The sequence below is a fragment of the Carcharodon carcharias genome, chromosome 18 (genome assembly GCF_017639515.1).
Source record: "Carcharodon carcharias isolate sCarCar2 chromosome 18, sCarCar2.pri, whole genome shotgun sequence".
NCBI classification, from domain to species: Eukaryota; Metazoa; Chordata; class Chondrichthyes; order Lamniformes; family Lamnidae; genus Carcharodon; species Carcharodon carcharias.
Genome location: NC_054484.1, coordinates 34,325,012 through 34,391,109, shown reverse-complemented (window position 1 = coordinate 34,391,109; position 66,098 = coordinate 34,325,012). Strand labels below are relative to the sequence as shown.

Below are 66,098 nucleotides of genomic sequence, written 5' to 3'. Positions count from 1 at the left end.
ATTAAAGGGGGAGGGGGGGAATAAATAAATAAATCACAGTTGAGGCCATTCCTATCCTTCCTTCATGTTAACTCATTCACACTTTCCAACAGAGGGTACTGGCTGATCAGAAGGAAATTATACCAATACTTGCTAGTTGGGGTACACGATGGCCAACTTTTGTATGCTCTGTTTCTGCTGGAACAGCACTGAGAAAGTGGCACAGCGCCAGAATCCTCCTCTATAGTTGAATGATTCACTAGGTTATTATACAGATGTTAGACGAATTCATTTACTTTACAATTCCATCACAGATTTATTTAAGGGACAGTGCAGAATGGAGGTGTCTACAAGGTAATAATATTGACACAAACTGCAAAAAGTGAAGCTCAAGTGGTTAATTGTCATCAAAACACTGAAATTTGGACCTTTTTGTTAAGCATTTAAAAAAACGACCAAACTACCTTCAAACATTACTTGCAGTACAATGGAGGATGTACATTAACAGGAACAGAAGCATCAAGCTATGTTAAAAACTGTATGTGGGGCCTGCCATATCACATTAAGCCCTCAGATCATGATTGGTGTACATGAGCAACCACTGAGGTTAATTGATTTTTTTTTGCTGGGGAAATTTTACCAGGAAGTAATCAGCTTTTTAAAATAAATTTGTACAGAAAATCATTTGTGACGTTTGTTGGGTAATCCAAGAAGTGCAATGGAATCTTTCAGCTAGATTGCCTGAATGACCTTCCTCGTTTGTATCCATCTAAACTACTGCTCATGATGATCAGTTGGCTGCGGTTATAATTAGTCCATACTACTAGTGAAGAGCATCTTCCCAATCTTCACGAACATGGATCAATGCTAGGGCCTCAACTTTTTACAATTTATATAAATGACTTGGACAAAGGGACCGAAGGAATGGTTGCTGATGATAAAGATAGGTAGAAAAGTAAATTGTGAAGGGACATAGATAGGTTGAGTGAGTGAGCAAAGATCTGGCAAATGAAGTATAATGTGGGAAAATGTGAAATTGTCCATTTTGGCAGGAAGAATAAAAAAGCTCATCTAAATAGTGACAGATTACAGAACTCGGAGATTCAGAGGGATCTGGGTGTCCTAGTGCATGAAACACAAGGTTAGTATGCAGGTACAGCAGGTAATTAGGAAAGCTAATAGAATGTTATTGTTTATTGTGAGAGGAATTAATTACAAAAGTAGGGAGGTTATGCTTCAGTTGTACAGGGCATTGGACATCTGGAGTATTTTGTACAGACTGTATTGTACAGACAATAAGGTTTCCTTATTTAAGGAAGGATGTAAATGCATTAGAAGCAGTTCAGATAAGGTTTACTAGACTAATACCAGGAATGGGTGGGTTGTCGTATGAGGAAAGGTTGGACAGGTTAGGCTTGTATCCACTGGAATTAAGAGTAAGAGGTGACTTGACTGAAACATAAGATCCTGAGGGGTCTTGACAGGGTGGATGTAGAGAGGATGTTTCCTCTTGCGGGAGAATTTAGAACTAGGGGTCATTGCTTAAAAAAAAAAAGGGTCACCCATTTAAGACAGATGAGAAATTGATAGTCATGAGTCATTGGAACTCTTGCTCAAAAGTCAGTGGAAGCAGAGTCTCGGAATATTTTTAAGGGCAGAGCTGGGTAGATTCTTGAGTAACAAGGGAGTGGTGAAAGGTTAGTTGGGAGTTGGCAGGAATGTGGGGTTGAGATTACTATCTGATCGTCCATGATCTTATTGGATGACGGAGCAGGCTCGAGGGGCTGGGTGGCCTACTCCTGCTCTTAATTTGTATGTTTCTGTCAATGAACTTGCAGAATCCCTCCACAAGGTTCCATAGCAGTGGGAACATTTGGGACAGATGTTTCCATACTGTTCCAATAGCCTGCATAAGTGAGGTCCCTACTAAAGCCACCATTGCTGTTGTCAAATACTCAATAGCCACACTTCCCACCCCCTCCCCCCCCTCCCCTCCCATTGTGTGGGTGGAAGGGTAGATGATCAACTAGTTTGGATTCTGTATTTTAAATAGCGTTTGTTTTAAAAGAGAAGACATCTACAGACTGTTTCACCTTATATAGAGACAGAGCTAAGCATTCCACAACCAACAGATCAGACCTAAGCTCTGCAGTCCTACCACATCCAGTTGTGAAAAGTGATGAACAATTAAACAATGAGCAGGAGGATAACGCCCCTCCAATATTCCCATCCTCAATGATTGGGGAGCCAAGCACATCAGTACAAAAGATAAGCTTGAAGCATTTGCAAAAATTATCAGCTAGAAGTGTCGAGTGGATGATTCATCTCTACCTCCTCTGGAGGTTCCCCAGCATCACAGGTGCCAGTCTTCAGTCAATTTGATTCATTCCATGTGATTAACATCTGAAGGCACTGGATAGTGCCAAGGCTATGGACCCTGATAATATTCCAGCAATAGTACTGAAAACTTGTTCTCCAGAACTTGCCACGCCTCTAACAAAGCTGTTTTAGTACAGCTACAACATGGCATCTACCAGCTATGTGGATAATTGCCTAGGTATGTCCTGTACACAAAAAGCAGGACAAATCCATCCTGGCCAATTACTACCCCATCAGTCTGTCTATCTTGACCATCAGTAAAGTGATGGAAGAAGTCATCAGCAGTGCTATCAAGCAAACTTGCTTAGCAATAACCTGAACACTGATGCTTAGTTAGTACCAGGGCCACTCAGCTCCTGACTTCATTACAGCCTTGGTTCATACATGGACAAGAGCTGAACTCCAGAGGTGAGGCAAGAGTGACTGCCCTTGACATCAAGGCCATATTTGACTGAGTATAGCATCAAGGAGCCCTAGCAAAGCTGGAGTCAGCGGGAATCAGGGAAAACTCTCCACTGATTGGAGTCATACCTTGCCTAAAAGGACGATGATTGTGGTTGTTGGGGGCCAATTATCTCAGTTCCAGGATGTCACTGCAGGAGTTCCTCAGGGTAGTGTTCTAGGCTTAACCATCTTCAGTGAATTCAATAACTTTCCTTTCAGCATAAGGTCAGAAGTGGGGATGTTCGCGATGATTGCACAATGGTCAGCACCATTTGCAACTCCTCATACTGAAGCAGTCCATGTCCAAATGCAGCAAGACCTGGCCAATATCTAGGCTTGGGCTGACAAGGGACTAGTGACATTTGCACCACACAAGTGTCAAGCAATGACCATCTCCAACAAGAGATTCTAACCATCACCCCTTGACATCCAATGGCGTTATCATCGCTGAATCCCACACCATCAATATCCTGGGAGATACAATTGATCAGAAACTGAACTGGACTAGCCATATTAATACTGTGGCTATGAGTGCAGGTCAGAGATTAGGAATCCTGCGGCGAGTAACTCACTTCCCAACTCCCCAAAGCCTGTCTAGCAGTGCAATAAATACTCTCCACTTACCTGAATGAGTGCAGCTCCAACAACACTCAAGAAACTTGACACCATTCAGGACAAAGCAGCCCAGTGAATTGGCACCCCATCCACAAACAAACATTCACTCCCTCCACCAACGAAGCAGTGGCAGCAGTGTGTACCATCTGTAAGATGCACTGCAGAAACTCACCAAAGCTGCTTAGACAGCACCTTCCAAACTCACGGCCATTATCATCTAGAAGGACAAAGGCAGCAGATATGTGGGAACGCCACTACCTGGAAGTTCCCCTCCAAGCCACTCACCATCCTGATATGGAACTATATTGCTGTTCCTTCACGGTCACTGGGTCAAAATCCTGGAACTTCCTCCCTAACAACACGGTGTTCCTACACCACATGGACTGTAGTGGTTCAAGGCAGCAGCTCACCACCACCTTCGAAAGCAATTTGGGATGGGCAACAAACATTGGCTTAGCCAGCAATGCTGAAATCACATGAAGGAATGAAAAAAGAACTCAGGTGCATTCAGGATAATGGAATTCCCCTTTGTGCTAGCTGATCCCTCAAACATGATCTTGTATATGCCTTCTGTTCATGGCTATCCCATCCTCATCAATATTTGATGCCTGATGCGGTGTTTCCTCAATGTCTGTAGTAGAGGCATCTGTGATTCTGCCTAGTTCACGTGCAGATGGTGACAGCGATGTTCTTTCAATGCAGCTGATCTACTGGATTCACCTTGTTATGTTCAGAGGACAGATAAGTTATGAGAACATTTATCTTATTACAGGAACCGTTAAGTGCTTGGAACAGTCTGGTCTTTGGACATACCCATAAATAAATGGTATGGTACCTACCATGAGTTTTGTTCTTTCATTTATTCTTTGCAGACCTTCTAAACTCTTCCCCTGACAATATAAAGTGTAGCTTTCCCATATGGACCAAGTTCCTCATTAGCTAGGACTTTACATTTTGCCTATTCCTATTACGTGCAAATTAAATTTTGCCTTTAAATTCAAGTGGGGATTGGAACACTCATTTGGTGTGGGAAATCTATAATCTCTGCCATCAAACCATTTAATCTGACTTACCTAGAAAAACTCAGCAGGTCTGGCAGCATCGGCGGAGAAGAAAAGAGTTGACGTTTCGGGTCCTCATGACCCTTCGACAGAACTCGAAACGTCAACTCTTTTCTTCTCCGCCGATGCTGCCAGACCTGCTGAGTTTTTCCAGGTAATTCTGTTTTTGTTTTGGATTTCCAGCATCCGCAGTTTTTTTGTTTTTACCATTTAATCTAATTTGCACAATCCTGCTATTTCCACTAACACTTGCTCTATCTTTACTAACATTTCTCTCGTTACACCAATTTTTTGTGGATGGCTGTATCCTTGATAACTGTAACTTTCACTAGTGTTCAATAATCCTGTGCTGGCACTTTGTAGTAACAACCAGGCCTCATCATTGTTTTCAGTTTTTCTCTTAAATAAACCAACTTCATCCTGAACCTCATAGATCCTCTCCCAAACTGCAGAGACTATTCACCTCACCTGTCTTATATTGCTGCTACTTCTGCTATCAAGTGCTTTTTGTTCTGTTATTGTGCTACCAACACTTGTACGGCTTCATTGTTAAATTGGCTTATTCTGTTGCATCCAAGATATTTATTGCTTTAAAAACAGCATAGTTCATCGTAACAGCATAAGAAACAGGACTAGACTATGTAACCCCTTCAAGCCTGTTCTTCCATTCGTTATGATCATGTCTGACCTTCTGTCTCAACCCACTTTCCTGTCCAATCCCCAATATTCCCAAAGAGAACAAAAATCCGTCTGTCACAGCCTTAAATATACTTAATGGAGTATCCACAACCCCAACAATTCCAAACATTCACAACCCGCTGAGTGAAGAAATTTCTCATCTCCCCAGTCCCAAATGATTGACCCCAGGTCCTAGATTCCCCAACCTGGACTGTCTACCCCACCCTCTTCAGAATCATTTCAATGATATTACCTCTCATTCTTTGAAACTCCAGAGAGTATAGGTCCAATTTACTCAGTCTCTCACAGGAGAACTCTTTCATCCCAAGGTCCACTAGGAAATGGGGATTAGCAGGAAAGTGAGTTGAGACAGAAGATCAGACGCAATCATAATGAATGGCAGAACAGGCTTGAGTGGTTTCATAGTCTAGTCCTCCTGTTCCTTATGCTGTTACAATGAACTATGCAGGTTTTAAAGCAGTAAATGTCTTGGATGCAACAGAATAAGCCAATTTAACAATGAGACTGTACAAGTGTTGGTAGCACAATCTAGTGAACCTTGGCTGTACCATTCCAATACAAGTATCGCCTTCTTTAAACATGGGAGACCAAAACTGTGTACACTACTCCAGGTGTGGTCTCACCAACATCCAATAGAACTGTAGCAAGATTTCCTTATTTTTAAACTCCAATCACATTGCAATAAAGGCCAATGTGCCATTTGCCTTCCTATTTGCTTGCTGTACTTGCATGCTAATTTTGTGTTCCTTGTCTAAGTCTCTGAATACCAACATTTAGAGGTTTAGTTGTTTGGTAGTATAGAATTTGAGTATTACTGAAAAAAAGAGACATGCTGTCAAAGCTTTTCATCTTGCATTCATCAAGACAATTCATAAGAATAGCACTAGTAAAGGGAACAATTTATACTGCATGAGAAGAATGTACTGGCAAGTGGACTCTGATTGGTAGAGGTGTTGGTAGAGGTGTTAAAAGGAGAATAAACCAGGGGACAGTTAACTGCCAAGTTTTTGTTCAAATTCAAACTAGGCAGGTCGACTCTGATTGGTCAAGGCATTGCTATGGAGAATGACTGTTTCCAAAGCTTTTGTTTAGTTGAAAAAGGCACAATGCGTGGATATGCTCCTTCTGTCAGCAAAGGACAGAGTCATGTGTGTGAATATATGTAGTTTCCAGCACGCTTGAATGAGCCACACTGTGAGCCCTACTGATGGTCTTAAATTGGTTTTCAGTGTAATTCTTAGCACACAATCAGGATTCTTTAGCAAGTGCTGTACAACCACAGAATCATATCCAATGTTGGACACAGTTTCCTGAGTTTTGCAAGCGTGGGCTGGTTGGGTACGGTCTGTACTCTGCCTGTTGTGAACAGCAGAAGGGACATGCTGTTTGATACGATCTGCCAGTCATTGGGATGTACAGCCTACTTACCTGGCATCACATTGGCACTTTAGTCATTGTATAATAGGCAGAATATTTTTAAAGTTTGATAGCATCCTGTTAAGGGAATACTACTCATGTTGCTACTGCATGGTAACAGCGTGAAATGGCTAGCTTCACCTGTTACTAAAATTTACGTTACTCTTCCAGGGCAAACTGACATAGACTGGGTACTTTTCAGGACCAAAAGTGGCAATCTTAAACCCATCCATTAGTTTGAGCGATATACAGCAAACAACGATCTGGTCAGGGTAGCCATTATCCTGTAGAATGCCTTTATGCACCCAATTTCAACATCAAGTTTGCAAGGTGAGCAAATGGCTGGGGCCCTATTTATGAGGTTGTTGATAAGGCCAATCTTAAAATGCTTGGAACTATAGGAATCCCAACATTTATACTGACCAGTGGAGTTAGGCTTGCAGTAGAACAAACAAAGAAAAGTACAGCACAGGAACAGGCCTTTCAGCCCTCCAAGCCTGCGCCGATCACATTGCCCATCAACTAAAACATTTTGCACTTCCAGGGTCCATATCCCTCTTCTCATCCTTTTCATGTATTTGTCAGGCTGCCTCTTAAACACCACTATTGTACCTACTTCCACCACCTCATCTGGCAACGAATTCCAGACACTCACTACCTTCTGCGTAAAAAAACTTGACTCGCACATCTCCTTTATAGTTTTTTCCTCTCACTTTAAATCTATGTCCCCTAGTAATTGACTCTTCCACCCTGGGAAAAAGCTATCTACTCTGTCCGAGTTTCTCCAACCTCTCCGCATAGCTAATAACTTCCAGACCAGGCAGCATCCTGATTAACTTCCTCTGCACCCTCTCCAATGCCTCCATATCCTTCTGGTAATGTGGTGACCAGAATTGCACACAATATTCCAAGTATGGCCTAACCAAGGTTCTATACAGCTGCAGCATGACTTCCCAGCTTTTATACTCAATACCCCTGCCAATGAAGGCAAGCATGCCATATGCCATCCTGACTACTTTATCCACCTGCGTTGCCACGTTCAGTGACCTGTGGACCTGTACACCCAGATCCTCTGCCTGTCGATGCACTTAAGGGTTCTGCCATTTGCTGTATAATTCCTGCCTGTATTAGACCTTCCAAAATGCATTACCTTGCATTTGTCTGGATTAAACTCCATCTGCCATTTCTCCGCCCAAGTCTCTAACCGATCTATATCCCGTTGTAACGTTTGACAATCCTCTTCAGTATCTGCAACTCCTCCAACCTTAGTGTCGTCTGCAAATTTACTAACTAGCCCAGTTACATTTTCCTCCAAATCATTTACGAATGCTACAAACAGCAAAGGTCCCAGCACTGATCCCTGTGGAACTCCACTAGTCACAGCTCTCCATTCAGAAAAGCACCCTTCCACTGCTACCCTCTGTCTTCTATGACCAAGCCAATTCTGTATCCATCCTGCTAGCTCACCTCTGATCCCGTGCGACTTTACCTTCTGTACCAGTCTGCCATGAGGGACCTTGTCAAAGGCCTTACTGAAATCCATGTAGATAACATCCACTGCCCTTCTATCGTCGATCATCTTTGTCACTTCCTCGAAAAACTCGATCAAGTTAGTGAAACACGACCTCCCCTTCACAAAACCATGCTGCCTCTCACTAATACGCCCATTCGCTTCCAAATGGCAGTAAATCCTGTCACGAAGAATCTTCTCCAATAATTTCCCTACCACTGACGTAAGGTTCACCAGCCTGTAATTTCCTGGATTATCCCTGCTACCCTTCTTAAACAATGGAACAACGTTGGCCATTCTCCTGTCCTCTGGGACCTCACCCGTAGCCAGTGAGGATACAAAGATTTCTATCAAGGCCCCAGCAATCTCCTCCCTTGCCTCCCTCAGTACTCTGGGATAGATCCCATCTGGCCCTGGGGACTTATCCACCTTAATATTCAAGACGCCTAACACCTCTTTTTTGATCTCAACATGATCCAGGCTATCTACACACACTTCCCTAGACAAATCGACCGCTAAGTCCTTCTCTTTGGTGAATACTGATGAGAAGTATTCATTTAGTATCTCCCATTTCTTCTGGCTCCACACACAGGTTCCCACCTCTGTCCCTGAGTGGGCCTACCCTTTCCCTGGCTACCATCTTGCTTTTTACATATGTACAAAAGGCCTTGGGATTTTCCTTAATCCTGGTTGCCAGTGACTTTTCATGACCCCTTTTAGCCCTCCTGACTCCTTGCTTAAGTTTCTTCCTACTTTCTTTGTATTCTCCACGGGCTTCATCTGTTCCCAGCCTTCTAGCCCTTACGAATGCTTCACTTTTCTTTTTGACTAATCTCACAATATATTTCATTATCCAAGGTTCCTGAAACTTGCCATGCTTATTCATCATCCTAGCAGGAACATGCCAGTCCTGAATTCTTATCAACTGATGTTTGAAAGCCCCCCACATGTCAGTTGTTGATTTGCCCTCAAACATCTGCCTCCAGTCTAGATTCCTCAGTTCCTACCTAATATTGTTATGATTAGCCTTCCCCCAATTAAGCACCTTAACCCGAGGACTCCTGTTATTCTTATCCACCAGTACCCCGAAACTTACTGAATTGTGGTCACTTTTCCTGAAATGCTCTCCTACTGAAACTTCGACCACCTGGCCGGGTTCATTCCCTAATACCAGGTCCAGTATTGCCCCTTCCCTAGTTGGACTATCTACATATTGTCTCAGGAAGCCCTCCTGGATGCACCTTACAAATTTTGCACCATCCAAACCCCTAGCACTAAGTGATTCCCAGTCAATATAGGGAAAGTTAAAATCACCCACCACAACAACCCTATTGCTTTTACATCTTTCCAAAATCTGCCTACATAACTGTTCCTCAGTCTCCCGCCGGCAATTGGGAGGCCTATAGTAAACCTGCAACATTGTGACTACACCCTTCCTATTCTGGAGCTCTACCCATATTGCCTTGCTATATGAGCCCAACGAGGTGTCCTCCTGTCATACAGCTGTGATATTCCCCTTAACCAGCAGTGCAACTCCCCCACCTCTTCTACATCCCTCTTTATCCTGCCTGAAATATCTAAATCCTGGAACGTTTATCTGCCAATCCTGTCCATCCTTCAACCAAGTCTCTGTAATAGCAATAACATCATAGTCCCAAGCTCTAAGCTCAACTGCTTTGCCTGTTATACTTCTCGCATTGAAACAAATGCATTTCAGACCCCCAGTCCTATTGTGTTCAGTAATTTCTCTCTGCCTGCCCTTCCTCTTAGTTCTACTGGCCATATTCACTGGTTCCTAGTCCTTTATTTCACCTGCTGACCTATTGCTCTGGTTCCCACCCCCCACCATGCTAATTTAAACCCTCCCGAGTGACACTAGCAAACCTTGCAGCCAGGATATTGGTGCCCCTCCAGTTTAGCTGCAACCCATCCTTCTTGTACAGGTCCCACCTGCCCTGCAAGAGATCCCAAGGAACCAGATATCAAAAACCCTCCCTCCTACACCATCTGTTCAGCCATGTGTTCAGCTGCACTATCTTCCTATTTCTAGCCTCACTGGCACGTGGCACAGGGAGTAATCCTGAGATTACAACCCTAGAGGTCCTGTTTTTTTTAAACTTTCTGCCCAACTCCCTGAACTCCCGCTGCAGGACCTTGTCACTCTTCCTGCCTATGTCGTTAGTACCAATGTGTACCACGACCTCTGGCTGTTCTCCCTCCCCCTTCAGAATGTCCCATACCCAATCAGAGACATCCTGGATAAAAACAAAAAAACTGCGGATGCTGGAAATCCAAAACAAAAACAGAATTACCTGGAAAAACTCAGCAGGTCTGGCAGCATCGGCGGAGAAGAAAAGAGTTGATGTTTCGAGTCCTCATGACCCTTCGACAGAACTTGAGTTCGAGTCCAAGAAAGAGTTGAAATATTTCAACTCTTTCTTGGACTCGAACTCAAGTTCTGTCGAAGAGATATCCTGGACCCTGGCACCAGGGAAGCAACATACCACCCTGGTGTCTCTTTCACGACCACAGAAGCACCTATCCGAGCCCCTGACTATAGAGTCCCCCATGACAATTGCTCTTTTTTGATAAACTGGAACAAAAGATTTGCAGGAAAAACTTTAGCTGAACAAGGGGCTACCTTCACAAAAAAGAATTGGTTCAGGCACTGTCAAGGTATATTCCATTGAAAGGGAAGGGTAGGGCATAAAAATCCAGAGCTCCATGGGTGAAAATGGAGATAGAAATGAAGATAAAGAAGAAAAAGTAGAAAGTACAAGAGGAATACAGAAGGGAGGTGAAAAAGCAAATTAGAGAAGCGAAGAGGGATTAAGAGAAAAGACTGGCAGCCAATATCAGGCGGAATCCCAAAGTCTTCTATAGGCATAGAATTAGTAAAAGGGTGCTAAAAGGGAGGAGTGGGGCCGATTAAGGACCTAAAAGGGAATTTTACACATGGACGAAGGGACCATGACTGAGGTATTAAATGAATACTTTGCATCTGTCTTTACCAAGGAGGTAGAAGGGTTCAATATTGATGAGGAAGTGTTAAATAGACTATCGGTACTTAAAAGTTGACAAGGCACTGGGACCAGATGAGATGCATCCAAGGATATTGAAGGAAGCGAAAGTAGGAATTTTTCAGTCTACCCTAGACTCCGGGGATGTGCCAGAGGACTGGATCACAGCAAACATTAGGCCCTTGTTCAAAAAAGATTCTAAGGATAAGCTCAGCAATTACAGACCAGTCAGTTTAACTTCAGTGGTGGGCAAGATTCTAGAAACAGTTATCTGGGATAGAATTAGTAGTCACATGGAAAGAAAATGGGTTGATAAGGAAGAATCAGCATGGATTTCTAAAAGGGAAATAGTGTTTAACTAACCTGGAGTTTTTTTGAAGAGGTAGATGAGGGTAATGCTGTTAACGTGGTGTACGTAGACTTCCAAAAGGCTTTTGACACAGTGCCACACAACAGACTTGAGACAAGTTATTGCTCATGGAATAAAAGGAACATTAGCAACATTGAAACAAAATTGGCTGAAAAATAGGAAGCAGAGAGAGGGTAAAGGTCAATGGATATTTTTCAGGCTGGAGGAAGGTTTGTAGTGGAGTTCCCCAGGGGTCAGTATTGGGACCCATGCTTTTCCTGATATATATTAATGATCTAGATCTTGGCGTGCAGGGGACAAGTCCACGTTTGTGGATGATACGAAGCTTAAGCATTGTGAACTGCGAGGAGGGCAGTGTGAAACTTCAAGAGGACATAGACTAGTTGAGTGGGGAGATAGGTGGCAGATTAAGTTCAACGCAGAGAAGTTGGAGGTGATGCACTTCTGTAGAAAGAAGATGGACAGAAAATATAAAATAAGGGGTGACATTTTGAAGATGATGCAGGACCAGGTGTATATGTGCATAGATCATTGAAGGTGGCAGGACAGGTGGAGAGAGCAGCGAAGAAAGCATTAGTATCCTGGGCTTTATTAATAGGGTCATGGTTTACAAGAGCAAGGAGGTTATGCTGAATTTATACAAGACACTCATTAGACCTCAGCTGGAATATTGTGTACAGTTCTGGGAGCCACATTATAGGAAGGTTGTAAACACATTGGAGAGAGTGCAGAAGAGGCTTACAAGAATGATTTCAAGGATGGGAAACTTCAGTTATAAAAGATAGATTAGAGAGTTTGGAACTGTTCTCCTTGGAGGGAAGGCAGCCAAGAGGAGATTTCATTGCAATGGTCAAAATCATGAGGGGGCTGGACATAGTAGATAGGGAGAAGCTGTTCCCACTCTCAAAAGGATCAAGGACCAGACGGCACAGATTTAAAGTGATTAGCAAAAGAAGCAAAATGTGACACAAGAAAAAAAACATTATCTCACAACCAGTAGTTCGGGACTGGACTGTACTGCCTGGGAGTGTGGTGGAGCCAGGTTCAATCAAGGCATTCAAGAGGGTATTGGATGATTATTTGAATAGAAACAATGTATAAGGGTAGCAGGAAAAGGCAGGGCAATGGCACTAGCTCATAATGCTCATTTGCAGAGCCAGTGCAGACAAGATGGACCAAATGAGCTCCTCCTGTGTCATTAAAATTCTGTGATTCCGTCAAATTTATTTCCCCAAACATACTCAACTCCTCTGATTCCATTCGCTACCCGGTTTGCTGATGTGGAGTATTTCACTGGTTCTATATTAAGCCTTTATAGCAGCAATGTAAATGTTAAATTGGAAAAACTGAAAACTTTACAATCCATGCTTTCTCGCTAATCTTCTTAGGGCACTTAAATGATTCAAAGATATGGAACTTAAACACAGGAACCTCACACACGCACACGAAGTATAATTAATTACCTACTTTAAAACATGTTCCGTTAATCAGAAGAAGCGTTTATAACAAACTGTTTTACCTTTAATACTCTCAGTATCGCGCTTGTGAGAAGCCATAAAGAAATCACCAAAGACCTCTATTTTTACTTAGTTCTGTTGAAGAGTCATACGGACTCGAAACGTTAACTGTGTTCCTCTCCGCAGATGCTGCCAGACCTGCGAGTTTTTCCATGTATTTTTATTTTTGTTTCATCAAAGACCTTTACCAGGTTAGGCCAGGTCTTAAGTTCCAAGATCACATCTTCCAACCCCAGAAACTTATTAAACATCATCATCACCATCAGAATTTCGATTCTGTATTAATTATTCTGTATTATATTGTCAAGGTAATCACAGCGAACAATTCATCTCGGAATAACCCACATAAAAGTTGCCATACGTTTAAATCTAAATTGAAGCTTATTGGATAGTTTATTAAACCCGTGGATTTCAACAATGGAATTAACTAAAACTTAATTAAGAAGAATATAATTGCATAATGTTCAATTTATTCTCGCCTTGCCGAGAAAAGTTTATTGCTTCGTCGGTTTCATTCCTACAGAGTTTAGGGTTCACTTTAAGCGGCTTTCCTCATTCGTTCACCTTCAGTGAGCCGGTTTGTTTTATTGAATTAATGACATCCTATTGAATTACTAATAGGAGGAAGTGGCGGGAGGTCAACATGTATTACAGCACTATTTAAACACCATTGTGGCTCTCTGGGGATCTATTCCTTCAACTCTTAGTCGCTAAGGAGGACTTTTTTTCAAAAGGTAACTACGCCAAATGACAGACCGGGGTCAAATTATGGACAAATCCAAGGACAGGCCAAAATCTCGCTCATCCAGGTCAGGCTTGCAATTCCCAGTTGGGCGAGTGAACCGATTGTTGAAGAGGGGCAAATACGCTGAGAGAATTGGGGCTGGGGCACCGATTTTCTTGGCAGCTGTTCTCGAATACCTGGTGGCTGAGGTGGTGGAATTAGCTGGAGCCGCCGCCAGCGACAACCAGAAGCACCGGATCGCCCCTCGTCACATCCAATTAGCGGTGAGGAACGATGCTGAGCTCTTACAGCTCCTCGGAGATGTGACGATCCCGCAGGGAGGAGTACTACCAAACATCCAGACTCAGCTCTTACCAAAGAAAACCGCTAAGGGCGCGGGAGAAACTAAGGATCTTGGCTCCTTGGAATTTTGACGCTGGAATGAGATCTCCAATTAACACAGTATCGCCCTCTTCACATGACCCTGATTCTGACTTGGTAACAAATCTGTTTAAAAAGCTGACTTTTTTAAAAAAAAACTCTAGGATGCGCTCCAGTGACTGGCATTTGTCTTCAGTGGTTACTTTCTGAATTGTTGTTGAACCTTCTAAACTGGCTGAGTATCAATGAGCTTTAAGGTGGACACTACTTGGCTGTGCTTGGAACAAATTTTTAACTCTCTGAACGTATGATCATCAAAGATGGCTCCAATATTGAATAAAGGCGCTTTTTTAAAAAAAAAAATGCGGAATTGTTCACGTCGTTACCCAGTTTGTTTGGCTCTGTATTAAGTGGAGTCAATATCTTTAAAAATCCAATAACCTCGATAAGCCTACTTTGAGCACCAGAGTATTTTATTAAGCCTTTTAAAGCAGCAATGCAAATATTAAATTGGGGAAAAACTAATGGATACACTTACAATCCATACTTTTTCACTAAATATGAAAGTGTGTGGGAGCAGGAGCCTTTGATTAAAATTCCTACCTTCAACTGAAGTGGATACAGATGGTGGGGGTGCCAAGATGGGGGTATAAGTTACCCAGACATTTTGATCCTGGAGGCAGTCACATTGTTTAAGCTGTGGTCTAGTTAGTGACCATAAATGGGAATAGTGTGACTAAGGCAGGCAAGTAAGGTGACCCTGTAGGGCCTTTGCTCTTGTCCAGTGGGTATGAAGTGCTTGCCCTCCAGATGAGGGTAAAGTCTTCAGGGTGGTTGAACAAACTGACTGGTACCATGGTGCAGGAGACCTTGTGGATGTAAAGAGAAATGTTGTAGGAGACCACGTAGTCAAGGGTAGACTTGTTCTCTAGTTCCAATGCTGCAAATCTAAAATAAAAACCAAAAATGCCAGAGCCACCAGTCTTGCAGCATCTTTGGAGTGAGGAAACACCTGTTTCCAGCATTTTCTGGGTTTCATTCCAAAGATGGTTGTCCACTGGGTGCCAGGGTTGGGGATCACCTCAGCTGGAGGTGAGGGGTGGGTAAATCCAGTTACTTGATTCCTACGTCTATGACCAAGCAGAACCACATTCCTAGTTCTACCTGAATTTGAGGAGATTCCAAGTTAAAACATCACCTTGGGTAGTAATGGATTGTTTCTGGAGTCATATGCAAATTGATTTGTGAGCAATCCAATTTGAAGATCGGGTCAGGCATTCTTTCAATGGGCCGCTAGTATCAGTAGACAGTGTTTTAAACTAATTGGGTGGGAGGGTTCAGGAAATGGTAAATTCAAAAGCAGTAATAGAAATGCTGTGGCTGTAAGAGCAGAGTAACAATGGGTAAAAATAAGCAATATATTGGAAAGGTATATTGAGCTTAACCAAGATAGTATGATAAAATGACATCTGGAATATCTAAAGGTACTATATTTGCTTAAGCACTCAACAAAATGGGTGAATTAATCATGGAAATGAATGAGCTTGAACTTATGCAGAAGTGGCTGAATTACCAAGGTTCAAAACTAAATAAATATGCCAGGATACTATAACCTTGATCAAAGATGAATATTTTCTCGGAAAAACAAAACGTAGAATCAGCTTGAGTGGATCTAAGGAATAAGTAGTAGAAAGTGCTGCAGGCAATGTTGTAGGACTCCACACAATAATTGTAACATCAGGCATAGTATAAGTTGGGAAGTTGAGAGGTGCCTAAAACAAGGATAACATAGTCACCTTCGTGGGCAAAGTGAATTTGCAGTAATCATGTGGAGGATCAGCTCATGGAGTACATGAGCTTTTTAAAAAAAAAAAAAATAATTTGTTGAGGAACCAGCTAGGGAATAAGCTATCTTGGATTTGGTGTCATGGAATTAGAAAGGGTTAATAACCTTGTTGTAAAGGGGCTTCCGGTGAAGAGGGATCCTGGAACTTGATATTTGTTCAGGTTTAAGATCTGGTTTTGAATTTAAAGCAAACTATGTAGGTTATGAACTGCAAGTTGGTTAGATTAAGGAGCTGGATTACGATATTTGAAGTAGATAAGTAACAGCGCACACCCTAAATTCATATTTGCAATAATAAACACTCCCTTAAGGAATACAAAACAAACCCACAGGAAAAGGGTCCAACTATGGCCAACAAGGTATTACATTAAGGGAAGGCTTATGCTAACAAAAAGGGTAGTAAAGCTGTTGACTGGGACAACTTGGGATTCAGCAAAAGGTGATTTAAAAATTGAAAGAGTGAACTAGAAAGAAAGATTGTTAAAAGTTTTTGAAGATATGGAAAGGAAGAGATTAGCAAAAGTACATTTGGGCCATTAGAAGCAGAAATTGGAGCAATTATAACGGGAATAAGGAAATGGCAGAGATGTTACTAAATGAATAGATTGTATTGGTCTTAAGACTGAGGAATAATGTGTCCAAGTTGCTGATGGTACAAAGCAGTGAGCACAAGGCAGAAAGGTTGCAAAGGGATATAGGAGTGAGCAAAAAAAATGGCAGATGAGAAGTATGAAGTTTTTTTTTTGTTTGGTAGGAAAAATAAAGCAGAATATTTTTAAATAATATCAGTGATATGGGGTCCTTAGAATGAAATATGGAAAATTAGCATACAACAGTAATTGAGAAAATAAATGGTATCTGTATGTTGGCCTTTATTACAAATGAATAATATTTTTCACCATCTGTTGTCATCTAGAGTTGAGGAATGCTAAGGTTTGTGCAGATCTAGTCTCTTGGGCTAAAGAAGAGTGGTCAACAACAATGATCAGATAATGGAAGAGTAAGATCTTGTCTGGGAAACTGTAGGTTCTAGGAGTGTTTTTTAAATGATTTAAGTTAATCCTCAGAATGAAGCACCCTGCTACAATGTGAATGTGCAAAGGTAGGTTAAAGATTTTGGGTTACAAACCATTAGAATTAAAGATGTATGAGAAAAATGATTTGTGTAGGACTCAAGGGAACACTTAATAACAAATTGGGATAAACCATCCTATTCATGTACATTTTAGTGAAAATCAGGAAAGTATAGATCAATAATCTGACTTTTTTTTTCTTGGCAATGTTTGTGTGTCTCTATTTTAAGAGAACTGAATTTGATAGTCTGGCCATCACCCAAGATGTTGGGAACATGAAAGGGGAGGCAAGTAAAGACCCTGCTACAGAAACACACCACCCCACAACCCCAGCCCTGCCCCCATCACCTTTATCTTTAGGAAAGATCCACCTGAAGTCCAGAAAGGGCAGTATGATATTGAGATTCCAATGAAAATGTGTGGTTGGATGATTCTCCCTTTTGTTGTGTGTGAAGTGACAAACATGCAAAAATGCATGATAGAATGGGTCCTGAACATGTTCAGCCATTGGGCAACACCATGATGTAGTTAAGGTAGCCAGCATAATTTTAAAGCTCAGGACATTGGCACATACTTCTTGGATAAACTAATTTCATCATAATTGGGAGAATTTAGCACGAATAGAGGAAACATAACTGTTGACCACTGTCCTTAAGTAGACTCCTAGAAACCTTTAGTTTTCCAGACGAGATCTTACCCTTCCATTATCTGATCATTGTTAACAAAAACAGAATTACCTGGAAAAACTCAGCAGGTCTGGCAGCATCGGCGGAGAAGAAAAGAGTTGACGTTTCGAGTCCTCATGACCCTTCGACAGAACTTGCGTTCGAGTCCAAGAAAGAGTTGAAATATAAGCTGGTTTAAGGTGTGTGTGTGGGGGGTGGAGAGATAGAGAGACAAAGAGGTGGAGGGGGGGGTGGGGGTGTGTGGTTGTAGGGACAAACAAGCAGTGATAGAAGCAGATCATCAAAAGATGTCAACGACAATAGTACAATAGAACACAGGTGTTAAAATTAAAGTTGGTGATATTATCTAAACGAATGTGCTAATTAAGAATGGATGGTAGGGCACTCAAGGTATAGCTCTAGTGGGTTTTTTATATATAATGGAAATAGGTGGGAAAAGGAAAATCTTTATAATTTATTGGGAAAAAAAAGCATTCAAAGGATCATCCTCCGCCATTTCCGCCAACTCCAGCATGATGCCACCACCAAACACATCTTCCCTTCACCCCCCCTATCGGCATTCCGTAGGGATCGCTCCCTCCGGGACACCCTGGTCCACTCCTCCATCACCCCCTACTCCTCAACCCCCTCCTATGGCACCACCCCATGCCCACGCAAAAAATGCAATACCTGCCCCTTCACTTCCTCTCTCCTCACCGTCCAAGGACCCAAACACTCCTTTCAAGTGAAGCAGCAGCATTTCACTTGCATTTCCCCCAACTTAGTCTACTGCATTCGTTGCTCCCAATGTGGTCTCCTCTACATTGGAGAGACCAAACGTAAACTGGGCGACCGCTTTGCAGAACACCTGCGGTCTGTCCGCAAGAATGACCCAAACCTCCCTGTCGCTTGCCATTTCAACACTCCACCCTGCTCTCTTGCCCACATGTCTGTCCTTGGCTTGCTGCATTGTTCCAGTGAAGCCCAACGCAAACTGGAGGAACAACACCTCATCTTCCGACTAGGGACTTTACAGCCTTCTGGACTGAATATTGAATTCAACAACTTTAGGTCGTAAGCTCCCTCCCCCATCCCCACCCCCTTTCTGTTTCCCCCTTCCCCTTTTTTTTTCCAATAAATTATAAAGATTTTCCTTTTCCCACCTATTTCCATTATATATAAAAAAAAACCCCACTAGAGCTATACCTTGAGTGCCCTACCATCCATTCTTAATTAGCACATTCGTTTAGATAATATCACCAACTTTAACTTTAACACCTATGTGTTCTATTGTACTATTGTCGTTGACATCTTTTGATGATCTGCTTCTATCACTGCTTGTTTGTCCCTACAAACACACACCCCCACCCCCCCCCCACCTCTTTGTCTCTCTATCTCTCCGCCCCCTACACACACACCTTAAACCAGCTTATATTTCAACTCTTTCTTGGACTCGAACTCAAGTTCTGTCGAAGGGTCATGAGGACTCGAAATGTCAACTCTTTTCTTCTCCGCCGATGCTACCAGACCTGCTGAGTTTTTCCAGGTAATTCTGTTTTTGTTTTGGATTTCCAGCATCCGCAGTTTTTTTATTCTTATCTCTGTGTTTAATTGACTGCCACTGCTCTTCAAGAAATGCCTACCTCCTTGAAGAAGTTCTGTTCCTCTCTGCGACAAGATTTCCGTATCTCTCTGTTGTCTTGCTCACCTTCTTTGCTTTCCATTTCCCTCCTAGTGTTTGACAAGGTGTTTACTAAAACCCGCTTTCACAGCCATATCTCCTTTCTCAGTGACTGTCTCCGTCTCCGACTTACCCCACGTGGATTTCAACTGAAATTCCACCCCTCATGTTTCGAACCCACCCAGGATTACAGGTATCTCCGGGACATAAAACGTTTCTCGGACTGCTGTTCCCGTCACATTCTGAAATCCACACTCAGTGCCATGCGCCGCCATATGAACACACTCGACCTCTCCCTCCAGCAGCACCGCCGTACCCTTTTTCAAAGCTGCGCGTGCCCCCAGTTTCATTTTATCCTTCGGCTCATCCGACGCCTCAACAAGAAACTTTTTCTCTTTCTCTCAAGTGCTAAGGAACGCAAGCTACAACAACTCATCGACACCAACACCCATCTATGACCCTCCACCCCTGCCTGTTCCTCCGTCCCCACCCTTTCTTCCAATCCCAACCCCAGCCGTGTATTCACTATACCCCCTGACCTTCCCCTCTCCGATGCTGAACGTTCAGTGCTCAGCAAAGGACTTAGTTTCATACCCTTACGCCCTCACCTCAATGAATTTCGGGCTCGGCATGATACTGAACTCTTCTTCCGCCGTCTTCGTCTCCGGGCTCACTTCTTTGGGCAGGAGTCCTCTCCCAGTTCAACAGATCCTTTTACCCATCTCCAATATTCTCCCTCCACCTGGACCCCTCCCTCTGGATTCTTACCTTCTCTCGATCTTTTCATTGAGAACTGTCGGCGCGACATTAGTTGTCTCAATTTCTCTGCTCCTCTCACCCATTCTAACCTGTCTCTCTCTGAACTTACTGCACTCCATTCTCTCAGGTCCAACCCTGACATTGTCATCAAACCCGCTGACAAGGGTGGTGCTGTTGTTGTCTGGCGCACTGACCTCTACCTCGCGGAGGCTGAGCGTCAACTCGCAGACACTTCCTCCTACCTCTCCCTGGACCATGACCCCACCACTGAACATCAAGCCATTGTTTCCAGGACTGTCACTGACCTCATCTCCTCTGGGGATCTCCCTCCCACAGCTTCCAACCTGATAGTCGCCCAACCTCGGACGGCTCGCTTCTATCTCCTACACAAAATCCACAAACAGAACTGCCCCGGTAGACCGATCGTCTCAGCTTGCTCCTGCCCCACAGAACTCATTTCTCGTTATCTTGACTCCCTTCTCTCTCCCCTTGTCCAGTCCCTTCCCACCTACATCCGTGATTCCTCTGACACCTTACGTCACATCAACAATTTCCAGTTCCCTGGCCCCAACCGCTTACTCTTCACCATGGACGTCCAATCCCTCTACACCTCTATCCCCCACCAGGATGGTCTGAGGGCCCTTAGCTTCTTCCTCGAACAGAGGCCCGAACAATCCCCATCCACCACTACTCTCCTCCGTCTGGCTGAACTTGTTCTCACACTGAACAATTTCTCCTTCAACTCCTCTTACTTCCTCCAAATAAAAGGTGTGGCTATGGGTACCCGCATGGGCCCCAGCTATGCCTGTCTCTTTATGGGGTATGTGGAACTTTCCTTGTTGCAGTCCTACTCCGGCCCCCTTCCACAACTCTTTCTCCGGTACATCGATGATTACTTCGGTGCCGCTTCATGCTCTCGTCAGGACTTGGAAAAATTTATTAATTTTGCTTCCAATCTCCACCCCTCCATCATTTTCACGTGGTCCATCTCTGACACTTCCCTTCCCTTCCTTGACCTCTCTGTCTCAATCTCTGGTGATAGACTGTCCACCAATATCCATTACAAACCCACCGACTCCCACAGCTATCTCGACTACAGCTCCTCACACCCTGCTTCCTGTAAGGACTCCATCCTATTCTCTCAATTCCTTCGCCTCCGTCGCATCTGTTCCGATGATGCTACGTTCAAAAACAGTTCCTCTGTCATGTCCTCCTTCTTCCTTAACCGAGGTTTTCCACCCACGGTCGTTGACAGGGCCCTCAACCGTGTCCGGCCCATCTCCCGCGCATCCGCCCTCATGCCTTCTCCTCCCTCCCAGAAACATGATAGGGTCCCCCTTGTCCTCACTTATCACCCCACCAGCCTCCGCATTCAAAGGATCATCCTCCGCCATTTCCGCCAACTCCAGCATGATGCCACCACCAAACGCATCTTCCCTTCACCCCCCTTATCGGCATTCCGTAGGGATCGCTCCCTCCGGGACACCCTGGTCCACTCCTCCATCACCCCCTACTCCTCAACCCCCTCCTATGGCACCACCCCATGCCCACGCAAAAAATGCAATACCTGCCCCTTCACTTCCTCTCTCCTCACCGTCCAAGGACCCAAACACTCCTTTCAAGTGAAGCAGCAGCATTTCACTTGCATTTCCCCCAACTTAGTCTACTGCATCCGTTGCTCCCAATGTGGTCTCCTCTACATTGGAGAGACCAAACGTAAACTGGGCGACCGCTTTGCAGAACACCTGCGGTCTGTCCGCAAGAATGACCCAAACCTCCCTGTCGCTTGCCATTTCAACACTCCACCCTGCTCTCTTGCCCACATGTCTGTCCTTGGCTTGCTGCATTGTTCCAGTGAAGCCCAACGCAAACTGGAGGAACAACACCTCATCTTCCGACTAGGGACTTTACAGCCTTCTGGACTGAATATTGAATTCAACAACTTTAGGTCGTAAGCTCCCTCCCCCATCCCCACCCCCTTTCTGTTTCCCCCTTCCCTTTTTTTTCCAATAAATTATAAAGATTTTCCTTTTCCCACCTATTTCCATTATATATATAAAAAAACCCCACTAGAGCTATACCTTGAGTGCCCTACCATCCATTCTTAATTAGCACATTCGTTTAGATAATATCACCAACTATAATTTTAACACCTATGTGTTCTATTGTACTATTGTCGTTGACATCTTTTGATGATCTGCTTCTATCACTGCTAATAAAAACAAAAAAACTGCGGATGCTGGAAATCCAAAACAAAAACAGAATTACCTGGAAAAACTCAGCAGGTCTGGCAGCATCGGCGGAGAAGAAAAGAGTTGACGTTTCGAGTCCTCATGACCCTTCGACAGAACTGTCGAAGGGTCATGAGGACTCGAAACGTCAACTCTATCACTGCTTGTTTGTCCCTACAACCACACACCCCCACCCCCCCCTCCACCTCTTTGTCTCTCTATCTCTCCGCCCCCCACACACACACCTTAAACCAGCTTATATTTCAACTTTTTCTTGGACTCGAACGCAAGTTCTGTCGAAGGGTCATGAGGACCCGAAACGTCAACTCTTTTCTTCTCCGCCGATGCTGCCAGACCTGCTGAGTTTTTCCAGGTAATTCTGTTTTTGTTTTGGATTTCCAGCATCCGCAGTTTTTTTGTTCTTATCTGATCATTGTTGTTGACCACTCTTCTCTAGCCTGAAACTAAATCTGTACAAACCTTAGCATTCCTCAACTCCAGATGACTACTGATGGTGAAAAATTCTATTTGTTCGTAATAAAGGCCAACATACCATTTGTTTTCTCAATTACTGTTGTATCTGTATGTTAATTTTCCATATTTCATGTGTTCACTGCTTTGTACCATCAGCAACTTGGATACATTACTCCTCAGACTTAAGAACATTAGAATCTGTATTGGTGTGCATTTAACCAAGTGTGCTATCAAGGAGCCCTAGCAAAACTGGAGTCAATAGGAATCAGTGTGAAAACTCGCCACTGGCGGGAGTCATATCTAGCACAATGGAAGATGGTTGTACTTGTTGGAGTTCCTTAGGATGGTGTCCTAGGCCCAACCATTTTCAGCTGCTTCATCAATGACTTTCCTTCCATCATAAGGTCAGAAGTGGAGATGTTTGCTGATGATTACACGATATTCAGCACCATTCGTGACTCCTGAGATACTGAAGCTAACATGCCCATATGCAGTATGGACATCATTCAGGCTTGAACTGATAAGTGGTGTGGCACAAATGTTACTCAAGTGCCAGGCAATAAGCAACTCCAATAAGACAGAATCCAGCCATCTCTCCTAGCCATTCAGTGGCATTACCATCACTGAATTCCCTACTATCAACGTTCTGGGGGTTACCGTTGACTAGAAACCGAACTGGACTAGCCTTATAAATACTGTGGCTACAAGAGCAGGTCAGGCAGAGAATACCTTACCTCCTGCCTCTTCAAAGCCTGTCCACCATCTACAAGGCACAAGTCAGGAATGTGATGGAATACTTGCCACTTGCCTGGATGAGTGCAGCTCCCACAATACTCAAGAAGCTTGACATCATCCAAGACAAAGCAGCCCACTTGATTGGCACTCCATCCACCACCTTCAACATCCACTCCCTTCACCACCAATGCACTGTGGTAGCAGTGTGTACCATATACAACATACGCTGCAGCAACTCACCAAGGCTCCTTTGACAGCATCTTCCAAACCCACAACTCTACCTCCTAGAAGGACAAGGGCAGCAGATGCATGGGGACACACTACCTGCAAGTTCCCCTCCAAGCTACACACCATCCTGACTTGGAAATATATCATTTCTTTCACTGTCGCTGGGTCAATATTTTGAAACTCCTTCCCTAACAGCATTATGGTTGTACCTACACCATATGGACTGCAGTGGTTGAAGAAGGCAGCTCATCATCACCTTCTCAAGGGCAATTAAAGCTGAGTAATAAAAATGCTGGCCTAGCCAGCAACGCCCACATCCCATGAAAGACTTTAAAAAAACTCGATGTGCCAGCACAGCATATTAGGGTCTAAGATTCTAAATCATTGCTGGTGAGTCAACTGGTTGTATAGTGATTTAAAATAATTGGTTAATTGGTCCATGTGGGGCAGATGTTTCTTTACAAAGAATTTACTTCAAGGAAGTATAAATTAGGGTGGGTGAATGCAATTGCAATCCAGGTCCAGAAATGGGGGAAAAGAAAGATTGGACTGAGAGAGAAAAGTGCAAAGTTTAAAAAAAAAATCATAACTTGACAATTCATTTGAAAAATCTCCATTTTAAAATCTGAAAGAATGGGGATCCACATTTGTAGTAGTTAATTTCAAGTGCCAGAGGGGTTGCTTGGCAGTAATTTATTATGAAGTCATTAAAAGGGTACTCAGGCTGAAACGGAAGTGACCTGATTCAGTAATGAGTTTACATGTACATACATACTAAAATATGCATTAGGAGCAGGAGTAGGCCACAGCCCCTCGAGCCTGCTCCACCATTTAATAAGATCATGGCTGATCTGATTGTAACCTCAACCCCAAGTTCCTATCTACCCCTGATAACCTTGTACCCTTGTTAATCAAGAATCTAACCATCTCTGCCTTAAAGATATTCAAAGGCTCTGCTTCCACTGCCTTTTGAGGAAGAGACTCATGACCCTCAGAGAAAAAAATTCTCATCTCTGTCTAAATGAAAGACACCTTATTTTTAAACATGACCCCTAGGTCCAGATTCTCCCACAAGAGAACACATCCTCTCCACATCCACTCTGTCAGGACCCCTCAGGATCCTAAATGTTCCAATCAAGTCACCTCTTACTCTTCCAACACCAGTGGATACCAGCCTAACCTGTCCAACCCTTCCTTATAAGACAACCCACCTATTCCTGGTATTAGTCTAGTAAACTTCACCGAACTGCTTCTAATATACTTACATTTTTCCTTAAATAAGGAGACCAGTACTGTACACAGTACTCCATGCAAATCTACCATGCAAATGCAGCAACTTCATACTGCTCAATGCATGTTAATGATGAGGCAGTGAGAAGCCATTTTCAAGAAGTAGGCAGCAACTTTTAGATTTACGTGTTTAACTGTGTATCTGCTCACATCAGAAGTTGCAGTAACATTTGCGCATAGAAATGAGCACTATTAGCCCCACATTATTTTGATAGCAAATTTTGGTCTATAATTTAGTCCTCTTCAGGATCAATAACAAAATTAACAAGGGTGTGTTGGGCAAACCTTTGCCCTACAAAAATCTAGTTCATTCTTGAAAGCTTCAACTGTTCCCCAGAATCCACAGCCTTTTGGAAGAGAAATCCAGACTCCTATTAGCCTTAACGTGAAAAGGATTTTCCTGATTTGTCTCATTTCTCTAACTTTAAGACTTACCAGACATTTAAAGCGTCTTTAAGTGGACAAGTCAAAGCATGACATCACAGGGCATGCTTTGACCTCTCCGCATCTCACTGTGAGATCAGATATGACAGTAGCTTTGTAAACTGGGTATTCATGAGGCAGGAGGCTGCACATATGGTTTAAGTGAAGGAAATGGAGCTGCACTGACAATGACTATCTGGCTTATCTATCTAGGAGGGAATGTGGTTGGATAGATGGTATTAACAAGTTTCCTTTGTGAAGGGAACACAAACAATGAAAAGTGCACCAACCAGGAGGTTAGGTAGATTGCTGTGGACAGTGAAAGGTTTGTCTCACCATGGTTAACTTGTATCACTATTTGTTAAAGTCATAATGAGCAATATAAACATTTTAACAGACCAGTAATAATGATGTACAGAAGAGGGGAATGGATCAATTTGTCACTAGTAGGCCTTCCATGATGTTACTCCTGGGTAGTTTTGGGCCTGGAGCCTGGTTACTGATGGTTACTCAAGCCCACTCTCAAGTCTGTCCCAGTTGTCCCTCATAGACTTACTGCTCCCAGCTTGAATATGGTTCTCAATCCCTGTTTTGTAAACATATGCAACTCACTGGCAGAGTTTCCATGGTGTTGGCCATAGGTAGTCTGGAGGGTGGCCTATAGTAATAAAAGTGTCCCACTCAAGTTGCAGACATCCAACTACCCCTGCCATACGCGCCTACATAATGGAGCTTAACAGAAGTGGTTCATTTCTCCACGTTTTTCTCTTGGGCAAAGGCTTTTGAAAAACACTTATGGCCCAGCAAAGATTGGATTCAGCTCCATCCACACCAGCATTGGCCATCTGCACCACCCAACTCATTGGCAAAAAGCATCAGTTGGTCCTTGTATCCAGGACCACCCAGATCTACAGTGCTCCATTACCAAGTAACACCTATAGAGTTTTAGGAGGACATTGGAGTTTTGGAATCATCCTCCACCAATGCAGCAAGGCAGCAAACAATCCCACCTGTTCTGATGAAAGTGTCGTCGAGCTGAAACATTAACTCAGTTTCTCTCAAACGCAGCCTGACATGGAATAATTCTAACGTTTTCTGTTTTTATTTCAGATTTCTAATATCTGAAATATTTTGTTTTTGTAAACAATCCGAGCACTGCCAATAGCCTATGCACTGTTTTCTAGGTCATAATATAGAAACCTATTAATACATTCTAGTACAGCCAAGATGTAGCCTAAATGAAGCTTAAGGATTTGCCAATGAGGAGCTTAAACTAGACAAGTCAAACCACGACATCATGGAGCAAGCCTCAACCTCTGTGTATCAGAGTGAAATCAGGCATCATTGTATTAAGATAGGCAAGAGACTACAAAACTGGTTCTACTGTTAAGCATATTTACTAGGCCCCCAACTGAAACCTTAGGGCAAGAGGTTCCTCTTGGGCAGTAATCCCACTGGAGCTCTGTTGATCAAGCCCAGTACATACCCCACTACTCATGCTGCTAGTCTAGCCCCTAACATTCAAAAGGGTATTAAATATGTGCTTGAAAGGGAAGAACTTGCAAGGTTTGAGATGGCAGAAGCACAGATCAGGGATTTGGCAACAATAGGACCAAGACTATTTTTTCAATTCATGCAAGAAAACAAGGGTGAAAATTAAACTATTACAGCTAAGGGATCCCATTCTGGCTACAAGGCTGCCTCAACTGAATTTTCCTGAGCTACAATATTAATTTTCCTCATTGGAAAACCTGATTCCAATAGAGCAATCTGAGCCAGTAGAGTGGGAGAGAACAGAAGGCTTGGAGAGGGAAAGAAGAAATTAGAGGCATAGAATTATACAGCACAAAAACAGGCCCTTCGGCCTATCGCTTCTGTGCAAGTCATTAAGCACCTACCTATTCTAATCCTATTTTCCAGCACTTGGTCTGTAACCCTGTACGCTACAGCGTTTCAAATGCTCATCTAAATACTTCTTAAAGAGATGACTCTACTACCCCCTCAGTGTTCGATTCCAACCTGGGTGAAAAAAAATTCAAATCCTCTCTAAATCTTCTGCCCTTTACCTTAAATTGATGTCCCCTGGTTACTGACAGCTTCACTAAGGGGAAAGGTTTCTTCCTATCTACCTTATCTATGCCCCTCATAATTTTGTATGAGGTCCCCCCTCAGCCTTCTCTGCTCTAAGGAAGACAGCCCTAGCCTGTAGTCTCTCTTCATAGCTGAAAAGCTCCAGCCCAGGCAACATCAAGGTGAATCTCCTCTGCACCCTCTCCAATCCTCTTACATCCTTCCTATTGTGTGGCAACCACAACATTCCAGCAGTGGCATAACTAGCGTTTTATACAGCTCCAACATAACTTCCTTGCTCTTATATTCTATGCCTCAGCTAATAAAGGTAACTATCCCATATGCCTTCTTAACCACTGTTTCTACCTGTGCTGCTACCTTCAGGGATCTATGGACATGTACACCAAGGTCCCTCTGAACTTCCTAGGATCCTACCATTCACTGTGTACTCCCTTGCCATATTAGTCGTCCCAAAATGCATCACCTCACAGTTCTCAGGATTAAATTCCATTTGCCACTGATCTGGCCATCTTACCAGCCCATCTATATCATCTTGTAATCTAAGGCTTTCCTCCTCACCATGTACAACACCACCAATTTTCGTGCCATCTCCAAACTTACTGATCATACCTCCTATATTCTCGTCTGAATCATTAATGTACACTACAAACAGCAATGGTCCCTGCACCACACTTGTCTTCCAATTGCAAAAAACAACCTTCGACCATCACCTTCTGCCACTAAGCCAATTTTGGATCCAATTTGCCAAATTGCCCTGAATCCCATGGGCTCTTACCTTCTTGTAAGAGTTAGGGAGTACACACAGAAAAAAATGGAGGGGCTGAGATAATGTGCAGAAAGCTGAGATCTCAAGATGCAAAAAGCTACTATATGAATTTTTTCCATTCTTTTGAGCTATCTATATTTGTATTAGGAAATACTAGGGGACAAAAGTAGTAGCTGTTTCAAACAAACTGAAATGTTGTTCTTGAATTCCTGTGTCCTGGGAAGTTTATTTCTTATTTTAACTCCGTGTACTGGCACTCTTCATAGTGAATAGGAAATACTTCTGGAGGCTGGTTTTCATCCAGGCACCCACTGCTACTGTCGATGAGTCTTTTGTCAGAGGCACCTGTCATCACTTTGCTGATACTAACCAAGCCTCAGGACTTTTGACTTCTGTTGGCACCAGCTCATTTGGTGTCACCTTCAGAAGATACACACAGTCTTGCTCAGGTTCATATATGGTGCAGGTGCATTCCACTTTCATGAGGGCAGTCACAGGTCTATACATTGTTTATTGATGCGTTATTGCTGACAGTAACCATTTTCATTCTGAATGTAATATTTATTGGATGGATGTATGTTGAATGTCATTTAATACTGTTCACACTGACCATTTTCATTCTGAATGCAGTATTTATTGGGTAAGTTTACACTATCAGTCATTTACAAAAAAACTAGTTCAATAATTTTTTTCCAGTGTATTTTCCAACATTCTTTTTAATAGCCATCAGTTCTTGAAAACACAATGGTTTTACTGAAGAGCACATGCTTCCATCAAGGGCCTTTTCCATTTCTACATCAATAGATTAGGCCAGACAACCATAACTTTGAGCAAGTTCAAAATAAAATTCACTGTGCCTCAGGCCTGCACGTGAATACATTAAAATGGGAATGGAGAAGCTTCTGTCTCTAGGCCACATTGGCAGCCTATGCAATGCCATCTCTAGAGGCACAAATTTTTGCATCAATTATGTAAACAGCAAAACGCACTGCAAAGCCCAGAATCTTTCCATGTCAGCATACCACTTGCTTTTTAAAGACCCCCCAAACATCTTTTAATGTCATTTTTACAACAACTTCTCACTGGATACCGCAATTTTATTAGAGCTCTATTGTACAACCATATCCCACTGGATATGCTTAAATGAATACTTTGCAAAAGACATTTTCAGCACAGAATAACTGAATTGGTTTTCTATAAACGTAGAGAGCATTATCTCTACCACGTCAAACTATATACCATATAACGCATACATTTTTGACTTGGACCATCAGAACGTTTTTAAATATTTGACATACCATGGAACACATTTTGAACAGGTTAGATTTAAAAATGCAAAGATAATTGCAAACAAATTTATTGTAGCCCATTCCCAACTCACGCAACTGAAAATATGAGCAATCACAGTTTTATCTAAATTTGTTGTAGTCAGCGATTTATATCACCATCTTTTACTTTTAAGGGAGAGCCAATCTTGTACTGTGCAGGAAGTTTTTTTTTTTAAAAGCACATCCTCGTATATGAAAAAAAACCATAAGATGTTTGTGTGGCCTGATTGCATTAGTGTGAAAAGAAAGGGTTTTGTTCAGTGCCATAAAAGGTTAATTCCACTTTAAAGGCCAATTCGAGTGCAATTTTTTGCACATATTCATCACCAACTACTTACGCATCCAGACAGAAACCATAAACGAATATCACAAAGGTTGTTGTGGCTTTCAACAGTTTATAAAAGTTATCAGAGGCTTAACAGAAGAACAATGGGAACACTTTGTATTTTTCAAATCACAGTGTTGGGGGCTTCAATCCATATTTTTTAGCAACTTCCGTCTGTGCATATGCAGCATCACAAAGCGAATACAGATGGGCCATCTCCATTTCTGACTTGGCCAGGTTAATGGCCTTGCTAAACATATCGATAGCCTTAGTCAGATTTCCTCTGTAAACAGATTTTAAAGCACATTTAAATTAAGATGCAAATGCTATGAAAAAATGGTGCATTTCTGAAGAACAATCAATGCAGAAGATAGATGTACTTTCTTGAGGTGCATCCACTTAAAAAAATCTAACACCCATCTACCAAAGAACTTACTATTTCTATGGATGGGAAATCATAACCAGTTATGTTTTCTTCCCTGGATTTCCATTAACACATCGGATCAAGAGCTTAATTCAAACACTAATATTGTTAAAAAGGGTCTGCTTGTGGTTAAACAACTAGTTCCCTAGATTCTAGAACAGCGCCCCTCCCTCGCAGTCATTGTGGATTGGAAACTAGCCAACGTAACTAATTTATTCAAGAGGGAGGGAGAAAACAGGGAACTAAAGGCCAGTTAGCCTGACATTAGGGAAAATATTAGGGGCACAGTGAAGAGACTTATAAAATCATAATATAATTGGCAGCGTCAACACAGATTGGTGAAAGAAAATAGGGTTTGATAAATCAGTTTAAGTTTTTATTTTAGGTTTAACTACCAGGCTGGTTAAGAGGGTGCCAGCGGATGTAATGGATTTGCATTTTCAAACAGCTTTCGATAAACTGCCACACAACTTATTACAGAAACATATTAGCATAGATTAAGGATTGGTTAAGGGACAGAAAACAATGGGAATGAACAGGTCATTTTCAGGTTGGTACACTAGAACTAACAAGGTACCACAATGATCAATGCTTGGGCCTCAGCTTTTTAAAAGCAAGGATGCAAGGAGGCTGCAAAATGATTAAAACAGGTAAGTGATAGGGCAAAAATGTGGAGAAGTGCAAAAATAGAAAAGCGGAGTATTTTTTTTAAATGGCAAGAGACTGGAAATGTTAGCATTCAGAATGACCTAAGCCTACCTGTTCAAGAACCACAAACTTAATGCGCAGGAATATCAAGCAATTAGGAAAGTAAATGGTATGTCCCTTTATTACAAAGGGATTTGAGTAAAAGAATAAATAAATCTTACTACCAACACATGGAATACCATGTACAGTTTTGGTCTCTGTACCTAAAGGAGGATATATCCATCTTAGTTAGGCGAGTGCATCGTAGGTTTACTCCACCAATTCTGAGGAAAGACTGTACCAATATTCTATGGAGTTTGGAAGACCGAGAGGTGATCTCATTGAAACAAAATTCAGAAGGGAGGATGCTTCCTTTGACTCGGAATCTAGAATTGAGTTTTACAGTTTCAGAACGAAGGGCTGGACATTTAAGCCTGAGATAAGGAGAAATTTCTGCACTCAGGGAGCTGTGGTTGAACAGAGCTCTCAATCCCTAATTGTCATTAGAGAGGTGGGAGTGTGCCACCTTCTTGAACTGCAGCAGACCATATGGTTTAGGTACAACCACAGTGCTGTACGGGAGTTCCAGGATTTTGACCCAATGACGGCAAAGGAACAGTGATATAGCACAAAGGATGCTGTGGGGTTTAGAGGGTGGTGGTTCCAAAGCATCTGCTACTCTTGTTCTTGTCGGTGGTAAGAGGTCATGGGTCTGGAAGGTGCTGTCAAAGGCAAAGGTGAATTGCTGCACTGCCTTTTTTTATTCTTTTACAGGATAAGGGCATCAGTGGCTAGACCAGCATTGATTGCCCATCCCTAATTGCCCTTGAGGTGGTGCTGGAGATGGTGAGACGATTTCTTGAATCACTTGCTTGGAAAACAATTCATTAATAAATTACCTCTGGACTTCAATAGTGCCCATGGTCTCATAAGCAAAATCACATTTATTGTCGATCTCAATGGCCTTGCTGATTAGTTCTAGGCCTTTATCCAAATCCTGTTTCCACTGAAGCTGAAGCAAACTAAAACAAATTAAGTAAATACAAAGTTAGTGTAAACAAAAAAAAACAAAACAAAATAGGTACAATTCAATAACTCTGTACAAATTGTTTGTAAAAAGCAATATTGATAGAACAAAAGGAAGACATACCAACTTTCCTCAATGCAAGAACTCTGGATTGGCTCAAAATTAAAAAAACAAATCATGGTACACAAGTACTACATAGGTTCCTCTAATGGGTTGGAAACTTTAGTTAATGAATAAAACATGCAAACTAGGTAGGTCTAAGGTTCAAGCTATGGATTGTGCAAAATTAGTTGATCTCAGCCAAGATAGCAAAACAAACAGTAGTGAGTCTTGATATTCCTGGGATGGGGCAGAAGAAACACTTTAGCTAGCTATACACTGACTCTTGCTGGGAATGTGCTTTTACAAATGCGTTTTGGTGACAGGAATGGGCTCAACTAGGCTGGTCTTACAATTGAATTATCTGCTCACAGTTCCAGCCAAGGTTCATACCTAAGTAATCCCACTTGAGAAAGATGCTGGAGTGTATCATGCAATGGTCTCCTCAAAGGAGACATTGGCTTAAGAAAAAATTGGCAAGAAAATAAATGCATATGTTGTGCCACTAAGCTATACAGGACAATAATTTTTCAGGGTAAATTCTTGTGCCTGAATAGGCCAATTTCAGCTAGACCACAGTGGGGTGGAATATTACAACATTTTTTATTCGCTCATGGAATAAGTATGTCACTGGCAAGGCCATCATTCATCACCCATCCCTTATTGACTTGGGGCAGGTGCTGTTGAGCCATCTTCTTGAACTGCTGCAGTCTAAGCTTCTCTTCTGATAGCTGGCAGGGATGGGGTGCAGCAAAAAAAGATCTTTGAGAGAATAATCCCAGAGTTCTCAGTCCTGACTGGTACCTTCAGTGGAAATTCCACATGTGCAGAGTTAATTCTTGCCTATGATAACTAAAAGATTAAAAAGGACACTGCTGCCTGGACAACTAAGCTCCAACATGAGAGTGTACCATCAGGTGCAGAGGTGGGAGGAAAAATATTGGAACAGGCAAGCAAATTATTAACTTGCATGCTAAATTCATTTGAATTATCATGTATGGAAGTAGAAAGTAAAAGGAAAATCATCCTTAGGCATTTTTCAATACTAACACTCCCCCCTTTTCTAAAAATTAGCTGCGCTTTGCATCCAACAATTTGGACTGAAATTTCCCTAGACAGCATGCCCATGTCTGAGTACTAATGTCAGCATTTAAGGAGGATTTCCAGCCCCAGCTCTATCATATATGTCTATTCATTATGATATAGTTTTGTGAGGTTAGCAAAGGATCTAATAGGGTATTAATGCCCAAATGAAGAATTTTAGGGTAAGCTAAACATTAAAAGCAACAATTATGGAAATTTTCAATTATGCTTATTTGATATAATACTGCAAACAATATTAACATAATGTCATGTCACGTGTGCTCTGCCTGAAGACAGATCCTTGGTTCATTGCTGGCTAATGCTTCATTCTGGGCTGTTTTCTTGACAGCTTTTGAGAGTGGTGGTTTGTCATTGCCTTCCATTCTCAGGAACAGGTCTCAATAAGGGAATTGAACCTGTGTTGTTGCCATTATTCTGAACCACTCGTCTAGTCAACTGAGCTAATGAGCCCCCATTGACATAATAAACAAGATTCAGGGAAGACACAGCCCCTGCATGCCCATGGCGCACAATCTCAAAATAAATGTACAGAAATTCAAGCTCATGACAAATATGGATAAATCTATACCTAAATTACTTTTTATATATTTTCAATTACTAGAAGAACTTGGGAATCTTTTCTTGAGCAGTCACTGATTGATTATTTTGGATAATGCATAAATGAATTCTCCGTTCATGTTTACTTAGTGTGGAGGATTAATTAGAGTGTTAGCACTACGTATTTGTCTCTGATAGGAGATGGGGTACAGTTAAAATTATTGGGCTTATTCCAATTCTTATAAATCACAGGTCACTTACCCTTTGTGAACATATGTTGTTGCATTGTCTGGCTCCAGTTCAATGCACTTATCGTACATTTCATCTGCTTTGCTAAAATGTTGCTGGTCAGTTAAAGCCTAGAACAAATTTTTTTTGTCAAATGTTGCATTGTTATCTAACATGCATCTAAATAGAATATAGCAAACATTAAAGTTCAGAATGCTAACAAACTTGAATAAGAACTTTCATTAATATAACATTTACCACATCCTCAGGATGTTCCAAAAAACTTCACAGCCAATTAAATTCATGGTCACTTATAATATGTAGGGAAACACAACAACTAATTTGCGCACAGCAAAGTTGCAATGAGCCACAAGCTAGGATAATTTGTTTTTGGTGGCATTGGTTGAGGGATAAAATATCGGTCTGGACACCAGAAAATCTCTCCTGCTGCTCTTCAACTAATACATGATTTCACTTCTATCTGAGTGACAGAGCAGGATATGATTTCATCATCTGACTAGAATGGGTTGATAACTTAGCCGAGACGAGGACACTGGCTTCTAAACGACTGGATGCTGAATTGAGGCAACAGACCTTGTTTGTGTATTGCCAGGATGAACCAAATGGGTTGAAGTGCCTTTTCTAAACATGCCTTGTGTTTTACGAAGAATCAAAAAAAAATTAGCATCCTCACAGTAGTTTGAAGGACTTGTATTTTAACCAAATAAATTTGCTGATGTTTGCAACTAGACACAGAAAAGTATTAAGATGTCAAATGTTCAATTCTCTTTACTCTGAACACAAATCCTGAAATAACCAGTATTAAATGCTGAAGGCTTACCTGAGCATACAATGCATAGCCCTCTGCACAGTTGGGAAAATTTTTAATAACATCTTCAAAGCCTTTTACAGCCACTTGAATCTGCAAAGGATTGCTTCCAGTATAGGCCTGACGATACTGGAATAAAATATATTTTGAAATGTATTTCAGTTGGTATAAGGTGCCCAGAGAAATTTTTGTTGGAAATGTGAATTTATATAATTTTTTCTTTTATACCTAAAAAGATCAACTGTGTATAAGATTTAGACATGATGAGTTGATGGTTGTTCAACATCAAATCTTACAGTGCCCTCCACATAGCATTATATGCTTCCACATTAAGGACCTGACTTTACAGATTTCTAGGATGTTTCACGTAGGGGTTATGCTGAGTAAAACAATATCCAACTTGGCACACTCAAATTAGCTCAGACAGTGCACTGAATACCATTATCAAGATCTATAGCTAGTATTGACATTGTGTTCATGATCAGCTCCACATCACTTAGACCCTATAACCCTTGGTTTGAAACTTATTGACGAACAAAGTATCTTCGTCTGCTAAGAATCTAGAGCTCAGCTCTAAATTAAAACTTTGTTCTGTGTGCAGATGGCAGGAATGGAAGAGAATCTGGAAGATGGGACAAAGGGACAGTTGCTGAGAAGACCTTTGGAAGATTATTTGAAGATAGAGGGAGGTGACAAGCCACAGATTTTGGGTGGGGGTGGGGGGGCAGGGGAAGAAGAGAGGAGGGGGCGAGGCAGCTGAAGGGTTGGTCATTTATGGTGCAGTAGAACATAAGTAGGTTGGTACTGGAAGAAGCGGGGTGAATACAAGAAACACAAGGCCAGAGAAAATCGGAGTTACAGAAGAGCAAGGCCATGAGAACTTAAAAGGTCAATTTGATAAATCACAATGAGGATCAGCACAATTGGGAGGGCAAAGAAGATAGCTTCACAGACATTACAGTGGACAAATTTGGCTTGTCTAGGTCTTGAATTCAGACAGATGTTGAAGGTGGTAGAAATTGTTATGAGGGTTAATGGAAGTCACGGTGAAGTAAACCTGTGTGTCCACCAGCACTCACATGAAAACTATTACTAGTCTTCCAGATAATAACTGGGTAGCATGTAAATCATCAACAGCAAACTCTAATCAATCTTAAATGGGTAACTCACTATGTGGCTACCAGCAATATACCAGTCAGAAGAGTAAAGCATTTAAGGTTATTTATTAAAGATCCTTGCTTGGTTTTTGTTTCACAAAAATATTACAACAGTTTTATTATGCAATAAGACAGCCATCTGTAACATTTTTTTCAGAACAAAATTAGAACTAGACCGCTTACCAATGCAAAACATTTCTGGGCCTGAGCTAGAGCTGAATCTGGTCGTAGTCTAATACACTCATCAAAATCATCAACAGCCTCCCCAACATTGTCGAGTAAAATCTTCAGCTGTAAGCAAAAATTTAGCATTACTGCATAATCATATGATCTGCACTGACTTTGAAATTAAAGCAGACGCCACCCCGTGTCCCAACAGAATGTTGCTCCACTACTTCAAAACTTTCGATGCTAAATGCAGAATAGAAAATGGAGGTAATAAAGGGAAAAAAGGGTTCTAGCCTAATCTGTTCCTTCCCAAACAGCTTTTACCATCAGTTCATGATTGGGAGTGTCTAATGGAAGGCAGGGCTATCAGCTATGTAATCTGAAAGTTTATTTCAGTTTACTATCCTCAACCAGGGGTGGACAATAAGTGTAGCCATGTCAATACCACTGGCATCTTGATAATAGATAAAATTAAGGCAATTTATTGTGGTAAAATTGTCTGAGTGGTTCACTTTTTCAATTAATCAGAAATTTGCTAACTGCTTTCGCGCCATTTTTTGAGACGGGTTCAGGCAATTGTAGCTCTTCCTACCTGTCCTCGATGATGGTAAACATCAGCATTTTGAGGATCAATATCAGCAGCCATGTTGAAATCTTGTGTAGAAAGCTGAGATTGCTGCTGCTGCATGTACATGCTTCCACGCTTGATCAATGCATTAGCACGCAGCTGGAGAACAATCACAAACAGTACAACCATCATAAGTTCTTCTCATTGTGCACATGTATTATATGAGAGACTGGTCATATATTCTTGCACTCAGTCACCCAGATTTTGGTAGCCATTAAGATCATGCTGTCATTCTATGTTGCAGCAAGTGGACAATAATTCAAGCTTTACACAAGGAAAAAGGGAAAAATAAAATGTTCAGTTGGATGGTCAATATGATTCTTAAAGAATTAATGAGACTTCAGAACCACTTTCTCTTTGCTGGATTAGTATGATTCTTCAGTCATCACTCACTGCATTGAATTGATTTACTCTAATGCAATTGCTTTTGTATGTAATTTTGCTTTACAGGGTTTGCTTTCTTTTTAAAACTCTATTATATTTGAAAAATGAACCCCAAACATGGTGGAGGGAAGCATGGGAATTCTCCCAACAGCCAGGTCTGCGAAGACCCCACTAGAGACAATAACTCCCTGAGCAATGTGAAAGACCCTATCTCCTGCACTAAGACAAGCCCCTGACATTCATTTGCTGGTGATGGGACGTTAAATCTAATCACTTCGGCTATGAGACAATGGCCAAGGTAGCTTTGCAGACATGAGCTAAACAAGCGACCTTTTGGAATGCATAAACAACAGCCTTATCTGGATTCCCCCTTCACTGACAGTGGAAAGAGAAAGTCACATAACCAGAAAATCCCTTTTGTGTGTTAAAAAAGACACACTTTTGCAGAATTGATGATGAACTGAAGACAAGCAGGCTGAAGCTGTTGCCTTCTCTCTCTTCACCCTTCCTGGTAAGCTTCGAGCTCTGCTTGCTGAGCGAGACCAACAGAAGCATACCAACTACGATCGGAAACCTTTCAAAAATATAAATTCTGCCCAACGCCACTGTCTCTAGAGGAACAACCAAATTAATCAGCTACAACTTTAAATCGAAACATTAGGGTAGGAGCATCTGACCAGAGTCACCGAGCCACTGACCATATATTCTTATGATTTATGGACTTGAACTTAATAAACCTATCCTTCCTCATGCTGTAATCTGTATTTGTGTGCGCGCATGTGTGGTAGTTGCAGTGTATTTTATTATTTTATCCAAATCGGTGCAAGTACAATAAAGCTAACTTCTTCCTTTGTTAAGTACGAGGAAGCCTGTTCCTAACAGTTCTTTTATAAGCACAACACTGAAACAGGTAAACACTTACAGAATTGGCAAAGACATCCTTTTAAATTAAAAAGCCCTATTATGATCAAACAAGGAGTGGGAAAAGAGGGAAGCCATTCAAGCCCTCCTCACCTGGTCGTAACAAAATAAAAATTAATAATACTAATTATGTTTCCTTCACTCTTCAAATGACGTTTTGTACTATTTATTTTAACTAATCATGTCAACTTAGTTTAGTAGCAGTACTCTCAAGAGTCAGAGGCTATATGTTCAAGCCCTACTCCAAGCCCTGCTGTTTTCAAATCAGGCCTTAAACAGAGGCCCCATGCATAAACTCTCATGGCGCTTTTTTTTATTTACGAACTAAAGTTCTCCCACTATCCTAGCCAACATTTATCCATCACTCAACCAACATTATCAAATTAAATTAACTGGCCACTTATTTCATTGCTGTAGGAAAGTGGTTGCTGTGTGATGCTTACTTCAAAATCAATACATTTACTTTGTGGTACTTTGTGACATTGGAGATGTAAAAGGCACCAGACAAATGCAAGTTTTTTTTCCCTTTCTCTACTATTTTAAACATCACTCCTTGCAGTCTCACTACTTTCTCAGCTGGTCAAAAAAACCAAGGACCTCCTTCAAGAGAGGCTGGTCACAGCTGTGTAGAAGATCATTTGATAGCATACTGTGATTTTCTTAAAGAATGTTCAGAAATTGAAGAAGGAATTATTTTTTAAATAAATGATTGCAACTGTTTTAGCAAGATGCAACTACTTATCCTTATTCCAACTCTGGTTAAGTGAAAGGGAGATTTGCATATAACACCTACCTTTACATTTGCATCTATCATACTAACAACCATATCAAGGTCAGGTTGAGCAGCTGTAGCATTGCCTATCAGCAAGTAGAATGTAGCCCGAAGCAATAAGGCTTCAGCCACATATTTTCCCTTAGTCTCTATTTCTTTGGTGCATTCGCTAATAATTTTGTCATAATTCTCTTCCTCCATGTATTGTTTTGCCTTCTGGTATCCAGATCTGAAAAATATAAAAATATGCTATATGACTAAATTGCACCATCTGGTTTATTTCCACCTAGTCCCTTTATTAGTCTGATGAGGTCATTGGCCTTTTTAGCACAAGTTAACAACAGCCGTAATCATTAGCATTTACCAGGCTGTGTTGTTTCATTGCATGTCTACATTTATTAGATTTGTTCACGTTGGTAATTGTTTTCAGGATATGACAAAAACACAAAGACTGAGAATTCAGTGGTATTACTTTGATTTGCATCTGCGATCCTATGTAGCCAGTAACATTGCAGTGCTCATGTACAGCTACTTTAAAATTTCTTTACAAGGGAGACTGTTTTGAATGTAAAATTTGATTCTACAAGCTGTTATTGAAGCGCAGGTACTTTTAAGGAGTAATTACAACATTGTTTGAAAGGAGGACTGGCAAAAGATAGAGACTGGAATTGGACTAGATGGCTCGAATACTCTAGGAATTCATGTTGCAGTAAGGTTCCACAGGTATCGTACGGCCGTCTAGTAGCCTCTCCCGTAACCATTTTCAGCAAGTCCTGGACACTCAACTATTAAAGATTCATTGAAGGCAAGGTCAATCCAACCATCCCCAAAATACACTTCAAGCAGCATGACTAAATAATCACCAGGAACAGGAACAAAAACAGAAAATGCTGAAAAACTCAGCAGGTCTAACAGCATCTGTGGAGAGAAAGTTAATGAAACGTTAATTCTGTCTTTCTCTTCACAGATGCTGTTAGACCTGGAGTTGTTCCAGCATTTTCTGTTTTTGTTTCAGATTTCTAGCATCCGCGTTATTTTGCTTTTACCAGGAACAGGAAGCCTCACTAATTATTTTCTCCTGTCTAGCTGAAGGGTGTTGTAAGCAATGTAAAGCCTGCTAACCTAAGTGTGATGAATTCACTCACGATGTATCATGGATTAAAACTGGAACCTTTCTGATCTGTACCCTATTATATAGTGCATTGGGGCTTGAAAAAATACATTTTTACATGATCACCTTTCTGTTCCCCTGATGTCAGCAGCTTCACCCTCCTTGTCTTTGTCTTCATCAGGCTTTTCACCTTTAAGTAAAGGCTGAGAGATGATGTCATCAGTGAAAGAATTAAAGTATGATTTGATGAACTGTGGGGAGGGCATCAGTGGCTCTCTATTCTATAACAGGGAAGACAAGAATTAGAAAGCAAAGTCATTTCTGTAACAGTAAAATACAGTTAAGTAACACAATCACATTGATCAGCTTGAAATGGGCCTCAAAAGAAATGCTAACCTGTGTAAAATACACTGATGTACAAAATGCAGTGTGCACAAAAATATGGTCTCTTTTGTAACACTGCTATCAAATGCAAAGTTGTTTATATAGTGTCTTTCTGATTAAAAATGTTATTGAATGGCATGCAAACCTTCCCAAAATTCTCACTGCCAGTACTATGTCTCTAGCAATTTAAGATTCTCTCTATGTTTGCCATAGATCAGATAATCTCTTTTAAACATCCTGGCTGTTTGGCATTTTAATGCTGCTTGCAGCAGCACTTTTCCTAGAGACAGAGAAAAAAAATTATCCTAAATCAATGTTCTACAGCTTTCAACATAATGCACCACGTTTGCATTAAGATGCTACTTCCGAAGGCAAAATAAACAAAGGATTCATTCTTTGTTATTGATATCTATTGCCAGTTCCCCCTCCCCTATGTTCTCCATTCACAAATCAATTTTACCTTTTCACAATATTTATTCCTTCCTTTCTCACTCATCTCTTATTTCACTTTTTCCCTTGCAAACCACCATCTACTGCGAATATTGATTTATCTGCACTAACCCCTGTAATTTTTTTAATACCTGTTAATCATCTGGTGACCCATTCCACAACACAGTACAGTGCTGCCTTTTCAAGGCCAACATCTCTTAATATTCCAAGGTCACCTCAGACAACAGGAGCAACTCTGATTTCCTTTCTGCGATCTTCTCCAGCCCATCCCACTGCTCTCTCCATGCTCAAGGCATCTGACATAAAGACTGTAAGGACTTAAATGTACTTCTCTGTATGAAGAATTGAGGACATCTATCTACTCTGACCTTCCTCCGTTCCCAGCCTGCTCCCATGCCCATCGTCCTCCAATCACCCACTAACACCTATCCCTGGTTCATCCCATGCTGACTTCCACCATCACTAAATTTAATTTATGTCTATGAAGCCCTCAACCTCCTTGGCCATAGCATTTGATTACCTAATTTTGGGATCTTTGGAATTGTCTTCTGCATAACGTAGAGAATGCTCCATCGTTGGGTATATTTAAGGCTGAGACACAGGGAGGAATTTTCTGAGCTCACTGGTGGCGGGCGTGATAGGTATGGAAAATATGGTGGGACCTGCTTCACAACGGTGTGAAGGTAGGTCGCAATCTTCCACTCAGGCTGTGTTTCTGGCCATCATTAGCCCGCGGGGAGCTAATTGTAATACATTAGTGTATAATTAAAAGGCCATCCCGCCAGGCTCATGGAACCCCGCTGTATCGTCCGTCCACATCAGCTAGAAAGCATGCCGTCGTGTTTCACAACAGCACGCAGGTGACGTGCACTTGGCAGCCTTCACTTTAAAAGAACTGAGGTGAGTGAGCAGCAGTATTCTCCATAGCTCGCCTGTTGTTTACAGACCTCGGGGAGAGAGAGAGGGTTTGGGGGGGGGGGGGTGGCAGAGGAAACTGATGCCTGGCCTTGCTGGCGCTGCTGAGGGGTGGGGGATGTCTGGGGGGGCAAGTGCTGGCCAGCCCCGCAGGTGACTGCTGAGGTGGGGAGGGGAGGTCAAGTGCTGCATTGGCGCTGCATCCCGCGCACAGGCAATCAAGGTGGGGGCAGGATAAGTGACAGAAATGACCACATATTACGGACACCTGTATAAACTGACATGCCTCTGCAACTAAGACATGTCAGGCGCAGCCACAGTGATACAATTGGGATCAGGCTCCTAGCTGCCCACCCACGCAAGCATCGTGGAGTCACCAAAGGGCCAAGCACTCCATACCTTACCCCTCCCTCCCGGCACAGACTTAAGAGTCCGCCACCACTTTATTTGACCACAGAGCAGTTGGACTGCACACGTACAATCTCTTCGCCAACGCTGGCCATGTAGCAGTCACTGCTGGAGGTGCTCACGGCCCTTTGCAATCTCAGCATCCTGGTTTGGACCAGTGTCCCCCATGTCGCAGGCTGACAGGGCAGCCGTGCAGCGCACTCATCTCTGGATATCCGAGGGGTGACCAGCGCTCTCCAGGAAGCATTAAGGGGCAGTTACACAGGACCAGGAAAGGTGCTATGTACAGCTACGATAACCACGTATCTCTCTCTTTCGTGCTGCAGGAGGACCACATCAGGATCATGGATCCTGGTGACCGAGCTGTATGCCGGGTGTCCTACAGAGACCATAAAAGACGGAAGAGAGGGAGACTGGGGCACTTGGCTGCGCAAAGGCAGGAGCAGCAACCTCATGAAGGGGCAGCAGAGGCTCCCGTACAGGCTGCCCAAGAGCGGCAGTGAGCCGTGGCTGATCGGTGCCTAGCAACACCCAGAGTCTACAGACGCCACCTGCCATTCCTGCAGATAACTGAGAACCAGTGTCACCGATCACTGCGCACGTCTAGGGACCTGGTGACTCACATCTGCCACTTACTACAGGACTTGCCGCCAAGGGGACATGGAGGGCATCCACTGCCAGTGGCTGTGAAAGTGACTGTGGCACTCAATTTCTATACCAGTATCTCCTTTCAGGGCTCCACAGGTGACCTCTGTGGGATTTCACAATCCGCCACCCACAAATGCATCCCATGGGGTCATGGATGCCATCTTCTCTATGGCACACAACCTTGTGTATTTTGCCTGAGACTGGACAGCCAGGGTGCAAGGGCCATTGGATTCGCCCTGATCTTGGGATTCCCACAGGGTGCGATTGATTGCACTCATATGGCGCTCAGGTCTCCCATCGTTACACTCAATAGACTTCATCAACAGCAAGGGCTTCCACTCACTGAATGTGCAGCTGGTATGCGACCACCAGAAACACATCCTGCAGGAGTGTGCATGACGCCTACATCTTGAGTTGCTTGCAGATCCCTGCAATCTTCCTGATCCACAGAGGCTGCAGGGTTGGCTCCTTGGGGACAAGGGCTACCTGCAGAGGCCGTGGCTGATGTCACCTGTGCGGTGGCCTCAGGCTGCAGCACAGGGACACTATAATGAGGCTCATGCAGTAGCTCGCAGCTTGGTGGAGCAGACCATCACAATGCTGAAGATGTGGTTCCAGTGCCTGGACCGGTTTGGTGGAGGAGCCCTGCAATACAGTCCACAGAGGGTATCACACATCATCATCGTCGTCGTCTGCTGTGTCCTTTACAGCCTGTCGCTGCAACGGGGTGAGGAGCTGGCTGAAGAGGAGATGGAGGAGCTGCATGTCTCCTCTGATGAGGATGCTGCTGATGGGGATGAGGGTGAGGGGGTCCTCAGTGGCAATGGTGAAGAGGCTCTTGTGCTGGCTAGACAAGGCAGGCACACTCGGGAGGCCCTCAGCTGCCAGATTTGTGAAGGATGACAACATGCAGTGAGGTGTCCCCGTAGATCCTCATATCGCAGTTGTGAACTTTTGACTCCAGTTTGGCTTATCTCAGTGCTAATACCCTCAGAATGCTCCTGTCATGGAGGTGCAGTGGAGACCCTACTAGTCGCTCGATTGCAGGAGGATGATGACAACATGCAGTGAGGACACCTCACAGATCTTCACATAGCCTCTGCTTGTGCTCCATGATCAGGGCTACCTTAGAGAAGTAGCCATGAAACTTTAGATGCATTTGATGCTGTATTCGTCTTCAGCACCTCAGGACCTGTTGCACAGCACCGTTGGTCGCAGATGCTGGTGTAATGGGGGCCAGCCCCACTTTAAAGATGCTGAGAGTACAGAGGGCATGAGAGAACTCTTGTGGTATCTGCCCACTACATTCTGGCAGCAATGACCAGTGTTGCCGAGGTGCAGTCATCAGCAATGTTTTCAGGGATTGAGAGGCTGGACCATCACTGCGGTTTGAAGGCCGCACAGGGAAGAGGCCCTGGACTGAGACACCTGCCTTTTATCTTGTGCAGAAAGGTTTCACATCTGAGTGACAAGAACACTGCTCATTGGAACAAGGAACCATAGGCAGGGAGACATTCTTGGGAGTTTATTGACAATAGTAGACAGTGTGTACAAGTGATTAACATCCGCACCCAGGCTGTGCAACTAATTCTCCTTCATTGTCCCTCATTTTGTTAATTTAGTTTATTTGGGTGACTCTCAAAAGAGTTAATTCTCCTTCGTGCTCAGCCCCGACTGGGCCTCGAGATGGCGCAGGTGCGTGGTGGTCTTCTGTCTGAACATTCCCGTTAGGACGGAATTCCACATTGGCCCCAAGCCCCGAACCCTCCCTCGGGTGCCCCGCAATATGAGCCGCCTCGGAGAAATGCCCTCCGTGTCATTTAACATGGCGCGGAGGAGCTTGCTGTATGGATTGCTGCTGCACACCTTTCACTTCCTTGCCCTCGCCCGCCACTCGGACACGCCCTGGCATGTCTTGTTGCCGTCTGGCAGTGAAGGTCCCCGTTGGGAGGCGTCGTCCCGCTTTCCATCGGGGACCTGGGGTGGAGAGTGTTGCATGCGGCTGTCCCCTATAACCGTATAATGTATAACCGTATAATCATGGACTCCCAGGATACCTGCCCTTTTTGTGGTCTTGTGGAGTCCATGGACCATGTTTATATAGGGTGTTGTAGGCTGCACTCCCTTTTCAGTTATATAAAAAAACCTTTTATTACTGTTTTGTTTACACTTCAGTCCCACACTCCTGATCTACGGACACTCGGTGCAGAGGGGGGCTGGGAAGGAAGAGGACCTCCTCGTGAACCTGCTCCTGGGCCTGGCCAAGTTGGCCATTAACAGGTCCAGGCAGCAGGCGATCGAGGGGGTTCATCCCGCCCAACTGTTTGGCCCTCTTCCACAGTTACGTTCGCGACCGGATGTCTCTGGCCAGGGAGCACGCGGTGTCTGCTGGCGCTGTCGAGGCCTTCTGTGCCCAGTAGGCACGGGGGGGTGCTTTATCAACCCCCTTAATCATATTTTGATTTGATATTTATAAGTTTCCTTTAAACTTTGTCCTTGGTTTTACAGCTAACCTAACTTAGGGGCTGTGTTTATTTTATCCCTTATTTTGTTGATTTAGTTTAATTGTTTGACTCAGAAAGAGTTAATTCTCCTTTGTTGTCCCTCATTTTATTAATTTACTTGGTTGACTCCAAAAGAGTTAATTCTCCTTTGTGCAGTTCCCTAATTTAGTGGCTGTGTTTATTTTGTCCCTCATTTTGTTAATTTATTTGGTTGACTCCCAAAAGAGTTAATTCTCCTTCGTGCTCAGCCCCGACATTATACTGGGCCTCGAGATGGCATAGGTCTTCCGCCTGAGCATACCCCTGTTCGGACGGAACTCCACATTGGCCCCAAGCCCCAAAACCTCCCTCGGGAGCCGGTGCCCCACAACATGAGCCGCCTCGCGGAAATGCCCTCCATGTCCTTTAGCATGGCGTGGAGGGGTTTCCTGTACAGGCTGCTGCTGCACACCCTCCACTTCCTTGCCCTGGCGTGCCTTGTTGCTGTCTGGTGGCGGAGGTCCTCATTGGGCGCCCTCTACGGAGGTGTCCTCCCGCTTTCCATCGGGGACCAGGGGTGCTGCATGCAGCAGTCCTCTACAATCGTAGAATGTGTCGGTTCACGGACTCCCAAGATACCTGCCTTTTTTGTGATCTTGTGGAGTCCGTGAACCATGTCTATGTTAATTGTTGTAGGCTGCATTCCCTTTTCAGTTATTTAAAAAAAACCCTTTTATTACTGTTTTGTTTGCACTTCAGCCCCACGCTCCTGATCTATGGGCACCCAATGCGGAGGAGGGCTGGGAGGGAGGAGGACCTCCTCATGAACCTGCTCCTGGGCTTGGCCAAGTTAGCCATTAAGAGGTCCAGGCATCGGGCGATCAAGGGGGTTGTCCGACCCGACTGTCTGCCCCTCTTCCATGGCTACGTTCATGGCTGGGTGTCCCTGGAGAGGGAGCACGTGGTGTCTGCCAGCACCATCGAGGCCTTCCATGCCCGGTGGGCACCGTGGGGACTGGGGTGCTTTATCGACCCCCTTAAACCACATTTTGGTTTGATGTTTGTAAGTCTCCTTTAAACTTTGTCTTTGGTTTTACAGCTACCCTAATTTTGTTGGTCATTTGGATTCAAAACGTTGGCTGTGTTTCTCTCCGCACAAACTGCCAGACCTGCTGAGTTTTTCTAGGTATTTTTGTTTTTGTTTTGGATTTCTAGTATCCGCAGTTTTTTTCTTTTATCCTAATTTAGGGGCTGTTTACTTTATCCCTCATTTTGTTAATTTAGTTTATTTGGTTGACTCCAAAAGAGTTAATTCTCCTTAGTTGTTCTAACCCTGCTGCTACGTCTTGGTGCTCCCCTGACATCCACAGCGGAGGTGGAGGCAGCCTGCTGACTGTGATGCCCTGTCTTTGATGACTTTGACAGGTGTCCTCTGGAGGGCCAAGACTTGGAGGGCCCCAGCCTGCTTTCAGGGTCCTGCGTGGCAGTGGCACCCTCCTCGGCCTGTGAAGCTGGATCAGCGGAGGTCACATGAAGAGGGGAGTCGGATGAGCCAGTCACTCCCAGGGTCACCTGGGTGGATGGCCCCGGAGTGTGCACCTGCTGATCCTCCCCACTATGGGTGCCCAAGGGCCCCGGCTGACTCCGTGAGTAGAAGGGGTGGCTGGAGTGAGGTTGAGCTGCCCAGCACCCCTCTTGCATACACACTGTTCAGGACCAGCTATGGCATCAGCGATGGAGTTAAGCCCATGCAGGAGTGATGTCCTGGACCAAGGTCTCCATGGCGGCTGCCATCCTGCCAGTGTTGACTTCGGTGCATTGCAATGCCGGCGCTATCACCTCAGCCCGAAGACGGATGTGCGCCTTGCAATCTGAGGAGTGCAGCGGCCATCCCTTCCTGATATTCCCGCGCTTGCCTTTGCAGCGCCAGCAACCGTGACACGATCGAGTCCAGAGGCTCATCATCTGACTCGGACTCAGCAACATTCTGGCCTCCAGCCGTCCTCAGAGTGTCAGGGATCTGGGAAGTCCCTGCCCCCACCTACTGTGGATCAGAAAGTGCGATGTGCTCACCAGATTGTGGTCCCGAGACTACTCTAAAGCTAGGACCCACCGAGGTGCGTGTCTCTGCGCTGGTGAGGGTGTGGGTGAACGCTGTGATGGGGCTTCAGGGAGGCCGCTTTCAGATTCCTCTTCGTTTCTTCGGAGCTTGCTTGGAGGCTCTGGGTCGTGGACTCTTGTCTGCCGCTTCCCAGATGTGCCCGTGAAAGCAAGGAGAGACAATTAGTGCATGGCAGTGGCCTGTGAAAGACGACACATCACTCATGGTTATCTGATGGATGCTGCACTGCTGGATCCTCACTTGGTAGAGCAGCGCCAACCTCACCATCAGCACAGGACCAGTCCCAGTCATTGCCGGCCAGCTGAATGGCTGTGTTTTCAAATTCTGAGAACTTTGAATTCCATCATCCCTCCACCTGTCTGTGACCTTTCCCTCCTGTTATGAGCCAGTTTGTCCTGCATGGATAGAGATGGAGAGAGCGTATCAGGATGCCTGCTGGGCCAGATCATAAGCATTCCTGGCCTGTGTGGATATTGAGTGGTCCCATGGACGGGATGAGGACAATGATGGTTTGTGAGAAAGAGTGAATAGTGATGTCAATTGCACTGGCAGTGAGAGCCCTGTAGGTGTGTGATGGGTTTGAGAGTGAGTTTGGAGTGATGAAAAGAGTGACTTACCCTGGCGGAACAGAGATCATCACTCATCCTTTTGAGGCGCTGGGTAGCTGTCCTCTTCTGAAGGGCTTTGGCACTGAGCACTTGCTGCCACTGCCTCCCAAGCCGGGTTGGTGACACTGCTACCCATCCTGCAGACAGAGCGGAGGTACAGCACATCCCAACGGGCCTCCACAACATCCAGCAGTCGCTCGAAGGACCCGTTGTTGAAGCAGGGGGGCTGCAGTCTTTTTTCCTTTGCAGGTCATGTCTCCCAGGCAGCGGTGGTGAGCTGGTGCTGATGAAAGCTTTGCTGGTGGCTGCCTTTTAACGACGGCAGCCAGCGTGTTGCAACAGGGGGGTGATGGTGAGCGTGAGAATGACAGCCCACCCGCCATGGAAATGGTATGTTTTATGGGAGTGAGTATATAACGAGACGGGCTCAGGAAGGTGCGGCATGAAAGCCCACCATTTTCATCGGTGGGTAGGACTCCATTTTACCCGCCCGCTACCACACTTACTGCAATTCTGGGAAAATTCAGCCCACAGATTTTTTGACTCAGTATTAAGGGATATAGGGGATGGTTGGGAAAGTGAAGTTGAGGCAGAAATCAGCCATGAACTTACTGAATGGTGGAGCAAGGGTTGTATGATCTACTCCTGCTTCAATTTTTTTGTGTTATGTTTCCATAATCCAGAATCAAACTGTCCCTACATTGTTCAAATCTGCTAACACTGCTCTTCTACTACCAACTCATCTTTAAACATTTCTAACCGTTATTCCACCTCCAATGTTACCTTTCTTTCTAGTCTCCTGGAATATGTAACGTTGGGCTCTGCAACCATCTAAAGCCATTCAATCAGACTATAGCTGGACACCCACCTCAGTCAAAGACACAAGTGATATCCTGTGCAACAATTACTTGCTTCTCAAAAATGTCTCTTCTGCAACATTGCTCTCTCCTGGTTCCAGTCTTACCTACTGCTTAGTTCATACAACACTGCCTGGAAAGGCTTCTTCTGCTTGGCCCAGTTATGGAATATATCACGGAGGTCCATCCTTGTTTGCAGGCACTACTTCAATGACAATGCCACCCTCCTTGGAACTCCATCAGCACATCTACCTTACCAGCTTCCACCACGCCTTTGAAAACCTACTAAAGGCCCGACTCTACTTGTGCTTCCCCACCATTGCTCTTTTTCGCTAACCTGCAGATATCCTTTTCTTTGCATCATGAAACACGCTGCAAAATGTCTGCATGTGGAACTGTTGAAATCCAAGCTCGTCCTTTGAGCCTGAGCAGCAACAGACTCGAAAGAGGTCTGTTAACAGAGTATGGTGCAAACCTGCATTTGCTTTCTGATTCTGGCATATGGGAATACTGTTTGCATTAATATGTTGGGACCAAATTCAAGATGGTATACATAACAAGCACCTGTGGCACTTCAGCCACTAACCTTATACTTTTCTTTAGCTTTCTCTTTTCCAAGCAGCTTAAGGACTCTATCAGCAAGCAACATGCTTTGTTGGTTTTGGAATCCCTCCAGGATACAAACTGCAGTGACATCTGAAAGATACGAAGAAGTCAGTCCTGTTACCAATGAGAGCACTCCAAAATATCCTCAGCAGTGGCACAAATCTCTGATTTTCTTTTAATAAAGAAACATCTTTTTGGCAATGGTGGTTAGAATATAGGTTGGCAACAAGTAAAGTTGGAAAATACTGGTTCCTTCGATGTCAGTGAGAGTTTAAACCCAATTAGCTTGAAATAAGCATTTCTGTTTTTAAAATTGATATTACACACTAGAATTGCAAAGAACAAAATAATCATTTTGGAAAATACAAAATGCTAGTCACAATTTGGGCTCTCTCCCAAACAAGGTAATTTCAATAGGTAGCATGCTACAGGATTAAGAGTAATCAGTTAACAGTGATTTTTCATGGCATGTTATGTTTCAGGTGCCCGCTCTGTTCCTGCCATCTTTAATTGGGAAACAAAGCATACGCAGCCCATTTTTTTCTTTGATGGAATGTGGGCATCACTGGCAAAGCCAGCATTTGTTACCCATCCCTAATTACCCTTGAAATGAATGGATTACTAGATAATTTCAGAAGGCAGTTCAGAGTCAACCACATTGCAGTGGATCTGGAGTTACATGAAGGCCAGGTCAGGTGAGGACTGTAGATTTCCTTCCCTAAAAGGGCATTAGTGAACCAGATGGTTTTTAACGACAATCAATAATAGTTTCACGGTCACCATTACTGAGACGAGCTTTATATTCCAGATTTCTTTTCTATAATTGAGTTTAAATTCCACCAGCTGCCATGGTAGGATTTGAATCCCTGTCTCCAAAGCGTTAGCCTGGGCCTGAATTACTGTTCAGTAAAGGTTAGGGCTGTAACTACAAATTGAATTAATTTAAATAATTAAACATGCCCAGAAGAAAAATGAATTTAGATATGCACACAGCTTACTTTTTGACTTGAAAATAAAATGCATAATTGCAAAGGCCATTTACACAACCTTTAAACCAAGCTCTTTGATAATCTTTTATGCAGATGCATATCACTGCACCTAGGTTTCTCTCCATCACAACAACAAACAAAATTACACTGAGTGAACTGAACATGCTGGTACTGTTGCTTAGATAAGTGTCACTTCTTTCAAATTGCAGACCAGAGAAAGAAACAACAAACTGGAATTCACAGCATGTCGGTGCAATGCATTCTGCTCTTGTTTGAATAAGACATGTTCACCCCAAGAGGGCTGACAGGGCACTGCTTATCCAGAGCATGGCACTCCAAACAGTGCAGTGCTCCTTCGAGATTGAACTGTTAGCCTTGATTATATGCTTAGGTTTTGCAGTGGGACTTGAACCACAGAGGTACAAGTGCTATCACTGAGCTAAGGTTGCCATACTGAAGAGTCTTAGGGAAGGTTACTTTACCTATTTTCACCACAGATGCTGACTGATTTTATTTGCTCAGAGATTGTTTTGATTTACATCATTTGCAGCTTGTTGCTTTTATTGCTTCAAAAATATTTATGGTTCTCTCCCACCAGGTGGACAGTTACTTATTTCTAACATCTACAAGTAAATGACAATAGGCAATAGCCCATTCTCACCTGGAACAATGTTTACTGAAACAATGGAAGTTTTGCCTTTTATGACATCTGCCTGGTGGTTATGAAATTACAGACTATAAGCTCTGCCAAAATTAAGAGTTTTGTAATCTGAAGAAGCTATCCAAACAACCCTGACCCAATTAAGTTTTTGCTAATATACAGCAACTAAGACACATTGTGTCTCTAGTGCTTAGGTAGTGCTCACACATTGCTCAGAATTCAAGGTCAGAATTGTCTTTTCTTTCAGAACTCCTTTTTAAATTTAGTAGAAACAGAGACATGCACACACAAATATTATGTCATTTAATGCATTACAGCCAAACACAATGCTTTTGCTTTTTAATTTCTCAATTTAAAAAAATGGCAAACATTTCATACTTTCAGCACATAAGAGTCAACATCTCAGCAAATTGATGGGGGCTAGTTAACCAAGTGAAAAAAGTCATCATGGTGCTGTAAGAAGGTGCCATTATGGGTTGGGGTCAAGGCACATTAGTGGGGTATAATAACTGGAACTTTACCATGCAACAGATCTATTTCACGAAGACAACCATTTCCCAAAATATTCTTCACCTTAGCAAGCAGAAAGGAATCAGAAGTTTTTTTAAACAAATGGTATAATGCTCTCAACAGCCTTTAATGGCAGAAATAAAACAATGAAAGGTAATATAGATTTTCCACTCAAATTCTGAAGTGGCATTTTCTTCCCCACAAAATCATACAGAAACTCAGAATGCTACTCCCATCATATCAAATCACACAAGGCCAGCTCTGATCATTTCCTTGTAACACTTTCCGCCCACATCCAAATCATACTTCCTTACTGTGTCCAACCTGGAAAATACTAACCCACAATTCAGTTACAACTGTACTTTCAAAATCCCAATTATCTCTTCTTTGGCCCTCTGTTCACTGCAACATTTCTGCAGCTACAGGTTTGCTCAACTGCACTTTCATCCCCACCCTCGATTTTCCAGCACCAATAAACTCATTACTCTCTCTCACCCGGGCTCTCATTCTGTCCTCATTTCCACTCTCTTGTCTAAAAGACGCAGACTTGAAGATATAGCGACCAATTGATTTAGCCATTCACTGCCAGATCTGGCTGGACCACAAAAAGCACCATTGGTCCTTGCTCTTATCAGCTGAAACTGCTCACTATTCCAGGATTAAACTGGAAAGCAAAGATAACCCTCCAGCTTTTCTCAACTGCAACCCGTTTTAAATCCTTTGCCCATCTGCTCCACACCCACCTCCAACAAAAGTATGAGGAGCTTATGGCCTTCTTTGCCACAAGTTTGACACCATTCAGGTGCACCTGTCGCATCCCTCCCTTTCAACGGGCCAAAATTATTCTAAAGATTCCCCCGCCCAAACCCTGAACTTTCGTCTTTCTCTTTTTCATACTTCCGCTTACACCCTCTCCAGGCTCATCGTGTCCACGAGACCCTCCTCCTGCTTCCTCAATCTTATTTCCACTAAATACTGACCACAAAACATCCTTTCCTGGTTGTCATGTTAGCTGATAATTTAAACAGTTTTCTCCCCTCAGGTACCATCGCCTTCTCCTTTAAATCTGCCATCACCATGTCCGACAACTAGTAATGAATTAACAGAAATTTCCTCCAACTGAACACTGTGAAGACCACAGCCATTATCTTCGATCTCCTTTCCAAACTCCATTCCCTAACTACTGACTCCATTTCTCTCCCTGGCAACTGGCTGAGCATGAATCAGACTGCTCGCAACCTGTGTCACATTAATCCCCGAGATGAGCTCCCAACCACATACTTATACCATCACTAACATCACCAATTTCCATCTCTGTAACACTGCCCAGCTCTGACCCTACCTCAGCTCAACATCTGCTGAAATGCCTTGGTTATCACTCATCTATCCAATGCCTTCCCTCCTAGTCTCCCAAATTCTATCCTCCTTAAATTTGAGGTCACCCAAAACTCTGCTCCCTCTGTCCTTATTCGCTCCATGTCTAGTTCATCCAGCTTCCATGCTCACTGCCCCACATTTTAAAATTCTCATCCTTGTTTTCAAATCACTCATCCCTCTGACTCTGTAACCTCCTCAAGCATCACCAAATTGAGCTCATCTAATTCTGGCCTCTTGAGCATTTGTGGCCATCCTTTCAATTACCCAAGCCCTAAGCTCTGGAGTTCGCTCTGTTTTTCTCCCACTCTCCTTTCTCCTATAAGACCTACCTACCTCTTTGACCAAGCTTTTGGCCATCTGCCCTAATACTGCCTCATGTCGTTCAGCATCCAGTTTGGTTCCATAGCACTCCTATGAAACACCTTTGAATGTTTTATTAAAGGCAGCATATAAATAAAGTTGCTGCTGAAATTGTAATTTTCAGATCATTCATCCATGTAAGAAATAAAATCATTAGTTGGATGTTAAAATGTATATTATCACTTCACCTGTCCTGGAAAACTGCACTTACAGCCAGCCCAGAAAATAGCAGTTAGAATTCCTGAATTTAATGTTTTTCTAAATTTGACGGGCACAAGTCTACAGTATTATTGCAGCCTTACAAATCCAATGTGGACATAACATTTATAAAGTTGGGTTAAACATGACGACGTAGTGCATAATATTAAGTTATCTATGCCAGAATGTTGCAGGCTCAGTTCCTGAGTGAACTGATTTCACCTGTGGTAGTGAATGTTAAAATTGTGCTCAAGTGCAGGGAGAAAATATGAAAAATCAGATGAAGTTCCTGCTCCTCATTGCCATTAAGCGACCACTGCAGAAGGCTGCAGTGTGGAAATCCTAGTTCAGCTGTAATTTTCCTCCATGGCAGAAACCTGATATTCACCATCTAGGCTTATGCATGAAGAATGGTCATGGGCTAGATATTGGAAGGCAGATAGCACTGTGAAACTGAACCCCAGTAAAACACCATCAGGATAGATGAGGAGAAAATTTATGAGTAAGGGGAAAAATTTTAAACATTATTAGGTTAAAAAAAGAACACAAACCTTCTAAGCACTCCTTCTTATTATCTAGTTTCTCATATGCCTTTGCACGGCGGTATAGCGCCTTTACGTACTTGGGGTTGAGTTCTACAGCCTTAGAGCAGTCCTGAGCAACTTCATTCCATTTTTGCTGTAATACAAATTTGTCACATGATCAAAGTGAATCATTGATTTTGTTTGAGAATCTTTGAACTGAGTAGAATGCAGTGTCAAAACATTCAAATTGATGCATTAATTTATCAGAGTATACATAGGATTTAACCTTAGTTAGGTGACATGGAAAATGCATCTTCTATAGCAGGGGAAAAGGAGCTGCACTACAATTTTAATCAGAGACATTTGACATACAATGGAAGTGTTATGGAGTGGACACTGATCAAATGATTTAGCCCCTCTCATTGTCCACTCAAGGGGCAGTACTCCAACCATGGCTACTCAAACTGTAGCAACAGTAATGCAATGTCAATGAGGCAACAGTTTTACCAATGGCTGCCATTCTTTCTGGTTGCAAGCAGGACGAGTACTGTGTGAACCTTCTTCGGCAAGAACCCAAAAGTCACAGCAATGCAAGGATAATTTTGCACTTTTAAAGCCATTCGTTTTTTTGTACTGTTGTGGAAACTCAAGGCATAATTCAGAACTAGATATTCATGGTTTGGGGAAGGAGTGGGGGAAGGGGGGAGAAAGAAGAAAAGAAAGTTACTTGCATCTTATTTCATCTTACTTGTACACAATTTTCAACAATGCAGCATTCACAAATGAATGCATAGTTTAATCATCTGCATTTAATTGTTAAATATAACTTGTAGCTTAATATATGAACACTTTTTCTTATATTTCACAAAAGTAATGCAAAATTTCATCAGATTTTTAACATCAACTATGAAATGTTTGCAGATATACTGATATTGGATAGACCAAAACTACAATTAACCCACTGACACTTTTGTCAGTCAAAACAAAACTTAGCAGCCCTGATTTTGTAGTCAATGGCTGGCAGTGTTGACCACAAAGAAAGCTTGCCCACAAAGATCTAACGATCTCCATGGTTTAATTTCCCCTTACCTGATGACAGTTTAAATCTGATGCAAGTCACAGCAACATTGTATAGGATAGGATGTCAGGGGATGTTTTGACATCCTGCTGCAGTGATGTCAGCAACTAAGCAGCCAACATACTGAAGTATTCAAACAACAACAAATCAGGGAGTTAAAAGCACTTAATATTCTTCATTTTTAATTTAAATTTTCAGATAGTGAAATAAAATGATGATTGAATTTAGAAGCTAAAATAAACAGACTTCTAAAACTTTTTTTAAAACCTGGAATTTATCATTTTGGAGAAATTGGATGTTCCACAAGTATATAAATTTACTTTTCATGGCCACTGAGGGGATAACTATGAAGTTAGCACACCATTAAAAATCCAATTACACCTCATTCAATATGGTGTAATCTTCTGAAGGATTTTTACAGTGAGACCAACAGCATAAGCATAGAAGTTCTTGTCACTTCAATTCATTGCCCACTGATTGGAGCCGGAGGGAGGGGGTCACAACAGTGCACCCTCAAAACTGACAAAAACCTCAGGATTTCTGCATAATTCTGCCCAAGTGTGGACTGCTGGCAGTTTCAGAGGAGTAATGATAGCGAACTCTGACAGCTTTGATGTCATTACCACCACAAAATTCAGGCCAATGAAACAGCAGTTTCAAACCCTCAAATATTTGGATTAACTTTCATTGGAAGTATATATTTATATACACAAGAGCATCTAAGTGAATTAATTAACCTCTATGCCCCAATTAGCAAGTTAAGTGACAAGTGAATTTGGTTGGTCTCAACCCCCGAGCCCATTTGGAAATGAAAACCTAAGTGAAGAGTGGAATTTTATCAGCTGTTTAAAACACTATTCCTGTCAGATAAAAGAATTTTCAAAGGCATAAGTCACACAGCATCTACTAACTGCAATGGCAGTTAGTAAATGTTTAGCAGGATTAGCAGTCCATGGAGTTTGGAGTAATAGTTAAATCTGAAATGCTTAATGCAGAATGGCAAAATCAGGCAACAAATGACAAGAGGCTAAGCACCATTTGCCAAATCTCATGCTGTAATATATCTTGTGAAGCATATTCATACCCCATGTGAATTGGTAAAGATTTTGTCAATACGGAAATTAGTGAGTTGAAGCATAATTCATTTTACCAAAATCTATGGTAGGATTGTGTCATATCATAAAACTTGTAAAAGATGAGGAAGCAAATAGCTAAAAACTTTGAAAACAAGCAGCTATCTATAATGACACACAATGCAATACTAACACAAAGAATTCCCTCCAGTTCAATAATTAAAATTTACCAGAAATACCTTGTTTTAAAATAACATTTATGACATCCTACAAATAAACACTTGAAGAAAGGTTATGTAGTGCAAGAGTACCCAAGTCGCTGTGAGCACAAAGGTAACATACCGTGCCTGGAGCCTAAAGGGCCACGTAAAATTTAACTCCATATTTAGATCAATGTGCGCCACTCTGAAGCTGTAGCTATCAACAGACACAGGGGTTCTGATTTAGAGTTTATTCACCAAAGATGTACGGTGTTAAGCAAAACAGCTTCCAAACGTCCAGATTCTCAAAATCCATAGGGCAAACCCCTAAGTAGTTAATTGAAGTAAAAATAGGACTCAACTACCTAGGCTCTGAGCTTGGCCTAAATAGCCAAGTGATTATGGTACTGGGCTTGTAACCCCAAGATCAAGAGTTCAAATCTTACAATGGCAAACTATGAAACAATGTAACTTCATCTGAAAAACAGATGGAAACGTGTTTGTACTCGAAAGAGTTACCTAGGCTCTGACAACCGGATTGCCAGGGTTTGTGGACCCACAAGTTGGGCATTTCTGACTCAGGAAATGTTATTTCCATTAAATGTTTTATCAATAAAATAAGTCACCTTGTAGAATTCTGCCTTTGTTACCACAGAAACTCAATAGGACTTATTTCCTTATTTCAACCATTTTTATGAACTCTTCTTCCCTAATACATAAACTATACAGTGCTTGAATGCAGCTACCTTGGCTCTACTAGTAATTCATAACACTAGCTTGACATTCAGCTGTCACATTAGTTACATTATCCTTGTATGCAACCTTTCCTTAACCTGCATGGTCTTGCAATTGGGACTTTCATCACGCAGGCCAACCAGAAGTCAAACCCTTTAAGTTGTCATGCGTGTGGCCACGTAAAAAAATTTAAGGGGCCTACAAACTTAAATGAATATATGAAGGCTGTACACAAAAGTTTGAGGAGCACTGCCAGTATGTGACATTTAGTTAGTCTCATGGTTATTATTAAAGTACAAGTAAAAAGTCCTACATACCAACTGTTCAAACGCTGCAGCCCGATTCTGATAAAATGTTGAAAGGTCCTGTTTCTGATTGAGTGGACAGAGGCCAATTGCCTCAGTGTAACATTGAATAGCTTGTTCAAATTTTCCAGCCTTAAAATACTTGTTTCCTTTATTCTTTGCAGCTTGGGCCTGGTCTAACAAGCTCTAGAGAAGGAAAACAATATTTATAGTGGGTTATAACATTTTGATTTCATCACACCATCATCCTACCTCTCCCCCAAACTAGAAACCAGACTAACGAACTAATAGCTTCTTTCTCGCTCCTTTTACCATTGGCAGTGGTTTCTGCTTTCATCTTTATTTCTGAAAATGATCACTGCCTGCTTTTTTTTCTCCTTTTGACCTCCTTAACCCTCCTGTCAAATGAAAGTGGATTCTGCTAGTTGCACAGTTAGCACTATCTCAAGTGCCCACTTTTCCTGTTACTTCATTCAGCATTGTACCAGAAACCAAAAGAATCAACAAAATGAGAAAAGTGAACCTGCATCCACTAAGTGCTCTAACATTATACAATGACAAAAAGCAAAAAACTGCGGATGCTGTAAATCCAAAACAAAAACAAAAATACCTGGAAAAACTCAGCAGGTCTGGCAGCATCTGCAGAGAGGAGCACAGTAAACGTTTCGAGTCCGAATGACCCTTCAACAGAACTAAGTAAAAATAGAAGAGGTGAAAAATAAGCTGGTTTAGGGGTGGGACAGGTAGAGTGGATAAAGGGTCAATGATAGGTGGAGATAACCAAAAGATGTCACAGACAAAAGGACAAAGAGGTGTTGAAGGTGGTGATATTATCTAAGGAATGTGCTAATTAAAGATAGAAAGCAGGACATGCAAGGTACAGATAGCCCTAGTGGAGGTGGGGTGGGGTGAAGGAATCGAAAAAGGCTAAAAGGTAGAGATAAAACAATGGATGGAAATACATTAAAAAATAATGGAAGTAGGTGGGAAAAGAAAAATCTATATAAATTATTGGAAAAAAAAGAGGGCGGGTGGGGGGAGAATCGGAAAGAGGGCGGGGATGGAGGAGAGAGTTCAAGATCTAAAATTGTTGAACTCAATATTCAGACCGGAAGGCTGTAAAGTGCCTAGTCGGAAGATGAGGTGCTGTTCCTCCAGTTTGTGTTGAGCTTCACTGGAACAATGCAGCAGGCCAAGGACAGACATATGGGCATGAGAGCAGGGTGCACTTTGCTGAACACAAATATGAGTAGACCAAGCTGTAACTATGAAAATAATTCTAATTAATAAAAGACTTACAGTTAAGCTACAGAAGACAATGGAGACTAACTCAAAACACAGCATTCTGTGAATAACACCTTCAGCACTGGGATAGTGAAGTCACAATATTCCTTTCTTGCTGAATGAAGAAATTCCATGTTATGTTAATCCTAATCCTAAATCCCTGATCCCTGACCTGAGATGACTACCCCAATAGTAAATTCTCTAGTTGGGGGGGAAGTAGCCTCTTCACACTGACCCTGTCAATCCCCCTCAGAATTGTTTTCAGGGGATGGGATAACTTCATGGTTAACCCGTGTAGAAGATTCTCATTTCAGATCAGTTCATTCCTTAACCTGATTCTTTCAGATGAATGCAGATTTCCTCACCTACACCACCCACCTGAACCACACCCCAGAGTACCATAGATCTGTCATTGTGAGAATGAATGGAGGTGTCGTTATTTTAGGTGAGAATCTTTACTTGATTTGTCAATAAGATCTACAGCTGCCGGTGGTCTCTGAAGTTATCTTAAAATGACTCCCCTGCCTTTCCGGGAAGGGCAATGTGAGCAGTGACCCCATCAAGCCCACCTGGATCCTATTCAGCTCCACCAAGTCTGGAGAAGGGCATCTGTCATTCTCTCTGCACCTAATGAATGGTATGTGATTGGTGGATGGGGAGTGATTTCCTGTAGTCACTCACTGGGAGATACAGCCACTGTCTCTAACCCTTGTCCTCTTGTACTTCAGGTGACTGGCTTACAGAGCGCACTTCGACTGTCTACTACCTGGGTGAGCTCATTCACATTGAGGCCTCTGTTTCAATGACCAACCTTCACCCGGGTGACCACTTTGCAGAACACCTTCGGTCTGCCCACAAGCATTACCCAGACCTCCCTGTCGCTTGCCATATCAACACTCCACCCTGCTCTCATGCCCACATGTCTGTCCTTGGCCTGCTGCACTGTTCCAGTGAAGCTCAATGCAAACTGGAGGAACAGCACCTCATCTTCCGACTGGGCACTTTACAGTCTTCCGGTCTGAATATTGAGTTCAACAATTTTAGATCATGAACTCTCTCCTCCATCCCCACACTCTTTCCGATTTCCCCCCTTTTTTCCAATAATTTATATAGCTTTTTTTCCCCACCTATTTCCATTATTTTTAAATGTATTTCCATCCATTGTCTTATCTCTACCTTTTAGCCTTTTTCGATTCCTTCACCCCACCTCCACTAGGGCTATCTGTACCTTGCATGTCCTGCTTTCCACCTTTAATTAGCACATTCCTTAGATAATATCACTACCTTCAACACCTCTTTGTCCTTTTGTCTGTGACATCTTTTGGTTATCTCCACCTATCACTGGCCCTTTATCCAGCTCTATTTGTCCCAACCCCGCTTAAACCAGCTTATATTTCACCTCTCTTTTATTTTTACTTAGTTCTGTTGAAGGGTCATTCGGACTCGAAATGTTAACTGTGCTCCTCTCTGCAGATGCTGCCAGACCTGCTGAGTTTTTCCAGGTATTTTTGTTTTTATTATACAATGGCAATTCAACACTGCGTGCTGCCCAAGATAAATACTACAGCAGCAGACTTGGATATATTTGTATCCTTGACAAGATCATGACATGAATCTTCTTGATCCTTGATGTGGTACTTTGCAAAATAAGAGCTCATGGTATAGGGGCTAACGCATTAGCATGGATAGAGGATTGGTTGGCTAACAGGAAGCAGAGATTAGGGATAAATGGGTTTTTTTGGGTTGGCAAGATGTGATGAGTACGGTGCCACAGGGATCAGTGCTGTGGCCTCAACAATTTACAATTAATATCAATGACTTGAATGAAGGGACCAAAGGGTTGTTAAATTTGCTGATGACACAAAGGTAAGTATAATGTAGGAAAGTGTGAACGTGTCCACTTTGGCAGGAGGAATAGAAAAGCAGCATATTATTTAAATGAAGAGAGATCACAGAACTCAGGTACAGATGGATACATGAATCAGGAAAAGTTAGTATGCAGGTACAGCAAGCAATTAGGAAAGCAAATGGAACATTGCTGTTTATTGCAAGGAGAATGGAATATAAAAACAAGGATGTATTGTTATCGTTGTAAAGGGCATTGATGAAACCACAAAACTGTGTACTGTTTTGGTTGTCATATTTAAGGAAGGGTATAAATGCATCAGCAGTTCAGAGAAGGTTCGTTCACGTGATTGATGCCTGGGATTGGGGGGTTATTTTATGAAGAAAGGTTGGACAGGCTGGCCTGTATCCACTGGAGTTTGGAAGAGTTAGGGGCGATCTTATTGAAACATCGGCTCTCAGGGGATTTGACAGGGTAGATGCTAAAAGGATGTTTCCCCTTGTGGGAGAGACTAGAACTAGGGGACACAGTTTAAAAATAAGGGGTCTCCCAGTATAGATGGAGATGAGAAGGTTTTTCTCTGAGGGTCGTGCATCTTTGGAACGCTCTTGCCTAGACAGCAGTGGAGACAGGGTCAATGAATATTTTTAAGGCAGAGTTAGATAGATTCGTGACTAACAAGGGAATCTAGACAGAATCAGAACAACTATGATCTTATTGAATGGTGGAGCAGGCTCGAGGGGCCAAACAGCCTATTCCTGCTCCTAATTTGTATGATCATATCTATCCCGTTAATAATGTATATTACTGAACGTTTCAAGTGACTATTGAAAATATTTGGAGAAACCTAAAATTTTACAGTTTCGTATGCTCAGTGCTACCAAGAATGCTTTTGGGTCTAAAGAAATTCAAAGTGCACTGATCACTCAATTTTGCTGATAATCCTAGTATTGACAAGTCAACAAAATGTTAAAGAATGGACAAACGTTACGCTAACATATGATTGCTCAACATGAACAGGTCACAAGTGAAAATGCAACTCCTAACGAAATTGAGTTAAATAGTCTACTCCAGAGTTCTCAAATACTATTTATTCAAGTCAAAGTTGTTACAGGACAGAACTGAGATTGGATTATTAGTTGGAATTAAACAGGTCATTAATAAGGATGAAGTAACCTGAAACTCCACTTCACTGCTTCTATTCTACCTCTTTATGCTACCTGCTCATCTACACATCATCCTTCCTCTTTTCCCCTCTTTTTTCCTTTAGGGCCAGGGATAAGCAGATGTTTTTTCAAGTCAGCATGTGTCCTATGGACTTGGTCTGAGATATTGTTTTCTATTTATATCAGATGAATTGAACATAAGGATGAGGAATGCCAAGTTTGCTGATGGTGCCAAACAAGGGGAAATGGCAAACCGTGAGCAAGACAGGAGACTGAAGACAGGGACTGAAAATTCGGGAGAGTCAGTATAGGTAATACAGAAGATGCAGAGAAAAACAAAACAAAAAGCCGAAAAACAATTTGCAATTGAGTAAAATTCTCAGAGCAGAGGCATGAAACAATTCAAGAATGCCGGTAGATGTTGGTTAGACGAAAGTTACGCTTTCTGGGCACTCCATTATAAGAATATACCAGAATAACATAAGATACTATAATAATGGAAAAATAACAGTGCTGATACACAAGACGAATACAAGGATAGAGAGATTACCATTATCAAGGAAGGTGGAGGCATTTTCCTCCAAGACTACGTTAAGGGGATTGAAGAAAGGTTTTCAAACATATTAAAGAATTTGAGATGGGTAAATAGTGCAGGCATGCTTCCATTAGATGGAAAATCTGTAGCAGGACCAGGGATTCAGGTTTAAGCGAAAGTTGTCACAATTTTTTCCCACAAGAAAATGGAGTGGCAGCAAAAGCTGGAGTTTGTTAAGAGTACAGAAATTAAAATTAGACTTTGAATAGGAATTTTACATATCCATGTCTAATATAAAAGAAAATCAAAAAGGAAAAATTATACAGAAGCAAGGAGTAGGACAAGAAGAATGAAGAATGGCAAGGAACAAATGGAACTTAAAGGATTTTAAATCCTTTAAGAAACTTCCTTTTTTTAAAAAAAGTCTTAAATCAAAGCAGTTAAATAGGATATTATATCAAGGATGAGGGATTATAGTAGTGACAAACTAGGATTATTTCCATTAGAACAGAAAGGTTAAATGATCTGATAATTATCCTCACCTTTCACATCAAAAAGCAGACTCTACAAAGTACAACACAACCCTGTTGCTAAGCACATCTTTCCCTCTTCTTTCCAATTTGCAGGGAAACTGTTCCATCTGGGATGCCTTGAACTCCAACTGTCCTTCCTCAGCATCTTTGCTCAAAGTCAAAGGAGCTGCAACACTTGTCCATCAAATCCTTCCTAAATTACTGTTCGTTGCCTTAAATACTATTTCCATGAGACAAATTACTTACAGCAATTTGTCTAATCTAATATACCACATTTTCTGCCAACTGTACTGATCCTATAAATCAGGGAAAACAATTGCAAATAGACACCACTTTCTGGAAGCCTCAGTTGTATCTGGATGCATGACGTCCAAGCTCCCTGAAGTTTGCTGCTTTAAATTACCCTTCACATTGTGATTTCCTAACATTATTCTAACCAGGCCTATCACAAGATTTAAGAACAGTATCTCTCACCTAGCTACGCTGTATATAACTTCGGACCTTAGCCTTATCCTTTCCCATTACAGTAGATGCTAGTGATCTGGGGCACGTCATTTGTTGTTCTGGAAAGGAGAGCCAGAGTCATGTTGAAGGTGCATAATTTAATGAAGTGCTGATGCGGAAACTGTTGAAGTTTTTCTCTTTTGGGAACTTTGCAGGGTCACTAGTTTTAATTTCAGACTTAATAAATGTATAAATCCCCCTCCTATTTCTCACATTTTCACTTGTGTGGACCTCTTTCATGCCTTTTCAACTTCAACTAATTAACACCTCCTCTATAACTAACCTCTCTGTTGATCTGCACTTCTTTCAAATGATAGTCAAAATGATTACCTCCCAAAACATTAACCTCTTTTCTCTTTAACAGCTGTTGAAGCATTTGCGCATCTTCAATACTATTATTTTTGACTGGTGTTCAAATGCCTTCACAACTTTGATCAGGTAAATAAGGAAAATCTATTTAGGAATATAACATGACTAAGCCATTCAGCCCTTTGTGCCTGTTCCAACATTCAAACAGATTACCGCTGATCAAGTTGCTGCGTTAGTAACGGAAGGTAACATTTAACATCAGCACCCAAGCAAGATGAGACACAAAGATTTTTAAACAATGGATTGTGAAGAAACTCATATCCCACCAGAATCTGTGGTGGAAACAACCCATGATAGCTTTCAAACAGCAAATATTTGAATGTTTCCAATATTCGAAAAAGGGAAAATGAACATGGCATGGGGAAACAAACAAGAGCGTTTCAATTTGCAATTAGAGTACTGGGCAGAAATCAATAACTCTTTGAATGCTATCACAGACTATGCTGTAAGTAAATTCTGGGATCATAAGACCATAAGACAAAGGAGCAGAAATTAGGCCATTCGGCCCATCGAGTCTGCTCCGCCATTCAATCACGGCTGATAAGTTTCTTAACCCCATTCTCCCGCCTTCTCCCCATAACCTTTGATCCCCTTACCAATCAAGAACCTATCTATCTCAATGACCTGGCCTCCACAGCCTTCTGTGGCAATGGATCATTAGAATATACAATACTTTACAATTGATTAAGACAGATACAACATTCAAAGGGTAATTCAATGAACATTTTGAATAAAGTAAAATGAAAGGGGGGGGGGAGAAAGCAGGCAAATGGAATTCAAAGCAGATATCTAGTTGAAGGAGTATAAGCAACCCTGTGATATAATTTTCTGCACCACATTACCTGCCCTTCCCCTCTCCTCAAATATGTCTCCGTCAGTTTCTAACTAATTAACCACTGCCCTTGTTTCAGCCGCTTTCTGATTCCCCCCTCCCATCCCATCCCCGGTTTTACGCGGTCCCTCTGTCCCCTCATCCTCCAGTTCCATACCAGACCATCCGTCTCATTCTCCCCTCGGCCGCCATCCTCCTTGGGCACTGGGCTGGAGCTGCCTTCCGGTGCTTTCCTCTCGCTCCGCTTCGAGACCGTCCTCTTATTCCACAGATAGACGGCGCCAGCCCCCAGCAGGATGGGACCGCCAATGGCGAGAGCCAGCTGCCAGCGGGACAAGCCGGAGCCGGAGCCACTCTGCGATTCCACGGGTTTCAAGGCCGCCATCACGGTGCTGGCAGCAAGAGACAGCAACAGAGGTCATGGGGAAAGGCACGCGCCAGCAATCCCTTCCGGAGCACATCTTCCTCCAATCACAGCGAGAGCCAGGGGCGGGCCCGGGAGAGGAGTCGCTGCAGCGCCGCCGCTCGGCGCGGAGGAGCAAAGCGCTCCTCTCAATATCTCCATCACATCTCCTAAAACATCTCATGTTCACAAATTTTCATTATTCCTTTTTTCTTCTCGAGCATTCTCCCCACTGACTCACAAGGTTGCATGCATGAGCCGACACCACCGGTTTTCAACTAATCATGGGATCCCCTCAGTCCATTATATTTTCGTCCATATCAGATTTTTGCACTTATCGATGTAGTCGAGCAGAATTCATACATGACATTCTCAGAGGTTCATGCCTGCTGTCAGCATTTTTGGATGCCTGGTCAGCGTGTCGGCACTTAGTGTCAAAAATCAGCAACAGACCTGCTGTTGAGTCCAGCTTTGAATTCAGTATTTTGGATACGTAGGACTCATTAGTCTCCAAGTGCTAATGGCTATGCTGTCTCTTTACTGTAGGTGAATTCGCATCGAAAACATTTATTTGTATTATCCCACTTGGCTTCCCTGTCCACAGATGGTGCCAACCCTGAGACATGTTTTTGTTTCATATTTCCAGCATCTGCACTTTTGCTTTTATATTTAATGGAGGAAATGGTCCCAAGGCCATTCGTTAGGCAAAAATTGATATCAAGTCAAAGGAGATATTAGGACAGAATAAAAATTTGGTCAAAGTGGTAGGTTTTAAGGAGGGTCTTAAAGGAGGAGAGAGAGAGAGAGAGAGAAAGGTGGCGAGGCAGCTAGGTTTAAGGAAATTCAGAGCTTAGCAGGCCGGAGCAACCACTGGACAAATTAGGCAATTGTCTAGAGTGGCAAAATTTGCCGGGGGGGTGGGGCGGGGGCATCAAAAAACTGAATGAACTGTTCATGAAACTACATAAGTAAACAAATGGGCTTCAGCAGTGGGAATGAAAGGTCTAGATCTACTGGTTACATCCACAT

General features: G+C 42.6%; 2 protein-coding genes across 2 annotated transcripts; one reads left to right on the top strand and one right to left on the bottom strand.

Moving 5' to 3' along the window:
- Nucleotides 1–13,757: 13,757 nt before the first annotated feature.
- LOC121290426 (histone H2A, sperm-like) lies at nucleotides 13,758–14,168 on the top strand. The gene has a single exon (XM_041210864.1). It carries the CDS (start codon nucleotides 13,758–13,760, stop codon nucleotides 14,166–14,168), a length of 411 nt encoding a protein of 136 aa, XP_041066798.1.
- Nucleotides 14,169–28,989: 14,821 nt separating this feature from the next.
- tomm70a (translocase of outer mitochondrial membrane 70 homolog A (S. cerevisiae)) lies at nucleotides 28,990–65,092 on the bottom strand. The gene is made up of 12 exons (XM_041211903.1): nucleotides 64,824–65,092; nucleotides 57,610–57,783; nucleotides 54,234–54,360; nucleotides 49,568–49,677; nucleotides 40,233–40,387; nucleotides 39,017–39,224; nucleotides 36,883–37,017; nucleotides 36,306–36,413; nucleotides 34,978–35,094; nucleotides 34,170–34,267; nucleotides 32,041–32,163; nucleotides 28,990–30,313 (listed from the first exon to the last, which is right to left on the bottom strand). Exons 1-12 carry the CDS (start codon nucleotides 65,049–65,051, stop codon nucleotides 30,160–30,162), a joined length of 1,737 nt encoding a protein of 578 aa, XP_041067837.1. The 5' UTR covers nucleotides 65,052–65,092; the 3' UTR covers nucleotides 28,990–30,159.
- Nucleotides 65,093–66,098: the final 1,006 nt, after the last annotated feature.

Coding starts and splice junctions, on each gene's coding strand:
- LOC121290426 (XM_041210864.1), top strand. CDS start 13,758: ATGACAGACCGGGGTCAAATTATGGACAAATCCAAGGACAGGCCAAAA.
- tomm70a (XM_041211903.1), bottom strand. CDS start 65,051: ATGGCGGCCTTGAAACCCGTGGAATCGCAGAGTGGCTCCGGCTCCGGC. Junction 40,388..49,567: donor AAGCTAAAGAAAAGTATAAG/GTTAGTGGCTGA, acceptor TCCCTGTTATAG/AATAGAGAGCCACTGATGCC. Junction 39,225..40,232: donor GACATCAGGGGAACAGAAAG/GTGATCATGTAA, acceptor TATATTTTTCAG/ATCTGGATACCAGAAGGCAA.